At 37.4% G+C, this 72,089-nt stretch overlaps 1 protein-coding gene across 1 annotated transcript; it reads left to right on the top strand.

Annotated features, from left to right (window-relative positions):
- Positions 1–19,146: 19,146 nt before the first annotated feature.
- On the top strand, positions 19,147–53,424 carry LOC132121099 (heparan sulfate glucosamine 3-O-sulfotransferase 3A1-like). Its single transcript, XM_059530277.1, has 2 exons — positions 19,147–19,994; positions 52,228–53,424. The coding sequence occupies exons 1-2, from the start codon at positions 19,453–19,455 to the stop codon at positions 52,847–52,849; spliced, it is 1,164 nt and encodes a 387-aa protein (XP_059386260.1). The 5' UTR covers positions 19,147–19,452; the 3' UTR covers positions 52,850–53,424.
- Positions 53,425–72,089: the final 18,665 nt, after the last annotated feature.

Genomic DNA, 72,089 nt, shown 5'->3' with positions numbered 1-72,089 from the left:
AGTTCTGATACCACACAAAGTCAACTTCATAAATAGGCCTGTATCCATTGCGAACATCATTTATTATGAGTCTTAAAATGTCCATAACATAAAATCATTGTTGAGCCACAACATTGTCAACATACCATAGTTTGACTTGTACTGTGCTGCACTGATTTCTAAAGACTGCTGTACAGTAGTGTCATGAGCTCAAACAACGCTAAGAGAGAGCTTACAAATGGTCCAGACCAACCTTACGAAAGTGTGACTTACAGAAGATATACTTAGCGTACGAACGTGTCGGGAATCGTGCCATAAGGTTAAGAGAGAGGTAAAGGAATAGGTTAAGAACTACTTAGCGATAAGAACGTTTTGGGGAACCGGGCCCAAGTAAGTCAACGATTCAGTGAATCATTCATAAAAACAGTCATTTGCATTGCTTCTGAATGAATCAGCTGTTTGAATGAATCATTTGAATGAATGACTGAATGACTCACTCATTAAGACAATGACTTGCTGCCACCTACTAGCAGTTTCATTTTTACATTTATTGCATAATTTTTATTTGATTTATTATGTCTAATAAATGGTTTTCTCATTTAACACAATAATGATTTTAAATTGACGGTTTTAATGCATACCTGCCAGCCAGTTATTGTAAAATAACCTTCTCAGATTTCTCAATATCTGGAAAACACTTTATATCTTAGCATTCCTGCCCACATCAAACTAACAGCATTACTGCCTTGACTGCCTCTACGCTTTGCCTCATATCACCACACCATAAAACTCAATAGCAATGCAAGGTCATTACAGCCCATAACGACAGGGGAATGTAATGTGTTGTGCCCAGCGTCTCCGCCCATCGAGGGCAGTAGCTATGTTTAATATCCCATAATGCCAACAACAGAGGAAAAGCACCCACTAATGACCCATCACCCAACACAATTTACTAAAGAGCCTTGCTATTCAATTCTTTAGATGTGAAAGCTTCTTTTTTTTTCTTTTTTTATAAATGAGGAAACAAAATACTCAGCAAAATACTCATATTTCTGCTGCAAAGCTACTGACAGAGAGGAGCGATTCAGAGCTCCAGCTGGAGGAATGTGCAGTCATATTCATACCAGGAGGTCATGGAGACGGACTGCTTTAAATTCAACTACGGCCTTAATTACACTCGTCATTATTTGTCTGTGAAATCAGCTCACCTGCTGTGCCAAGTGCAAATTGTTGCTTGATTGAGGCCTAAGCCACAGTGCGCAAAATTCAATGTTATTCTTCCCGTTCCCAAGAGACCTCAATCAATCGGTGTCCACTTAAGTCAGAAATAACAGTCATCAAATTTGCAGATCTAAGAGCTTTACGTGTAAGACCTGATGGTCATACTTAGCTCAAGTCTGTGAAAGACATTAAATCAAGAGCTAAATTAAGACAAGCGAATGCCAGAAATGTGGCCTAGCCAGAACGCAACTCATGTAAAAAATATTTCAAGATGAAGGTATTACACACACACACACACACACACACACACACACCCAAAAAACATACTTATAGTGCGTGGCATCATAAGTGATGTTTAGCAGCCTCCCAGTGTATAATTAGCATGTTAATTGCAACTAGTCACATTATTTAATGCAAAACTAAGCAACAGCATAGACCGGATTTGATATTTTAGGCCTGTACACATCATTCACCAAGACTCAAAGCAGTTTTTTGGCATTGTGAATTGGACTGAAGGGCTGACTTTCCTCATCACTCCATCTGTAAGTCTTCTAATGACATGACAAAGACCCTGGACCAAAAAATGCTGACAGGTTTCATTCATTGGGATATGAAGACAAACACTGAGAGCAGAATGACTGCATTGGCCTAATTTCTCTCAAATGTCTCTTAGAGGCAAATTGACTTTGTCGTACTGTCTATCCGAGGTGTTGCTCACATTTGTCATGAACAGCATACTGCCAGATGTGTACTCATAATGAGTGTCTGTGCATATGAGTGCATGTATGACAAATAAAAGATTAATGGTCACATGTGTGATGTGCCTCTGGGCCCGTTCTGCTTTAGCCGGCCGGTAATCATCATGTGAAACACCTGCAGAGAAGGTTTAAAAGGTTGTTGGCTCTCTGACTCCTACACCTCTGTTACCCTCTTTGGTTTTCCGTTCTTTTGGGTTACTTTGTTGTGATTATTTGTTTGCGCTATACTTTAGGTTAGTTTAGGGTTTCATGTTCTGCAGGCCTGTTTGATATGTTGGAATGTGTTTATTATTTTGCTTTAACTTTTAGTCTTTATCTACAACCCGAATTCCGGAAAAGTTGGGACGTTTTTTAAATTTTAATAAAATGAAAACTAAAGGAATTTCAAATCACAAGAGCCAATATTTTATTCACAATAGAACATAGATAACGTAGCAAATGTTTAAACTGAGAAATTTTACACTTTTATCCACTTAATTAGCTCATTTAAAATGTAATGCCTGCTACAGGTCTCAAAAAAGTTGGCACGGGGGCAACAAATGGCTAAAAAAGCAAGCAGTTTTGAAAAGATTCAGCTGGGAGAACATCTAGTTAATTGATATCAGGTCTGTAACATGATAAGCTATAAAAGCTTTGTCTTAGAGAAGCAGAGTCTCTCAGAAGTAAAGATGGGCAGAGGCTCTCCAATCTGTGAAAGACTGCGTAAAAAAATTGTGGAAAACATTAAAAACAATGTTCCTCAACGTCAAATTGCAAAGGCTTTGCAAATCTCATCATCTACAGTGCATAACATCATCAAAAGATTCAGAGAAACTGGAGAAATCTCTGTGCGTAAGGGACAAGGCCGGAGACCTTTATTGGATGCCCGTGGTCTTCGGGCTCTCAGACGACACTGCATCACTCATCGGCATGATTGTGTCAATGACATTACTAAATGGGCCCAGGAATACTTCCAGAAACCACTGTCGGTAAACACAATCCGCCGTGCCATCAGCAGATGCCAACTAAAGCTCTATCATGCAAAAAGGAAGCCATATGTGAACATGGTCCAGAAGCGCCGTCGTGTCCTGTGGGCCAAGGCTCATTTAAAATGGACTATTTCAAAGTGGAATAGTGTTTTATGGTCAGACGAGTCCAAATTTGACATTCTTGTTGGAAATCACGGACGCCATGTCCTCCGGGCTAAAGAGGAGTGAGACCTTCCAGCATGTTATCAGCGTTCAGTTCAAAAGCCAGCATCTCTGATGGTATGGGGGTACATAAGTGCATACGGTATGGGCAGCTTGCATGTTTTGGAAGGCTCTGTGAATGCTGAAAGGTATATAAAGGTTTTAGAGCAACATATGCTTCCCTCCAAACAACGTCTATTTCAGGGAAGGCCTTGTTTATTTCAGCAGGACAATGCAAAACCACATACTGCAGCTATAACAACAGCATGGCTTCGTCGTAGAAGAGTCCGGGTGCTAACCTGGCCTGCCTGCAGTCCAGATCTTTCACCTATAGAGAACATTTGGCGCATCATTAAACGAAAAATACGTCAAAGACGACCACGAACTCTTCAGCAGCTGGAAATCTATATAAGGCAAGAATGGGACCAAATTCCAACAGCAAAACTCCAGCAACTCATAGCCTCAATGCCCAGACGTCTTCAAACTGTTTTGAAAAGAAAAGGAGATGCTACACCCTGGTAAACATGCCCCGTCCCAACTATTTTGAGACCTGTAGCAGAAATCAAAATTGAAATGAGCTCATTTTGTGCATAAAATTGTAAACTTTCTCAGTTTAAACATTTGCTATGTTATCTATGTTGTATTGTGAATAAAATATTGGCTCATGTGATTTGAAAGTCTTTTAGTTTTCATTTTCTTAAAATTTAAAAAACGTCCCAACTTTTCCGGAATTCGGGTTGTACTTTCCAGTAGTGTTGCTTTTTACATTTAATTATAAGTTTATATTTGATACTTTAACTTTATTTTTGCTAATAAATACTTGATTCATTTGCATTCTCGTTGTCTCCCTCATTTGTCGCGGATCTGAGCTGGCCGTGAAACATGAAAATAAGCATATTTCAGTTGAATGTGCTGTCTTTTTGTTTTTGTGTGAAATCCTTGCGGGCCAGATGTGGGCCGGATCTGGGCCAAAACTTCTTGCTGTCTGGGAATTTTAATTCAACCCTGTTTCTTTTATATAAACTAAGCAATTAAGTGAGTGTCAGGATGAGATTTTCATTTCAAATGTTTCAATGCACATCACACCTCTTCTTAAAATGAAATGAGGCTTATTCTGGCTTGTATAAACACAAAAAAGAGAATTTAGATCATGCAGTCAGTTCCCTAGGTGTCACAGAGTTATTGATATGCTATTAAAGGACATTTCTGACTAATAGCTGTGAGCCCACATTGACCTGTTGTCGCGCTAATGAAAAATGACAATCGCCTGTATTGGGTTTGATTTATTACAGCAGGCAATTACTGTCTTAGCAACGGATGTTGTGTAAAAAACAACAACTGCCACACAGTGAGATGGTTTAATCTACCAGAGAATGTGTGCTGGGGAAAACTGTAGTACGCCACATGAGTATTCCTGACGGCTGAATCCCATATGCTGGGACTAACAGAGATTCCTGTCCAGATCTTGCCCCGAATAGGATTTGATTCTGTAGCCAAAAGCTTGATAAAATATTGCTCTACCAGTCTCAAGTTTAACTGTAGTTGAATTACTGCTCCAATAGAAAGCTGGATAAATATTGATAAATGTATACTACTATTGGAATGAAAAATGTAATACTAATGAAAACAGCGCAGTATACTTATTGTAGTTCACCTGCATTCTTTTTATAGTATTCATCCAGAACGTAACTATTATACAGCAATATTTAAAATAACCTTTTACTACTGATTTTTCTTATATAAAGTTTCCAGATGTAACCAAAAGCACACAGACTCATGCAGGATTTAGTGCTGAAGATGGAAAGAGTTCTAGTCTCTATGGACGAGAGCCATGCAGCCACTTGCTAGGTATCACAGATTTGTGATTTAGGAACCTCAAAGGTGGCATCCTTGGCTACCCTGTAAACGCCCTCAATCAGTCCTGCCTCTATTTTCAGTCCTGTTGCTTTTATATTGCTGTTGTCCTGATATTGGGTCACAGCCTTTGGGGATACTAAATTTAGCTGAAGGTGCTAAGCGAAAGGAGGGGGGGGGGGGGGGGGGGGGAGAAGAGAATGAAGCGGAAAAGGCTCTACTGCCCCACTGATTTACAGCTTGATTTTAATTGGGTTGTAAAATCAAATCCAGTGTTGTTTCAGGAATGCCAAGATGTGATTCCTGTGCTGTTTACAGGAGTAGCCAGTCAAGGACACTGGGAAAGCGAGAGGAGGAGATGAAAATACAAAAAAAAAAAAAGTAAAGAGGGTAAAGAAAAGAAAATGGAAAAAGTTTTGCTAATATTAAACCACAAAATGCTCCCTCACTACTGTACCATTACCAAAATAGCCATTATTGTTTCCTTTCTCAAGCCAAAATATCTTGTGCAAGACCTTATGGGCAGGACAAAACACTTTTTGCTAACAATCGTGATCATAAAAGTTCAGTCCAACAAAATAATAATAGCCAGGGGGGAATTTTTTTTTTTTATCAACCAGATTCATCTGAGCAATTACCTTATTGCAATAAACCAATTTTAAAAACAATCTAATCTAAATGCACTTACGAAGCTCATGGCAACATTTTGCACATCCAAAGGAATCAAGTCCATAACATTTGCGGTGAACTCCCGAACTCTCATTATGCCTGTAGAAAATCACAATCTCCATAAATGCTGCTCTCTCAGCAATAAATTACATCTGTGTCTGAGATAGTGCAGCATTATCTCACTCATTATTCTGGAATGGTGGGTTAGGTTGAATTATTAAAGGCAGTTTATCTAATTGGATGCAGGGCTATGAGGGTAATCCCATCTATAGAGTGATATACATACTCAAATGAACCTCACTTGTAATTATGGGTATGTTCTCCATTTCGTTCCAGCTCTCTCTCTCCTTCATGATCTCTATATCTGAGAAAAAAAAAAAAGAGAGAGAGAGGAGAAAATGGAGAAGATCACCAAGAGATTGTAAGTGGAATACATTTCAGGTCTGCACTCCTACAAATAAAGCTTCTTTAATGGCTCTTAGAAATGCCTTAGGTTCAGCAAAGAATCCACTTCTTATTTGCCCTTATATTCTTCTATGTGCACTATAGCGTTCTCTAGTTGGCTATATGGTTCTTGGAAGGATTTTGAATTTATTTGTTACATTATAGGTCCTTAAATTAAGTCTTGTATGCTCAGCGAGGCTGTATATATATTTTCATTGCAAATGCAGTAAAACACTAATACTGCTTAATAAACTGCAATTTAAAATAATATATTTGAATATATTTTAAAATGTCATTTAATCCAGTGATGGCAAAGCTGTATTTAAACGATATTTGTATGCTAATTTGGTTCTCAAGAAACATTTCTTATTATCAATGTTGAGAGAGAGATCTATAGAGAGAAAGAATTTAGCAAAATAATGGGTTGGCCAATTTAACTGGAAATTAGCATCCATATGTCTCATAATGAATTCAGATGCAGAGTGAGCTAAATGACTGCAAGCTGATCTGTGTACACCCATCATTAATCTATTAAATTAAAATCATAACTACTGTGACCATTCACATCACTTATACATTAATATGTACACAAAATAAGTAATGTATATATGTAATAGGATCTTTTACACAACAGATAGGCTTAATTTATTGTACGGCTCTCTTTTCTTTTGCTATCACAACAGACTATAACTCCTGCTAAGATAGATGAAGAAGCAGAGAAAAGTGAAGAAGAAGAGAGAATAGATGGAGAAAAAAATGAGTGCCAGTGTGGCTAATTAGCCATGCAAATCCTCAAGCTGGCGGACTGAGTTTTGAAATGAAATTGCTCCTTTGGATCTGCAGTGCGTATGTTAATCTCTACGCATTTGCCTGGTTGAAGGCAGTTTGACGTTCTGAACAGAGGGTTCAAGAGGTTTCTTATTGCCGTCTCTGTCCTTCTGACTGAGCCACTGCTGAACATTTATCCTCCACAGACAGGCCTTTGCCCCTCCTCCAAATTCATCAGCATTTATAAATTATTCTCATCTCCTGTATGACGACAAGATATGGCAGTGTGTAGCAAAGATTGCTGTGCAGAATTGTATCTTGCATGATAAATAAGCCATATTTTATGGAAAGCTAAATAAGAAACTATGCTGAAAATACTAGGGATGTACAATGATAAATTGAATATATTTTAGCCAATATATTTAGGATTTTTATTTGTGTGTGCTCATTTGTGTTTATTTTTACATTAAGATTAGTTTTTGCTGTCATTATAAATAATCACCAGTATAAAAGAATTCTTTTGTCTTCACCATTTTACACAATGACCCAACTAGAAAGACTTTCAGCTTAACCAAAGTAAACCAGCTTAACCAAAAAGATGATCAACCAGGTTTACAAGCTAAGTTTTGCTAACTATCTAAACTAGATAGATAGATTTAGAGCTCTAAATATATTATACTGGCTTGAACGGTGAGTATTGTATTGTACCCTGTGACTTCAGAAATATCATGGTGGATGTGATCGTTCACTTGCTAAACCAACAAAAACCAGGCTGGACCAGTATGGAAATTCACTAAACGGATCTTTTCAGCATGATATTTGCTATGCATTACATTATGAAATACATTCCCTTATAAACAGGATTGCCATGTGACTCTATGCCATCAAAAAAAAAACCTGCTCCAGGTCATGGTGAACTCACTCTAGAATTTCCATGAGATCAGAAGACGAATGCATGTGGTGAGTTCCAGTTCAGTCCCTCCTTCATCCTGACGAATGTCCATTTTTTTTCTCAGCCACTAATCGTTTTACTTCTCCATTTTAACCCTCTGACTGTTCTTCAGACAAACCACATACTGTAGTGGAATGAGACCGTGAAAATGCTGAGCTCTGATTGAAAGACCATGATGCTTGCATCTCGTAAGGGCTCCAGATGGAACTGGAGCTGTTTGCATCCGACCGGCCAGATCAAAAGGTCAGCGACACATGTACTATTTCAAATGTAAGGGATTCGCTGGTTTGTACATGATGTAGGAATGTAGTTTACAACACAAGAATGGATCAGTGATGCAGACAGTCACCTCTGTTCTTCTTGGCCAATGTCTAGTTCAGAAGGATTTGATATAATGCACTAAGGGTCTTGGAAATATCAACCCAAAGGCTCCACATTTCCTGGCCAAAGTTTCTTATTCCTAAAAGTAAATTCAGATGGATTCAGAATTAGAGCTCTAAATATATTATACTGGCTTGAACGGTGAGTATTGTATTGTACCCTGTGACTTTAGCAAATACAAGAGCTGAAGTTTAGCTGGAAGCAACAATTTAAAATATATATATATATGGTTGTCATCAGCCCATCAGCGTACAGCTGCTATTATAAAAATTAATGATCAAGTGACAAGACGTTTGGTGTGCCTAGTTTAATGTGTACACTTCAGCACTTTTTGGATGAAATCTGGTGCTATGTAATGATAAACATGAACAACAGTAGTTAAAATTAATGTATGAAATGTGCATGAATGTTATGCCATGTTAATAATGGGATAATGAGCTGATGAGCTAATGTTTATCCACTTAGGACATCGTTTCAAGTTTTTTAAGTTTCCAACTTAAAAATATAATAATTATAATAATGAGGAAACAAAAAAAAAGTTTCTTACACTTCAATACCTTAAAGACAGATAATGCTTCCCTATCACTGACAGTGATGGGGGAAAGCTGGTCCTAACACAAAGCAGCTTTGATGGAAAAGCTTTTACGATTGTTTAGGGAGAGCTGAAATCTTCGGAGTATCTCTGTGCCACAAGATGTGGAGTGGTTTTGCATGAGTGCATTGCTTTTTGTGCATAAAGATTCTGCAGAGAGACTGGAGATAAGGATGGGCACAAATATTTACCATTTTCTTCACAGGGATTTACTAAAGTATACATTCAAAATATACAAGTACACTTCCATTAAATTATATAGATTCTTTTGAGCTAAAATTTTTTCTATCCCATAACCTCACCAAAAACTCCAACAGAAAGCTTTCTTCATTTTAAGATTTTCATTAAGACATTATGTTTACCATGCAATTTACCTCTGAATCATCTGGTGGACTTTACAGTGTAGGTGATTGCAAGCTTTATTATTGGGCCTCTAGATTGTAGACAAAACCCACCCACATAAGAAGAACACACCAACAAGACAGGTTTGCAAGACGCCTAAATCTTAAACATACAATGTTCCGGCCCTCCTTACAAACCCAAGGATAAAAGAGAACAAACAGGCTTAGTTCCAACACAAATACATCAATCTATGACCTCATTCATTCAAGCCATATCAACAGATACAGTACATTGCAGATGTCAACATAGGTGTGAGTGTATTAACAAAGAGAAATGTTCTTATGTACATGCGTAGCCCGGTGGAAATGACCCAAAACAGTCATTTAAGGCCAAGAATATAGGCCCTCCTCTCTGCAGCCTGCTTTAATATCGTAAAATATGCATAGTGATTGTAACTTTCACAAACCCACAGAATAAAGTGTCCCTGTCACTGTTTGTGCTGTAGTTGGCAATGTTAGGCATGGGTCTCTACATTTCCTTTCATACCATGATCCATGCTTTTTTAAATTCACAATTCAGCATGGTTTTAGCTTTTTATTATTTCAAGTGCCTTGTTTCTCACATTAGCCAAAGGTTTCTTTAAAGAGTTATAAGACCAAAAACAAGCGCTATACTGCAGATCAGGCAAGAAACACAAGCCACTGCGGGGTTTTGCAAACCATAAAAGTCTGGCTGTGGAACAAACAAGGTTTATTAGAAAAACTAAAAAACATAATTACTGCCTTGCAACAGGGAACTAAAAATCAAGCTTTTGTGAACTGTTCTTCTACTCCTTGTACTGTTTTTACAGGTCAATACAACCGGTTGCAATTAGAGTGTCAAGAAAAGGCAGCCCTGCAGCCACTCCGGCCACTTCACAATCGATTAATCACTTACTTTATGGACAAGTCAAGCACTCTGCAGGTGACAGGCCCTAAGCCACCCTCGTCCCAGCCATACCCCCAATATAACACCTTTTCTGTTCCATAATTTCAGAGTCAGGCATTATGGCTGCCCGTATACTGTACCTCCAGACAAGGCATTAAATAAAGCTCAGGGCCTGTGACAGCTGGGATGTGGGTGTGATACAGAGGCCCAGCTGGGCCAGGACATTTCTGAATACGGCTGGACTGGTTATCGGAAAGTTTTGAGTCAACCTCTCAAAGTAATAGACAACATATATTACGCTACAGACAATGCATCTCAGTCTGTACGCAAGTGGATCACTTTAGCGAAAATGACCGTAGCCACTACTTCTTATCATCCTGTCCATCTACTTAGCTTTGATGTTAACTCTTTAGAGTATGGCTAGATCAAATTTACTGCTTTCGATGTTTGCTGTTTAATGAGAGAACGGGCGACTATAGTGGATAAGTCTCTAAGCTAATGATGCTAGCTGCATTCATCCCTGGTGTCGAGTTTGTTGTTAATACTGCATATTGCCAGTTTAGATCTGTACCAGTTTAGATCAATAGCCAAGATATTGTAGAGCTTAGAGAGAGAATTCAGTGTTGGATGCTGGCATGCATGTAGTGGCATGTGGTGGAAAGTTTGCTTGCATTGAGCTAATGTTGTTCTAGCCCAACTTGAGCCTTTATAGACCAGCCTGACTGCCTCCACATGGCAGGGGGTCTCTAACCCTGTCATGGCAACAATTAAATCTGATTGACACAAGGACTCCCAAACACAATCCCGTCCAATGTGCTACAACCGTTTGGCATAGCTGTCAAAATCGGCGAAGAAAGCTGCCATGTTTGGTGAATCTTGGTATTAAAGCAGATTACAAATGCCTTTTGTCTTAAACTAATAACATTTGTCAATGAAAAGCATGCTTGATGTAGTCTAAAAAATCAGCAGAGCAGTACTTATCAGCAGCCAGCCGTACCGACCAGAACATGTAACCCTGAGTTCAGCAGGAAGGGACATATCAGCCCGAATAAATAGGTAATCTGCTGCTATGCCGAGGACTTTCAGCCAGCACACCTCCATACGTCTTACCTAAACACAGCGACACAAGCTCCACAGATTTCCAGGTGTTCATCACCCATGACATTACCATTCTCAGCATAAAGGAAACTTTGAGAATGGCTGGAGAAAAAAAGAAATAAAAAAGAATCTTGTCGAAAAAGATGGCAAAGATTGAATAACTGTTAAATACATGTACAGGCAAAAAAGGAGCAAAATTTATCTCTTTTTTTTTTTGCTAGGGAACGTTTTTTATTTAAAATAATGTTAACAAAAAATATGAAATACAACACTGCTAGATATTAACAATGCAAGTCTAACAGTATTTTTATTTTATTTTTATAGAAGTTTTTACGTGCTAAATTTTGAAGACTGGCTTTAGTCACGGCTGCTGAAAATTAAGTTTATATTCCTGCAATTACAGGAATACATTACACTTTAAAATATTTTCAGTTTTTCTGTATTTTTGATCAAATAAATGCAGCACGAGACTTAAAAAGAAATCTTACTGACCCACATTTTTGAACGGTAGTATATGACGTTTTGATATTTGGTTTGATTTTGGACTCTTGTTAACTAAAATGATATTTTCATTGACTAAAATTAAATGCCACTTTAGTCACAGTAAAATTAATGAATATAAAAAAAGAAGGAAGGTGAAAGAACACAATCAGCAAACAAAATGTTATGTGAACATTCAAGAAACAATACAAATATCTCCCCAAAGCCACCCTGTGCATATACCAAAAACTTTTCAATGCAAACACCAGTGCTGGATCAGTCAGCTGAAGGCTTATTGACCATTAAATTGCATATTTATGCTGTGTTAACTGAGCTAATGCCAGAGAACTGCACACAGACTCATTGTCACCGAGCCGGGTTGAGTCAGACAGACTGTGGCAGTCTAAAGAGATAAGCTTTATTGCACAATGTGTGCACAGGGTTCGTTTGATTGATGCATCTCCATTATTATTACTCCAGTGCGAGGTAATACATTCTGGGGTGTCATAAAAGCTTGGGTCTAAATTAGTTGTGTCAAATTGTGGTGGTGGCTCCGTCTGCCCTATTGCACCATTGAAATGAGGTGGCACTGACACGACAATGATGGGGGGAGCGAGGGCGGCATCAAACGCTGCTCAAAACACAGCTCACAGGATTTTTCTCATTAAATAATAGATTTTTTCCTCTCTTTCACTCTCTGTCTTTGTAGAACGGTGAATGTTTGCTGCCTGTGCTGTCAAAAAAATAAAAATAAAAAATAAATTCAGCTGGAAAATCTATTTGGAATATAGGGGGTTCAGCGGAAAAAAAGCTCACAATTGCTAATTCATTGCTAATTGCTAAGCCCAAGCTATCATCCCTTTAAATTTCCAAGCAAACAAATGTGTAAATCAACCTATTAGTGTGTTCAAAGGAGTCCATTCCACATCCCAGCTCTCCCTTTCCGTGCTCATTAGAAGAGATGCGGGAGGATGAGCCGGCTGGCCAGAGTCCTATTTTATCACCTGCTTGTCTTGGGGTGGTAACATGAGCGGTGAGGTTACAGTACAGTTGGTTACAGTGTATAAGAGAGGGAGTTTTTTTCAGTGGAATCATAGGGAGGAAGGAATGCTTGCCATTTGGATGTTATGGGAGGACAGGAGGGAAATAGACGTGTGTGTATATATTTGTGTGTCAGAGTAAAAGACAGTGACAGAAAGAGATGAAAGTGTGGGAGAGGTTTGCCTTTATGCCATATATTATCATATTATTTATGTGTGTGTCTGCTTGCAGGAAGGGGTTTTGGATATAGATGGGGGTTGAAATAAGGCACCATACCTAACTGTATATCTAGATGTGCAGTTAATTTCATCCTCTGATCCTCTGATTTGGACACTTGGGACTGCTCACATATACGTTGGACAGGAAAGACTGTTAGAGAGAAGAAGAAAGAGCTTTATTTGGTTTGGTCTCTATATTGGCAATTACTGAATTCAAACCATAAGTCTGCACAACATTAAAGAATTAAACACAAGTTAGAGTTTTAACGGTCTTACCATGTAAACATTTATATGATTAGGGCTTCTTCAACTTAAATTCCACAGAAAAGGGTCATGCTCTTCAATGAGTTGTTTCCTAATGATACAAAATAGCATCACAGTGTTGAACTTTACCAATTATAACCCAGTGACAAAGGCAACATGTCTGAACTGTTTAAAGTAAAACAAACCATGCTTATTGTGAAATTCCTGTTTCCTTTTAAAATCACTACCTGTTAAAAAACACATATACACATGCACAATTAAAGAACAAGAACAAAACTAGATCAAAAACAGAAATGTCTGTAAAAAATAAAGCCTTAACTTGATCCCTTCTGTCTGGCTAGTGTTAAAGAAAACAAACAATTATCTCTGCATACCTAAAGCATTACTATTATGCAAATAGTTTCACAGTGTCACCCTTTTTATGCTGAAAAAAAGTGCTTTAATGATTTTGAGAACATAGTGAATGAGTGACAAAATCTTTGTCTCCAATTACTATTTTTAAACACAGGTATCTTATCAGTCTGACCACACTCATACAAACACACAACCTATACTTCCTTTCTTGTGTAACGTGTGCTTTTATCAACCACCCTGGACCCCATGAGTCACTAAGCAGAGTCTGTCGTCTTTGAGTCTTTGCCAGACTGTGATTTCTTGTTTAAAAACAATGCTAAATAAGACCAACAAGTCAGCACAATTTTGCAGAGTATCAATTACACCGTTGTGCTAAAGCATAAACTGTCTCCATCAGCACCTCCATTAACATACCACTTTAGAGACGATTCAGGCACTTGTGAAAACTTTTAAAAATGCTGGAGGCATCTGATGTTGTACTCAAGAGTATTCTTAAATGCATTCACACCTTCTGCAGATGGGAACTTTTCTTAAATTATCCTTTTTACTTTAAAGGCTCTAATCAGGATAACTTGACTGTCTATCTAGCATTGAACGATTAAAATAAACTAAATGAAAAAAATCAGGTATGAATAAAAGAAGACAGCTATATATATATATTAATACAATAAATTACACAGACAAGCATAACCAAACATTTCAATTCAGCCTGGTTGCCCTAAACAGCCATAGAGTTTTCCGTTGAAGGGCATGCAAGCCAAAAGCCAAGCAACAAGCACCCTGTTGCCAACCCACTCAACCTTTCCCCAGATGCTAAATCACTTATTTGTCACCACTCTTTTATTACGCAGTGTGGCTAACAAGGTATCTTTCATGCTCTGGCAAATATTAACAGGTCATTGATGGCAGAAATGTAATTATACAGTTTGAATCTTGTAAAACATGCTAACTATTTAAATGAGAGCTCTGCTTATGTCCTGGCTGATGGCATTAGGCTGGAAGCTGACAAATAGGGTTCATTACATATTTTCCATATGACCGGGTCAGGTCTTCCTCTATGTAAATATCAGTTGGAGAGTAAGTTCATGCTTAAGGATGAAAAATGCTACAGTATCTGATCGCAAATGATAACTGATTAGAAACAATTATACAAATGTGCTCACTCACTCGAAAAAAAAAACATATATATATATATATATATATATATATATATATATATATATATATATATATACAATTTTTATTTAAAAAATTACTTTTATCTTTTTTACCTTCTGTATTTTAGTGTGTTTGTATTTTCATGTGGTTTTCAGGTTCGAGCAGTCTGCTCTTCTGACTGTCTTTCTCTTTTTGAGGTTTCCCACGCTTTCTTTCCATCTTTTTTTTTTTTTTTTACATTCATGACGTCCATTTGAGATACTGTTACAAATAATTATATAGCAAATATACCAAATAGCACACCTTTTTTTAATTTTTAATTTTTTATTTTTTTTGCTCAGAGTCAATATGTCAAACAGAGGATCAGCAAGTCAGGATGAGTGCCAAAAAGCAGTTATTTATGCATCCAGCTGTCTTGACTGTCAAAAAATTAATGAAGAATTTCCATATCCTCTATCAAATTAAAGAAGATGAACTGTTTTTGGAATGGGTGCAGGTAATGTGTAATCAGGTGGCTGAATTGGATTCTCTCATTCCCAGTTAAAGCACTAATCCAGAGGTTTTAACATGATGGGATAAACTGGATGCAAAACCAAAACTAATTTTATCATCTATCCTTTGAGTGCCCCAGATGGAACCTTGGAGAGTCATACTGTAGAAGAGAAAAATGAATAAAAACCTTTGTTACACACCGTGCTCCCCACCTCATCAATAACCTCTTGCTTGGAAACAGGTACGAATGCATCATTGTTTCACCTACACAGAAGCTTTCAGTGGCTACCTCCAGCTCTTCTCTTTGGTCATGTGGACAAGGCAAGAGTAGGGATATCTGTCCAGCTTTTGCTTGCAAATTATGTTGACCTTTTGAGAAATTTCAGAGAACCTGTCAATCAGGAGACATTTGCAGTATTTTCATTTCTATTCCAACACATCTGGCTCAGTTCAAAATAATTTACAAGGAATGTAGTAAATCCAAGTGCTTAGAACGGTTAAAACTATTCTCTGAAATGTGATTATCTACAAAAAAAAAAAAAAAATTCTTATAATTTCTGTATAATCTAATTGTCTGAGAATCTGGCTGCTGGGTGTTTTTAACTATTCCTTTTTTCTCTTTTATATATATTTATTGTATCTACATATGACTCAACTTTAAATTCATGAAGAAATACTTGTTTGCCATAACTTATTTGAAGTTGCCCATTTATATTGCTTTTTGCTGGAAGACTTTAGGTCTGTACAATTCTGATATCACATACTGTATGCTTCTGGTCCTAGATTAGAATAAAACAGGGAGGTCGGGAACAAGGCTGACATTTGTTTAAGTAAGAAAGCAATCCATCTAATGACTGAGTCATCTTCTCAAAGGGCCTCTGGTAAAAGGAGAGCTGAGATGAGAGTCACACGGCGAGGTTGTGAGACTCATCTCCAAAGCCAGGCTCATTAGTGAGATCAATGTGAAACAGAGAGAGAGAAAGAGACAGTCTGACCAGTGCATTGTATTAGAGTGATATACACAGGAAATTTAGTAAGTTTCAATATAATTTATATCGGCTGGAATCTCTGTTTTGTGAACTGGATTTGTGGAAGTCATTTATCATGTTTTCATGAGTACATTTGAAGTGTTTAAGTATCTTCTCCTCCTTATTTTTCAAATTATATGATTTTTGTTATAAACGCAATAGTCATTCTCTGTGGATGATCCCCATCTCCTGCCTGTCTCACTCAATACTGCCCATCAAACCTTCCCCAAATTGGGCTGAGTCTTGCTGCCTCTTAGAGGTAGGAATGTGTGCTCAGTCATCACACAAATGTGACACACACACGTTTGTTTTTGTGAAAAGTGGGGACATCCCATAGGCGTAATGGTTTTTATACTGTACAAACTGTATATTCTATGGCCCTACACCAACCCTACACCTAACCCTAACCCTCACAGGAAACTGCATTTTTACTTTCTCAAAAAAACTCATTCTGTATGATTTATAAGCGTTTTGAAAAATGGGGACATGGGTTATGTCCTCGCAAGTCACCCTCTCCTTGTAATACCTGTGTCATACCCATGTCCTTATACAGAGTTGTGTCCTGATATGTCACAAAAACAAGAGCACACACACACACACTAGTACACACACAGTTAATCACATTTGAACTTAATTAGGGATTCGAAATCTGATTATTGAACACTGTCACACTTTTTTCTTGAAATCTATTTTACACTGAGGATTTATTGTTGGCACTCATAAAGGTATTAAATTTGATGTAAATAAGCCTCGGGCGGTTCTTTGCAATCAATCTTGATCTAAATATTTAAGCAGCATTTCAAATCTGACTCTTAATTTGACTAACAGCATGATTTATTTGCATTTCCCCAGTTGTGACTGAAAATCCTTCCTCTTCAGTACTGGAAAAACACTTTGCTTGCACGTCTGAACCACAGATGTGTTTACGTATCTAAATACATTTCCTAACCGTTTTCTTAGAATTTGGGTGTAAAAAAATCCTCTTAGCCAATGCTCTATTACAGGAAAATAAAAAGTTGTATTCAAATATATCATATAAAGCACAGTAATCTATCTTCATACCCAACTATCTATCTATCTGGAAATCATGAAATCATGTTTTACTGGACTGTTACCTCATATGCCCTTCTGTTTCTATGACTGAACTGCATTACAACAAGGAATAGTATCAAAGCTGTACATCTCATAAAAAAAAACTGTATTGTGATTTCAAAATGATTATATCTGAATTCTCTAAACAAATGCCAAATGCTGATACTTGTAATTATGTGTTGCAAATTCTTGAGCCTGTTTATAATTCAATACACTCTAAGTATCAAGAGTAAATATAACAGATGAAATAGAGTTATCTATTATTTGTATAAATGATCTTATATTTTTAATTCAAACCAAATGCACTGTATAATTACGCTGAGTTTTTCTCTTCTGTGTTACTCAAGAGAACGAAAAAACACATTCTACAAAAGTTGCAGAAACAAGAGAAGGAAGAAAAACTAAAATGCATAAACATTGGCACGATATTGTGCAGACAGACTGGCCTGTCCACTCAGAAACAACGTTTCCACACATTCCTTTATCATGAAACCAATAATGGTGGTGCAAAAACATTTGACTCAGGGGGCATCACAGTGGGATGGCCCGGCTATGGTTGTTGCTTCTTCTTTCTCCTGGGATGGCCGAAAAGGCTAGGGTGTGATTTGTTAAATGCGAGTCAGCCCCTGCATTGTGTCCTCATCATGGTGACATCTGGCACAAACAAGCCGGTGTTTTGAATGAGGTCTCCATCTCTATTCTGAAGCAGTGGGCTGTACTGCATTGAAACACTCCTTTGGCTTTCTCATGGTAATGCTGACAACTACAAGAGCAGATGTGAAACATTTGGTTCTGTTCTTGTTCACTTGTAAAGAAATAACGTGCTGCTTTTACTTTCATTTCACCATGCTGTGTTCTTCCCCTCATTAAAAAATAAACAATATGGCAACAAGGAAAAATAAATGATGGTTGTGCTTGGTTGCCTGAAGTGCACTGAGGTCCGAATGTAATCAGAATTTGAAGAATGACAGATTAAGGGGAAAGCAAAAGAAGAGCCACATGTTCTGTCAGTGATATATCTGTAAAGACATAAAAGATAAATAGTGGTGAAAACTGATGGAATGGACACCAACTCTCTCTCTCTCTCTCACTCTTTCTCTCTCTCGTTGATCCACACAAATGATGAAGTGCACACAACCTGTAGATTTGATCATGTTTGTAGATTTAGTCATGCAGTAATGCATGTCTGAAATAATCTTAAACCATTATCTTGACTGTGTAAACACACACTTGCACCAAACAACATATCAGTTTCATACTGTTAGTTTAAAATTCTATACATTTCCAAACAATACAACTAAACATTTTGTCCTTATTTCTGACTACTTTGTAAGGGATTTACTGCAAAATGATGTTTTAACATCTTAAAAACAAAGTTAGAACCTTGACTGAAGAGGCATTTGAGTATTTGCCGTGGTTTTACTTTTAAATGTATTAATTTATTTGGTGAATATGTTGATGATGAATCTACACACCGTCTCTTGATTTCTCTATGCGTAAACTACAAACCTGCATTTGACTGTATGTGGCCACGGGCGCTGAATATGACATTTGGTTTTAACACGAGCGTGACCGCTCCTCAGCTGAACTGACAGGTGGGCGGAGTCTGCCCTGCCCATACTGCATCCTATTGGTTACTGGCATGCAAAATACATGCGCTCGGGAAAGGTTTTTGAAACCTGATTGGACCGCGACATGTCAGTCACTTCTGGCAACGTCATTCTGAAGTTAGATACAAGGGACACACGTGTGAGCTACTAGTGCAAAGCAAGTTTATCAGAATTTCACAAATCTTTCGAAGCAAATGCTGGATTAAAAAAGAAAAGAAAAGAAAGAAAATTAAAGGAAATGTAGCTTTTTGAAATTTTGGGCTCAGCTATTTTTTTTATATACATTTGGATTTCAACAAACTATTAAATAAATAATTTAAATGAACTCTTCTAACACCGTAATTTAAAATTCGCACTAATCTCTTTCTTAGACTAGTAAGAGTTTACACAAGACAAGGGGGTTTGCATATCCGCAAGGGTTTCTGGATCGCGGCGCGTGCGAACTCTAATCCACCTTTGATGCTCTCGAGCTCCAAACTTTGCCTTATTTTTTGATGGCAAGACTGAATAATGCCAGTCTAGCATGGCTGTCTCTACAACTCATGCCATCCCTGGACCGACATGGCATTTAGCCGCGTCTTTTCGGACCCTCCGTCCAAGAGCATCTTTAGGACCTTCGCGGTCATGTTGCTGTCTATACTCGCGTCTTTATACTTTCTCCACTGCCTCGCGGAGCGATGCGGGACCTGTATCCCCATGGAGAGAAGAGAAACGGGTCCGGTGGAGGGATTTTACGTCTCGAAACTGAAAGATTTTGAGTCGCTGAGGAGAAAGAGACTTAAGAAATGGACCTCCACGAGACCTCTGGTGATGAGGCGCCACAGGGTCAGTGAAGAAAATCTTCCTGGACTTGAGGCAAACGTAAAGCTGTCGAACTCTTTGGATGTACATTTGGAGCCGGGAGGCTCGTATTTAGATACAGGTAAACTGAGGACGTTAGGTGAGGGCAGTAAGAAGCTGCCACAGGCAATCATCATCGGCGTGAAAAAAGGCGGAACGCGCGCGCTGCTGGAGTTTCTGCGCGTGCATCCAGATATTCGCGCGGTCGGAGTGGAGCCGCACTTCTTCGACCGTAACTATGACAACGGACTGGAATGGTACAGGTAAGCTACACGTGATCCTTGATGATGATGATGATGATGATGTGCTCAGCCTACACGACAGTTTGAAAAGACTTGTTATTATCTAAAAATATATATATCTAATTTAGTTACATGTAATAATTTATTGTATATTATTTTATACAATAATAATAATAATGATAATAAATGAATAAATAATTAGTAGTTGTATGATTAGTAGACGAATAACGCTTTGTGGGCTTCTAATTCTGTTCATTAAAATAAATGTAAATGTAAATAAATAAATAAAGCAAATAAAACCATCCCATGATTGAATAATTCTGTATTAACAGTATTAACATTAATGATATAAATGCTTCACACTAATCCCCTGTATCTTTTTTTTCTAACCAATTGGTAGATCAGATTAAAAGTGTAAAAACAGCCCAGATCTGATTTGCGTATTTTCTAATCCATAAAAATCAAAACCTCAGTGTCATTAGTAAACTATCTCTTGAACCATTTTGGTATTTGGAAATTAAAGTGAGAACATAAGTTTAAAAGTATATTGCACCGCATTATTTAAGGTCAATATTAGTAATTACAAGAATTAAATAAAAAGTGCAGGAAGCTAGAAGACTTATAAGGGGGGGGGGATATGCATTTCTATCAAACTTTTTACTTTTTTTTCTTTCTTTTTTTTCTAATTGCTTCATGATCGTATCAATTCTGTAACACACTTACTAAAGAATATGAGAAAAACAGGTTTCTTGTATTTTTGTTGTGCTTTTATGTATTTGTATATTTTCTGCATCTTTGGTTAACATATCTTCGTGATACTGTTAGAGTTTAACAGCAGCTTGTCTTTTGCTGCTCAGTGTAATGGGCCATATCAGACATCACAGCTCTGTTATCAGGAGGGATTATGGCCGTAATGAAAGGTTACCTGTCTGTCTCCACAGGTATATTTCACAGACAGATTTAGGTAACATACCAGGTCATGCAAAAGTGCAAAGACAAACTTGCCCTAATAATATCTTTCCCACCCTTCTTTTCTTCTCTGATGGATTTCTGGACTTCCTTCTGCTGAAAGTATAAATAAAATAAACAAATAAATAAAAACAGAAATCCTTTAACTCCTTTAAATCAACGTGCAGTCTCTCTTTTCAGCATCACTCTTTCACACATTCTGTTCATCCTTTGTGCTTTGTTATATATCCATGAGGATCGCACCCATCCAGAAGAGTTGTCATGAGTCTTGGGAATGCGACACAAGGTTTTAAAAAACAGTCCTGTTAGTCGTAACTCCCCCTTCCTTTAGAAAGAGAAAGGGCCCTTAATTTAAAACGACACAATAAAACAACAACTGCAACACCAATGTTATTTGCTAGTTAGTTTACTCATGCATTTACAATATGTCTGCTTATACTGCATGTATACTTTTTTTAAACACAACAAATGCGTTTAAAAAGTGCGGCCCATCAGGTAAAATTGACAAAAGGTGCGTGGAATAACTAAGCTGGCAGAAATTGTTAAGAAATGTGCTTGAGCTGAAACAACTGTGAAAGCCTGTCAACTTTCTACAAGACAGGAAAAAATAAAGAAATAAACTAAGCAGCCAAAGATTTTCTCTCACCCTCTTTTCTCAAATGAGCTGAAAGACATTTCCTGAATATATGCACAAGGCGTGACAGTTTGATGGATCTGTGCAAATGTCTTAAAAATAAAGAAAACAAACATAAAATTACTTTTGCGGCATAAATTCTCACCCTTTGTCAAACCCTCTGGGAATAATTGCTTTTCTCCCAACCTCTGAAGTTATGAATGGGCTCTGTTTTTTTCTTCTTTTCTTTCTCTCTCGCTCTCTCTCTCTCCCTGCACTAATCACTGTGTCCAATTTGCCGGAATTATGTGACTCTTTTCAGGCTAGGCTGTGAATATTTAAACACAGAGACTTCCATCTGCAGGGATGAAGGTCCTTTGTATGTCGTAATGGCTGATACAGAGACTGTGAAGGAATAACACAAATTTGCTTCTCTGTGGGAATATGAAATGTGTGTGTGTGTGTGTGTGTGTGTGTTTTGTCAGTTATTAAGTTGCTCGTGTCCAGTTGGTCATATTGGTGGTGCAAAAAATCTGAAGAAAAATCTCACAATGATGCTGTGGTGAGCATTTTTGCTGTACTGTTTTCAGCAGTTTGTCATAGAACAAAAACTAAATAATTTTAAAGTAATTGTAGTGTTGCCGGACTGCATCTGTGCTACTACAAATATCAGTGTTGTGGTTGCTTGTCAAAACATTACTCACCCATCTGCAGTCAACATTGTAACAGTGAAATCAGACATGCAGTCAGAACATCTGTGAGATGTAAAACACTGAGTATTAAATTATGATTATGAGTATTAGCAGGATTTTTATTTGGGCTTTTTTTTAATAATTGACAGTTCATCAGCTGAATGTCAGCTTAAACAAAAACTTTCCAGTATCCCACTAATATATTTATAAAAATGTATTAATAAATACAATTAAGAAATATTGTTTGCAAGGAATCTAATTATCATAAAAACCCAACAAGTATGAAAAATCACCTACAACTGAAACAAACATCAAAATTAGGCTTTTTATAAATGAAAAAAAAATCTATTAAATTGCATACATTCTATATCTGATAAACCCAAACAAGATTCATAAACATTTTATATAAACTAGTTAATCAAACAAGTTAATTGGTTTTATGTGCAGAAGTGAAAAAACTGCTAGTGCAATTTATATTAATGAGATCATTGTGTATTTTGTTGTGGTTGTTGTTGTTGTTGTTGTTTTTGCTGAACTTAAGGTGTGAGAAAAAAACATATGCGGCCTCATTCACCTGCTTGCACACACACCTGCATGTGCTTTATTGGACTATTCTAAGTTTTTCAAGTTTTTCAGGTTGTACTGTAATGTTGTAGTGCTAGGATGACATAAGCCAGCTGGGACATGAGATCACACTGAACAAAGAGACCCCTGTGTGTGTGTGTGTATAGGCCGGGGATGGAAATTAACTTTTTTGTCCACCGGCCACTGTGACTGGTGGATTTCAAAATCTACCAGCCACTCAATGTTTTTACCAGCCACTTTCTTGTTTTTAACCGACAATGTGTAACTGCATGTGAAAATTAATACTACAAGATCTACAATATTTAAGCAGTTTATTTAATCTCAAGTCTCAATGAAATACTGACATTTTCTCCTTCAGTGATGCTCAAAAATGCTGCCTATCTAGGCAGCTTATTGGTTTTGAAACAGCCGACTCTTGCTGAAGCAGCTCATTCTCTCAACTCCGTAGCCCAACCGGATGATACACTGCGCTGTTTTTGTACGCATTAATAATGTTGTATTTAATTCCAAACGAAAGGATTCACCAGTATTTGTATGTGTAAGTGTATTTATTTCTTATTTTTTTTTGGTGTACTTTTTTTTTTTTTGTGGTTGAGGGAACACGTGGGGAAAAGTTCAACACTGTATCACTGAAAGAAATCTCGGCTCGCAAAATTTTACACCATCGACAAACGAACGCACAGCGTTTTTAATACATAGTTTTTACGCGTCTCGTCATGCCAGAGCTGTCAAACATGTGTAGTGATACAATGTTGTTTCTACATAACAACCCTCTACGGACACCTTGGGAATTGAATCGCCATTGGCTAGTAATTAATAATAATAATAATAATAATAATTTAATTTTTAATTTAATTTTAATTTAATTTAATTTTAATTATTTTAGTTTACTCGCCAGTCAGTCAATCTTTATAATAATCAAGTATCATTTAAGAATAGAACTTTAGTAATTAGAAGTAAACTTGATAGCCATGTTTGAATGCTTATTAGTCGTTTTAATTGAACATTTTAACTGGAGTGGTGGTGGTGCTTTTTTAGTCATTCAGTGTTTCTGTAAAAAAAAACAAAAAAAGTTTTTATTGGGAAAAAAAACCCTTACAAAACTCCTGATAAGATAATAATAATACGATTCCTACTAATAAAATCTCTAAAACACACTAAGGATTACTAAGGATTAATGAGCTGCTGGGTTCATGAATATTAATTAGGTTTTGTGTGTTCGCTCAAACTGATTTGCTGAAATCAAAACAGGGACGATAATAGGTGAGCACCAGCCAATGAGATTGCCGTTCATGCATTAGCTCCACCCACTACCGGAAAACCCAGCTGTTCTTAAAAGCTGAAGTCTTCCATAGGAATGCCGTTATTTTGAAAGGAAAATACTACAAATAATATTGTTTAAATGAAGTGACATGACATTCAGCCAAGTATGGTGACCCATACTCAGAATTCGTGCTCTGCATTTAACCCATCCAAAGTGCACATACACAGAGCAATAAACACACACACACACACTGTGAACACACACCCAGTGGGCAGCCATTTATGCTGCAACGCCCAGGGAGCAGTTGGGGGTTCAATGCCTTGCTCAAGGGCACCTAAGTCGTGGTATTGAGGGTGGAGAGAGCACTGTACATGCACTGCCCCCACCCACAATTCCTGCCGGCCCGAGACTCGAACTCACAACCCTTCGATTGCGAGTCCGACTCTCTAACCATTAGGCCACGACTTCCCCTGTAGTGGCCTAATGGTTAGAGAGTCGTGTTCGCAATGTAGCACGTCAATCCCCTCTCTCTCTTTCTCTCTGTGAGTGTTAGAGAAACAGACGGCGATTTGTGCTCCTTAACACTAGAGTTTACGTTACATTATACAGGTGTGTTACGGATCCATAGAGGGAAAAAAAGCACAGATCGTCTGACAGAGAGTCAGAGAGTGTTCGCGAGTGAAAATATCTGTGCTAAACTTAGCCTCCAACTAACACACTTGCGAGTAAAATCAGATAATTGATTAGCCATTGGCTAATATTAGACATCATTTAGTAGCCAGAAGGAAGATTTAGTCGTATATGCGAGTGATTTACTTGCAATGTAGAGGGTTGACTTACTAGCCACAGAGCTAACTTCTGAAAAAGTACTTGTAGACTGGAAATAAAATGCATCGCCCGCATTTGGCGGATGGCGGGTGCTAATTTCCATCCCTGGTATAGGCCTTTGATCTGGTTTGGCTAACTGTAACATGTTCGCTCAAGTTACCACAAATACACTGAGAAACACTATCATCTCTCTCTGCAATTCTTACTCAGTTTAGTAGAAAGTTAAATAGCATAATTACAATTTTCCAAACACTTCTAGATAATTGCAGGTATGCTGATCACATTTCGCTCAAAGCATTTATGACTTTCCCTTGATAACAACACTGTTACCAGTGTAAAATTGCATGTTATCATGCTCTTTGTCTAAAATGGACTTTATTTTGTAGTGCAATAAGCCCGTGGCTAAAGCTCAAACCAAGTTAAAGCCTTGTGAATTACAACGAGACACAGAGTATAAATGTGCTTGTTTGCGTATATGTACAGACTTGGGTCACAGAAAGGTTTGGACCTTTTATGTAGGTCATGTGTTGAGTTGAGAGGTCAGTAACTGGATCTGTTAAGTGAAGGATTTCAGGAGGGTGAAAATTAATGTCAGGAGTGCAACTGTGAGAGGGAACTCAAGAGGTCTCTCAACTCTTGTTAAGGGAATGTTTGAGCATGCAATCTGATAGACTATGGTTGGGTACGGCCAACTAGCTCATGATGCAATAGACATTGATATATATAATTGGGTCGTGATTATAACTGTGCCAAGCAGGATCAAATCGAAACATATTGATTCATTAACTATAGTATAAATGCATAAATCACAATGTATTATATTTACTATATACTATTTTATGAAAGCCATAATACATGCACATGCACACAAACAAGGACAAATACCCATTTGCAACAAGTGTCTTATGACATTCTCTGCAGAACACACATTGTGTTAACCCCTTCAAACACACACATGCAAACACTCTTAAGCAGCTGATCCCCAGAGCCGTTTGGGGGGCCAGGGCACAGTGCTGGTTGTCAACAGCTGCCTGAAAGGCATTCTGGGAATCCAGCCCCCAGTGGGCACTGAAGAGAGCGAACAGGTGTAGACTGCTCCCCAGACACCTTCACACACACACACACACACACACACACACACACACACACACACACACACACACACACACACACACACACACGCATAATACACACATACCCAGCTGATGCCATTATCTGGTACGATTCCCTCACAACCTGAACACAGCTCAGCAGGACACATATTTGCAACTTTCGGCACTAAGATGAGAGCAAGTGGGCTTGATAAATAGCGGGAGATGGGATTGATGATTTGCTGGTTACAGGTGACAGAGAGCAACACTAAAGGGTGAAAGATGTTGGCCATGAGAGTGTGAGAGCGTGCAGACACAGATGGGAATGCAAGGGATCAGTTACTCACAAGTCGGGTGTCACCCCTTGTTTATGTTGTTCGATTTGTGCAAGCTTTGATCCCAAGAAAACAGTTAGGGACTAAATAAATAAAAATTATTAATTTTTTAAATAAAATAAATTTATCATTTTAAATAAAAATGACTCAAAAAAATATATATGTGGGTCAACCTGACCTGCAAACTAAATAATTGTTATAGAAATTTTGCACACAAAACAAGTAAATGTAAGTAAATGACAATAGAATTTTAAATATGGGTAAATCATCTCTTCAAGTGTTTACATGTGTAGAGATTCAGCAACAGTTACTCATGTGATCCACCTTCTAAAACAAGGACAAACCTGTGACCAACCGATAGTAGCACATAGTCACATGGCAACTTCCATCAATTTAACCTCTGTCAGTGAAAATACAACATTTACTGATTCTTCAACATGTGAATTACTGCATGGCCATGCAAGATTTATAGGAGACAACAAGTCTTGATAGCATACGTTAATAGCAGCTGTGTGTGCTCAGTCTTATTTTGCCAATAAAGACATCTCTTGAATATTTTAATCAAAGTGGAGGCATTTTATTGCCACCAAATCGTGAAACCTTAACAGATAAACATAGCATTTTATTCAACAATCTCTTAAGGGCATGTCTGCGCATGTAAATTTTAGTTTATTTGCTCTGGACATTGTGGAACTACACTGGTTGATGTTTTCGTATATTTTAAAACAAACTAAGCCGGGGCAGTTCTCAATGTATCAACCGAAGCAACTCAAAACTTTACCACACGCAGCAATTTAGTGTCATTTCACCTTCCTGTGCACAGATTCCTCGCCCTTGTCTTAGAATAACATTGAAAGTGGTAGCAAAGTGTTATCCTGTCATAAAGAAGCTGAAATAGTACACCAAGTACTTGGCAGCAGAAGTGCATGTGGGTTTATGTCTGTGCAGAGCCTGCAGGAACAATGCAAAAGGAGTCTGACAATATAAAGGAGCCGTTGATGCTTGTGAACTAGACCCAACAGCACTGAATAAAACTACCCGCAAAAAACAACAACTACATTCAAGCAAACCTGCCGCTACAGTGAGCCAAAAGACAGTACTTAGAACAGACACAAAGGGAGAGAGGGGTGTTGTGGGTAAATGATGCACGGCAAGAACACATACGTGTTACGTCCTCAATGGGGCGGAATGGTGGAATAAAGCTTCTCCGTCGCATGATGGATTTCACTTTCCCAGCTCACAGGCAAAAGCTTTATCACAGGAAAGAGAGACAGCAAATTTTCCACCCAAAGACAGACATGAAAGAGAGAGAAACAGTAAAATAGAGCAGTAGTTCTTTTGCCATTCTGAAATAACTGTTGAAATGAGCAAAATCAACACTTTTCCAGCATGATTCTATTAATTAGTAACATGTATTATTTATCAACTTAATCATCTGGTGAAAATGAAATGCATATCCATTATAAGTACTTATTCCATTCATACATCCAGCACAAAGGCCTCTTTTAAAATGCATAAGTCTTTTCTTTCATTTTTGGCATACTTTGTTCCTCAGCCACATTTGAAATATTATAGCAGCTCTTTCAAATTATAAGTTTGCACTAGTGTTGATGTGGTTCCTATTGTTAGGTGTTTAACGCTGTGGGTGTTCTGAGAGCTGCCGTGTGTAATGTGTGTGTTATCTTTCCATGTGACCCGTGCTAGCAGTACAAACCAGGCCAGTCCTGTGGTGTCCCTATGCCACTGTGAATCAGAGAGAAAACAAGACAGAGAAAGGGGGAGAGAAATGTAGAGAAATGCCAAGTGAAAAATGTAATTGTGTATATGTGTGTGTCTGTGTCAGCCCAGTTTAACCCTTTTTCTCTTCTTGTGCACTTCTGCCAGGCCTGTAAGTTCTGAGAGAAAAAAAAAAAAATAAGCACATATAGAACAAATCTAATCATGACATAATGCATTGATGGTGACTTCGTATAATATCAGAATTACTGTAATTAAGACGTTCCAAACTGTATAAAACATATCATTTTTTTATTTCACAACCTCAAATAGTATTTTTCTACTTCACAGTTTATCATATAAAAGAATTAAAATGGCAGCAGCTTCAAAAGATGAATACAGCTATGTAGCAACCTCTACATTTATTATTAGATTTTATTATAGCTGATATTACCTAATGTGCTTTCTTAGTTCTTCAATATTTTAAAAGTGAATATATCTAATTAATGTTTTTTTTTTTTACAATTAATTTATTTCCATGTATGCATGTAGCTGAGGCTTTTATTAAAGTTACTTACAAAAGAGAAACAAGTCATTCATCACAGAGGCAACAATATTTGTAGTATGCATTGACAGATTTATAATAAAGATAGATTAGTGAAAAAGGGAGGTGAAGTGACATACAGCCAAGTATGGTGACACATACTCAGAATTCATGCTCTGCATTTAACCCATCCAAAGTGCACACACACAGCAGTGAACACACACAAACCGTGAATACACACCCGGAGCAGTGGGCAGCCATTTATGCTGCAGCGCCTTGCTAAATCTGACATCCATAAGTGAAAGTGAAAGAGAAATCACATGCAACATAATCCACACTTTGTGCATGTGCTGGTTTTATTCTTATCCACTCATGTGTTCGTGTTCAATCCATATTGTTTTGACTTTAGAAATGAATTTGGGAAATCTATCATGTCATTTGCCGTCTAATCCAGTGTTACAGAAACATGCAAGAAGACCCGCGTACACCACAGCCCTTGTAACAGACACTTGAGGGTTGGCATTCTCAGCAAAACTGGGCTGATCTCCTACACAAACACACAAAACAGAGAAAAATAGAGACGTGTGTGGTAAAGAAAGACATCATACCACACATATGAATGCTAGACTCTTTGTATTACTCCTTATTCTGCGGTAAAAACTCTCAGATGGCCACAGTCTCTGTAAACATAAAAGCACTGTTAAAGACTGCACACCATGCAACAAACCACGTTTAAGGTGTTGTTCTGAATACCGAATAACCCTTACCACAATACCTATAGATTTATGACACAAAATTAGCGGGTTGAGATGTTCCAACATTCTTTCCTTTGTTCTTCCGCATACATTTCAAGAGATGATCCCTGTTGTGATTTAAATAGACTCATAATTCCCTGAACACTTTTACTGGACATGTTTCAGGATCCAATAGACGTTATTTTGCATATAATTCACCATCTAGACATATAACATGAGCAGTCTATGTGCTTAGCATATGTTTGTTGAATTCATTCATCCTCTTTATGAATATACGTTCAGCCAGACGTAAGCTCACCCTACTACAGCAAGCAGACAAATCAGTCATCAGGAGAGAGTGACCCGCTCTGGCACCGGAGCACTGACGAATGAAGCCCGCTGGCAGAGCTTGGCTCTTTTGCATAAAGACAGAGTGTAGGCCGCTGAACGGCCTGTGATGGATACTGTAACCACAGACTCCTCTGAACAGGTCCAGTAATTTAATGAGTCCCAAACTGAACACTTCTAATTGCTAATGGAACCAGCCCTGACTTGCCATTAAACAGTCTGGAGGAACTCTGACAGAACACCGTGTCTAAATGATGGAGGAGAAGCACTTCTTTAATTGTTTTGCTTTCTTGTTCGTGAAAAAATGAAGCATGTATGGGGCATCGATTAGGGTCAGAAAATAAAATGAAAAAAAGGTGCTGTATTTGTTGAAAAACAGAGCAAGCAGGACAATACCAAAGGAAAGGATTAAACACTAAGACTGATTTCTGATTACTTTAGTTACTGGGTTTCCACATTTTCTGACCAATGAATTTCTGTGATTTTTCCAGTCATTTCTTAGTCATGGATTTTTAGAAATCATTTTCCAGAGATCATACTTACAAAGTCTAAAACAGTTAGAAAAATGTATAGACTTTTCCATGATTTTTCCAGTCATTTGAGATGGCTAATGAAAACTTTTTTTAAATATAGATTATAGAGTAATTTCTAGCCTAAGAATAAATTATATAGACTATAGAAATGGTCATGACTTTTCCATAACCTTTAAAGATTTTATTAATTTCCATTACATTTCCAGTCACACTTCTGAAATTCCCTGATATTTCCTGGTTTTCCAAGTGTATAATTTCTGCACCACAAACAAAATTGCAATATTTTTTCCCCTACTTTTTTTTATGTAATAACAACATGAGATGGGATTACCTGTTTGTTGAGCAATGCAAGATGGGAGTGTTTCTGCATTTTACTTTCAACGAGGCCAGAAATATTACGTGACACTTGTAACTTGCATATTTAGCATGAGATACTGTACATAGCTGCTGGAAAGTTTAGGATCAGTAAGTTTTATTAATGTTTTTCAAACTAGTCTCTTATGCTCACCAAGGGCTACATTTATCTGATCAAAATATACAATACCATCAGTAATATTGTGAATATTATTACAATTTAATATAACAGTTTTCTCTTTTATTATATTTTAAAATGTGATTTATTCCTGTGATGGCAAAGCTGAATTTTCAACAGTCTTCACAAAATCCTTCAAAAATAATTAGAATATGCTGATTTAGTGCTCAAGAAACTAAAAAAAAAAAAAAAAAAAACTCATTGGCAACCATATAGCAGCCATATTGTTGCTATAAACTCCTTGCATCTAGACCCAAACTGCATTAGATTGAAATTAATTTAAAATTCCTCATTTGACCAGTGGAGTCTAACAAAAATCAGACAGAAGCCACTAGCTTAGTACGACCTCTTCACAACCTCGCCTACAGGCCTTGAACATTTAATACCACTCAGACCGCGTACTAGTATAGTATATCTGTTTCATTCTTTTGAGGGTAAGTGTGACAGCATATTTAAAGAGCCTGGACAAATGAGACACGAAGAGAGTGTTTTTAAGGACATCCCCCAGAAACAGGACACTCTGAGAACTGCAATGCCTCTGAGGTTCTTTAAATCTCTCATTCCTTTATCCCCTTAAGAGACACACCCTTCAGCTACTGTCCCAAGTAATGACGTTTCCACTGTATCTGGTCAATAAAAGTAGTAATTACTTGAAAAACATCTTGCTGTTTGAATGTTGACTGCAATTCACTGTACAAATGGTCTCAAAAAGTATTTGGACATTTTAGCCACTTAAAAAAATAATGAGCATCATTAACAAAATATCAAAATACAATACAATTTCAAACCAAATGGCATTTATTATACAACAATATTCACTTATACTTTCACTTCGAGAAAAAAAGTTTAAATATATCATGTTATAATATATTTGTATATATAGAATTTTTTTTTAATAATTAAAAAATAGATCTAAAAAAAGAACAGAATATAAAGAGAACTGAGATAAGCTTGAGATTCATTTGTTTTCAGATGTCACTTTCTTTCCTATTTTGTTATCTAATGCACTTAAATGCATTGAAGTGTGGCATACAAATACAAACACAAACACAAGTATTACTTTAGAAGAAGATGAGGAATCATAAGTCGAAAAATAAATCTGTCAGCCACTTGCTGTAAATCATCATGCATTACTGCAGTGCCGAGGATGATCAATTCATGAGGCAATGGACCTTTCTTATCCGAATTAGTTTATCAAATCAACATGTTAATCAAATCAACAAGTTATATTTAGCCATTGTCTATACTGGAAGTATACATTACACCACATCTTATCTCATTTTATCCTCCTTTTGTTCATTTCTATGGACATGAATGATACCTCAAATCATACAGCTTATTAAAATGTTTCTTTGTTTATTGTTAAGTGATCAGATATATGATTTATACATGATGAGCTATAAAACGGGTAAAAAAACATTCTCAGACTAGAAGTGACCTGAGCCAAATCCAGAGACTTGACGTAAATTTTTCTGCTCTATTCTAGTAAGCAACCACCCAGAATACCCTTGCAATACCCTAGAAACCATCCAGAATCCCTTAGTAACAACATACATCACACCAACATTGAGGCGGCGAGTTTTGCACAGATAAGAAAATCTGTAATACAGAATCTTTCATAACTTCTTTATTTCTTTTAACATCTGGACAAATTTAAACCTCTCCTGGTGAAGAAAGAAGACTGCACTGAGAGCACTGTTCAAAAATCTCAAAATGTGCTCAGCCTACACAACTGTGAAACATGTAATGATGCGTTGTTAATACTGCTGTGTATTTCATTAGAGAGATAAATGAAATATGTGCTAGGATGGCTGTATTTTTCTGTGCTGATCTCAGAGATGACACATTTGTTTTCATTCAGTTATTCTGCAATAATCTTTGGAATCTTTTTAAATCTGATTCTTCTTAATAATATGGACGGCATAGCTGAGCAATGAATTTAATTTACACAGGGACTTGAGAAATATAATATCACAGAGGATTCATGGTATGATTCTTTGATGGAAATGTGCCATTTGAAACTCTTATATACAGTGTATACACACACACACACACACACACACACACACACACTGACCACTTTATTAGGTAATACTATTTCCTTTTCTTTTCTTGCCTTTTCATTTATTAAAAAAAAAATTGGCTATGAAAGTAAAAAAAAAAAGTGAAAGTGAAAGAGATGCGTTCTGTACTAGACTAACTGAGACTTGTCATGGCACTTGTATACTGTTGTTGATCTCTTGTTGACCTGACTGCTTCTATTGTTCTCATTTGTAAGTCGCTTTGGGTAAAAGTCTCTGCTAAAAGATTAAATGTAAATGTACACCTTGCTAGTACCGGGTAGGACCCTCTTTTGCCTTCAGAACTGCCTCAATTCTTCATGGCATAGATTCAACAAGGTTTTGGAAATATTCCTCAGAGATTTTGGTCCATATTGACATGATAGCATCACGCAGTTGCTGCAGATTTGTCGGCTGCACATCCATGATGCAAATCTCCTGTTCCACCACACCCCAAATGTGCTCTATTGGATTGAGATCTGGTGACTGTGGAGGCCATTTGAGTAAAGTGAACTCATTGTCATGTTCAAGAAACCAGTTTGAGATAATTTGAGCTTTGTGACATGGTGCATTATCCTGCTGGAAGTAGCCATCAGAAGATGTGTACACTGTAGTCATAAAGGGATGGACATGGTTATTTGAGTTACTGTTGCCTTTCTATAATCTCTAACCAGTCTGCCCAGTCTCCTCTGACCTCTGACATCAACAAGGCATTTTCGTCCACACAACTGCTGCTCTCTGAATATTTTCTCTTTTTCGGACCATTCTCTGTATACCCTAGAGATGTTTGTGCATGAAAATCCCAGTAGATCAACAGTTTTTAAAATACTCAGACCAGCATGTCTGACACCAACAACCATTCTATGTTCAAAGTGACTTATATCCCCTTTCTTCCCCGTTCTGATGCTCGGTTTGAACTTCAGCAAGTCGTCTTCACCACATCTAGATGCCTAAATGCATTGAGTTGCTTCCATGTGATTAGCTGTTGAGCATTTTGTGTTACCAAGCAATTGAACAGGTGAACCTAATAAAGTGGCTGGTAAGTGTAATATATATATATATATGGATGCTCATGTACCTGTAAAAATACGTTCGCACACTGAAACGAATACTTATGGAGAGCTTCTTTAAACCGCAGCACTGAGACTTTTAGAGCAGGCAGAGTGTTGCTTTTCGCATAATTGCCCCAAAAAATTACAATTATGATTTCCTCCAATACACACACACACACAACGTTTTTAATCTACTCACTTCTGCTGCCTCAAACTGTGCATAAATGGCCAACTGCCGCCTCTGCAATTTTCATACATAGTACTGCTCATGATAGCTAATGTTTATGCAAATCAGCCATTATATATAAGATGTTAAATCACCCAGAATATGAATGCAGCTAATACGCATTTTATTCTCTATATTTGTGGGTTTTATTTATTTATTTATTTTTTTTTGAGCGATGCTCAAACAGTGATCCCATCCTCATTATAATCCATTTCAATCTCTAATCGTTCTTTTGGTATGTGTGGTGCATTCGTCTTTCAAGGAAGGCCTCCTCACTCAATCTCTCTCTCTCTCTCTCTCTCTCTCTCTCTCTCTCTCTCTCTCTCTCTCTCTCTCTCTCTCTCTCTCTGTCTCTCCCTCGACTACCCAAAATTTCACACATTATCTTCCTTCAGCACTCTCCCATTATGGTAATGCATTTTGAGGAACGATTGCATCAGTATGAAAAAAATAGAGTAAAATCTCTCTGATTGATTAGGTGAGTTATTATATGGGGATGGCCCACCTCAACACCCCCATATGCCATTATGGATGACACATAGACAACTGTTAATTTATAATCATGGCCATGAACTGTGTGTAGCTTAAAGAGCCTAATATAAGAGTTATTTTTGGAATGACCACATTAGTTATAAGACAGATAAAGAAGCATGATCATTCACTTCAATGTCAGTTTGCTTTAAAATTACCAGTCTTTTGTTTAACAGGACAGGCTCCGTGACCATTAAGCTCGCCAACAATCAAAACTTAAATTCTTCCATTGTTTTTTCTTATTTGCAAAAGTATTTTCGAAACAGCCACCCTATCAAAAACCAATCTTTCCATTTTGTTCTGACACAAAAGCAGAGTTCTCAATAGGTCTTTTGTTAAAGTCTTACAACAGCATCCTTCAGTAATCCATTCCTCATCTTCTCCTCTTCATTTAAATAGCAGTGCCATACGGAAACCTAACCATAGTTGACAGCTTTTCACAACACCCTCCGTCACACCTCCTATAAGCAAGCGAACCGTTTCTATTCTGCAGCATGGATTTATCTTGACTGTAGGAAAAAGGAAGAGGTATTTCAACATGTTTCTATTCTCCAAGGACAGATATTTCTTTTATCGGTGTTCACCACATATTTTTCGGTTCTGTTGAATCTGGGTTTGAGCCCAGTCCAACCGCTGCTCAGTTCAGACACCATTAGTAACCACAAAGCCTTTCTTCGTAGTCTTGCTCATCTTTTCCCATCTTTTTCAATCTTCCTGCATTTTAAACATACTAGCAGAACTGCCGCAGATAGCTTCGTTCTTTCATTTTATCGTCACGGTCACATGTACCACATGATTCAGCCGGTGTTGGATGTGAACGAGGTGCATGCATCTCCATTTCTTCCTTGAGCTATTTACTTAATGGCTAATGAAAAAAAGGCCTCCAAAATGTAAATGGCACATTAACCCACTCCTTTTTTCCCCATTTTCTAGCCCTCCTGCCTTTCTTCTAACTCCTCGTTCGGATAAATTACTGTGCTAAAACATTATTTCACATTACTTATTCTGCCCAATATGTAAGAGGAAAGCAAGATGAAATCCCATCAAAAATTTAAAGCAACAGACTTCTAATAGACTTCTAGATGGCTAACACACACTGCTGGTTGTTTGTTTCTGAAAATGCTATACTGAACAAAAGAAATACTGAACGAAGAAATCCTTGTAGAAGGAATAGAAAGTATATGTAATGTAACTATTTGCATGCTCTGAAGGAAGTAACAGTGCTTGCCAGGTGCTAATGTTTCTGGTAAGCTTAGGTTTACATTTAATTAAATGAATTCATCAGATTAAATACAATTATTCATTTTCCGTGAGCTTTATGTGAGGATCAACATAACCTGACACCGTCTTTGCAGATGATTAAATACATATATGAAAGAAAAGAGTAATCTTTATTCGGTATGTAAATGCATGCAACAAAGAAGACCAACTGTGATTCAGTATGCAAACATTGCCTATGGCACAAGTTAAACATTACGACATTTGGTTACAATGTACTTGAGAACTAATGACGTTATAAACCAATCAATGTCATTGATGTCCAACCGTAACCTTATACAAATGTACTGAAATACAAATAAGGATTTAACCATTCTTAGGTGAACTGTTCCTCTAGAAATGCATACCGTTCACAAGAAAACTGGAAAGCTCATCTAAATAACTAAAAAATACCTTTGCAACATCTACAAAGTCAAGTTTGGGATGCATTAATGTTCATATGGTTAATATGGTTTAAAACAAACCCCTATAAGCAGAATGTGTAAGAAATATCAGTCTAGCGTTGCCTTGCTAGCACTGTAATGAGTTTATTTGAAGCAAGGGATAAAATGGCATTTTTAAACATGCTAATCTGAGCTGAGCAGTCTTTATGATGGCAGGCTGTAGCAGTGCAGGGAAGAGCTATGAGCGGACTGCTGCGATGTCTCTCGCAGCTTGGCACCATGACAGGCAGAGCAGGATGGGAGTCTTTTGTGTTAGCAGAGCTCAAAATATAAGAGTCTTACGCAAAGAGAGAGAGAGAACTGATGAGGAACAGAGACTGAGTGAAGAACAGACTCAAGTATAATCACATGGAAAGAGCTCGGGAAAAGGAGAGAGAGTGACAGTGAAGTGCAAGTGAGGCTGATGAAAGAGCAGAAATTAAACGAGGAAGAAATAAAGATTATAGCTTACAGTAAGAGAAGAAAAGCTTAAGACAACCAGAGAGGGACTTCGTGAGAGAGAAGACTCTGTGTAATCAGCTTTGCTCCTCACTCTTCCATAAAGTGCTTGATGGTTCATCCCTAAGCCTTCATTTTTTTCTTTATCATCTTCCATTTTCCCTACTTTCATCCCTTCCCAGACCGCACTGCTCGGCATCTGCCTCCTTTTAGCTCGTAGTTATTGGCCTAAATAGGTCAATAAAAGTGGTGAAGACACCAAAATGTCTGTATTCTGATATAAAAAGGAATTAAACCTCTGGCTCGTGTAGAAATATCATGGCCAGGTCGACCCTGCACAGCTTCAGACTGTTTAAACAGTTTATTTAGTATTATTTTTATCCAAAATGGGCTGGGTGAAAATATTATAAACGTTACATTGAAAAAAAAAGGCTTTGAAACGATTTAAATTGTTGGTATATAAAATCTCAGAAAAAAGGTACAAAAGCTATGTACCTAAAGGGTCCATACCTTAAAGGTGCATACCTAAAGTTTACATAAAAGTGTATAATTTGATAGGGTACCACCCCAGTGACAGCTTTTGTAAAAAATAAAAAATCTGAGTGTAAATTTCACAAATAATTACAAAGTAAAAAAAAAAAAATAACCCTGAATTGAACATGACAATTTGAAGTAGAAGCACTGAAATAGTATTATCTTGTCTCATACTTCAATTAACACTCTAAATTTTTTTAGGTCAGACATCACAATTTGCATGCTATCTATTCAAGTTTAGAATAAGCACGTTAAATCATAGTGTATGTTGAAAAAAGGTGATTGGGTAGCATACTTTTTTTTGGTGAATTTTTTAAGTACATATCCTTGTATGGTTTAGAAAACATCACTATTATTATTGTTCTTCTTTTTTTCTTTTTTTTTTTTTTTTTTTGGTTAGGTGCCAGAATATCATAAAGCTGGAGACCCTTGTCTAAATACAGTATGCTTATTTCCCTACTAATATGCAAAAGCAGCATGTAAATAATATGGTAGAAAATACCAAAATGACAATCTGAATATGGAAGATATGTCCAGATTGTACTCCTATAAACATAAATACTTGTAGAATGTACTTCAAAAGTTCTTCATCAAATGCAGACCACATCGGTAAGCACATAGAAACTGAAAAAAATAAAAAATAAAAACACTTTAACATCATACTAGCAAGTTGTGCAGAGACAAACACCACTAGTTTTAAGACCAGCCATTGTCCCTGTCCTCATTTCAGCACAGCCAGCCTTTGGAGCAGAACAATGGCTGCCTTCATAAAGCTGCTGTTTGACAGGATCTCATATTGTGGGAGGACCAGGTGCTGGAACTTGAGTTGGGATTTCCTTTCTGCACGGCATTGGTGGTGTGTGAGTGTTCACCTGTTTGCTGGCCCTGTTTGCATTCACTCAAGTGCACCCCACATTATTATTTAAGTCATATTTATATCAGCTTTTATTACTTCGGTAAGTAACAAACAATAGTGATCCGGGATTAAATTTAGATGTAAATGGTGACATCAGTCTCTACATTTCGAAGGATTAAAAAACCACATGATGAATGAGCAATATGCACTGATTTCACAGCCACAGGGCATTGGTTTCAGAACTGCTGGTCCATATTAGACAAGCAATGAGAGCACAATTTCTAATTTATAGCCCTGTTACTAGAGCCACACACAAAAGAGGAGAGTTTGAGCACACAGCAGCTTGTTCATGTCATCTTCACCCAGTTTGATTTATACTGGCTCTGATGATTTTCTCTCTTTGGGCGAACACTGCTGTGTCTCGTCTGGTCCTCCTCTCAGAATGGGGACTAGAAATGGTAAAATAACCTTTTTGCATGTTTTATTCTTGATGAGCTTTTTGTTTCAGTGGTCTTTGTACTGACACCAATTTTCTACATGGCTACTCTTTCCTAATTGTTGACTATAAAGAATAATTGAAGCAAAAGTAAAAATGCTGTCATCATTTACTCACCCTAGTGTCATTCAAAACCCATTTGATTTTCTTTCTTCTGTGGAAAATAAAATGACAATTTTTATTGTTACAATTACAATTACAATGGGGTCAAAAGCTTTCAAGTTTCAAAAAGAAATCAAAAGCACCATGAAACTATGGACTAAAGACTTTATATTCAAGTCTTTAAAAGCCATAATTTTGGGGAAATTGTAGGAAACCATGTAAATGTAAAGGTCATGATCAAATCATTCTTCTGAATCAGAATTTAGAGCTGGAACTTTGCATACTGTATCTTCAGACAAAGGGGTCGAAACCCACCGGCCATGATATTAGAGCCCTCCTGAAGAACACATGAAGGGGTAAAATACAGTAGTGCCTTGAGCACAACTTGAACTAGCAGTCAACGCAAGTTTCTCACCCACAGCGTTGCAACTAACAGGAAGAACTCTGACATTTGGAGCGAATCCTCTGATATAATAGAGAACATATGCAGGCATACTAGAGGTCTGAAAATCATTGAGAAGAAGCAAGTACCTGCAGATTTCACTGCAGGAGTGCCAGACTAATGATACAGTGAGTGTTACCACAGCGTGGCTTCCATATGTGCTGGGTTTTGTTCACCTCAGCTGTAGAAGATACAGAAGAACATAATGTGTTCACAGCATGTGCATGTGTCTCTGGTTCAGCATGGTTTTAGTTTAAGGGTTGAATAAGAAGCAGCATGCATGTGGACATTTGTGAATATATCTTTGCTAATTAAATCAAATTTGAGTCCTGACAGCAGCACACCATTCACAGTAAAACCGTTAATATTCTATATTGTGCAGTATGTATGTCATTTCAAAACCACTACATTCTTAGTCATTGTTTGGAACCAATGCTGATAAAAACTAAATTAAAGCATTAAAATACAAATAAAAGCTATGTGGAAGAATTAATTTAAATAAACTGAGAAGAATCACTGTTGTGTCAATTATAGTGCACAAGTTGAGGTTAACAGTTATTGAACTGCATGCACAAAACAATCACTCAATCGAAGCAGTGAACCTAAGACCGTCTGTTTTGAGCCTGATCAGACAATCTTTATAGATTTTTCCATAGGTCGACATATTGAAGCAAATCTAACATGGAACTGACCTTTCAGTCCAAGATATTCTGCTCCAGCAAAATAATCCAGGGACTTTACGTTTCAGGAACTACCAGATCAGTCCAAAAAAACAAAGATATTTCCACTAAAGATATTTGTTCTGTAATTATATTTAGATATAGCTATAACAATTTATATCTTAACTCTCTATTTATATACAGTATACACACATGGACCTCATTAATAACGTTAAGGAGTTAAAGACCTAATATATATCTTCAGTAAGAACTGTGAAATCAAGCAGCCCATTGCTGCTGATGGAGTAATTTATGTTTTGCAGGTCAAGTTTCTTTGTTATTTTTTCCCTTATGTGGTTCTTACTGAGGGATTTTTAATAGGTCTGGAGTAACAGACGTCTAATCGTCCCTAGCTTCCTCCTGCGGGATCGTATCCAAGCCTGGCAGAAAGAATGAACCTGGCACAAAATCATTGCCTCTTAACGGAAGGCTTAAATGGAAGAGGATATAGTGAAGAATAGGCCATTTAAAGCTAACTAATCTCTACACAGCTCAACAATCGAACACAGAATTTCTTTTCCCATAAACTTCTCAGTGCTGATTCTAAACATAAACAAATGGTGTCCAGCAAGTGGAACTGAGATTAAATTAAATGATTTCACTTGACCAATCACTTGATGTACCTCACAGATACAGGTTTACCAAAATAGCTGTTCCAATCACGTTCCTACACATACAGTAGATGCTGGAAGAACCAAAGTGGTAGGCTACACTTGAGTATCAAGCTGATCTCCAGGTAATACAAAGCCTCAAAAATGAGCTTGGCATTCAGTTTAGGTGTCTTATCACTCAAGCTCTTGCTGAAAAAGAATACAGAGAATGTGTAAGAAAAAGATAAGAGAGAGTGTGAGAGAGAGAGGCCTTTACTCTTCTGTAAGAGTAATCTTGTGGCTGTACGTGGTGTCTGTGACTCACTGCAACTCAGAAATAAGTGGGTCATTGAATTAAAAAGTAATGCAGATGCCATGTTTAAGTGTAGTTTCAAACTTACACTAAAGCCCTGTGGGAAGTCGTGGCCAAGTGGTTAGAAAGTTTGACTACTAACCCTAGGGTTGTGGGTTTGAATCTCGGGCTGGCAATAACATGACTGAGGTACGTCCCCTTGAGCAAGGCACCAAACCCCCAACTGCTCCCTGGGTGCCGCAGCATAAATGGCTGCCCACTTCTCCGAGTGTGTGTTCACGGTTTGTGTGTGTTCACTGCTCTGTGTGTGCACTTCGGATGGGTTAAATGCAGAGCATGAATTCTGAGTATGGTTCACCATACTTGGCTGTATGTCATGTGACTTTCTTATCATCATTTCTTATTATTATCTATGAAAAATGGTTCAAGTGCAACTTTTGAAGTTCTCTAAAAAGTAGACAACATAAAAGGTATGATTTTTTCTTGATTATAATTTAAAGACATTTCCCCGACATTATGTTATTGTGCTGTATGTGTGATGGATTGAGAGATGATAGTAAAGTTGACACATCGAGTCACAAACAAAAACACGTCTTGAGAGTCCAAAAGCATTCACTGCGCGGTGAAGCCTGCTAGAATGCAGTTAGAATGCTCTTAGAATAATTCAAGCAATGAAAGAAAAAAATACCCATGTTTTTACGTTTTTATATTCCATGCACAAGCAATGCACTTTTCTGAATATCTTCTAATATTTCTACGTGAGCACAAATGGGCTATTAATTTTATACAACAGTGCATAGCAACACAGTGTTTCGTTCCCTGAAATGAATCATATTTTGAACAAATCAAGTGAGCCAGCGATTCAACAGTCCATTCAGATGGACTCACTTGTTTCACTTCTAACTGAATGAAAAATTGATTTTAATGATTCAATAAATCTTTTATTATGACATGGACTTGCTGCCACCTACTGGCGGTTTTATTGTCATCAATATTAATCCATGACATTCCTAAACCAGACAAGGCCAGCACTACCAGCACAAAAACACATTTAGCAAAATATTGACCAAAATTCATCCATTTCAGGCACCAGAAGGAAAAAAAGCTTATAAATGACAGTTTATTTAATAAGGCAAAATTTTCATTAAATAAAAACCTTTTTGGAACAAATATCAAAATCGTTATGTAAAATTAGACCACACCACCCCCCCTGAAATATTTTTACAATTCGACCACTGCCTACAACACACACACACACAGATATGCACATACCCGGTCACCACTACTGCCACACATGGATACACATTGTTTGCAAAGATTAATTTTGCATCTCATTTGGCATAATGACCAGGGGTGTAATCGATTGCAATACTAGGTTTGCTTAAGCTCTTTAAAACAGCATTTGTCTTTCTACTTAAAATATTTCCATATAATTCAATGTGATGCTTGTCATGTCTTTGTAATTGTTTGTGAATTATTATTACTGAGTGAAAATTTTTCAAAGTTTATACTTATATAGAAACACACACACACACACACACACACACACACACACACACACACACACACACACACACACACACACACACACACACAATGTTTACACAAATGTGACCCTGGACCACAAAACCAGTCATAAGGGTAAATATTCCAAAATAATAAACAGCTGAATAGTTAAGCTTTCCATTGATGTAGGATTTGTTAGGATAGGACAATATTTGACCGAGATACAACTATTTTAAAATCTGCAATCTGAGGGTGCAAAAAAAAAAATATTGAGAAAATCTACTTTGAAGTTGTCCAAATGAAGTTCTTAGCAATGCATATTACTAAACAACAATTAAGTTTTAGGTTGGAAATTTACAAAATATCTTCACAGTACTTGATCTTTACTTAATATCCTAATGATTTCTAGCATTTTAACTTTAATTTGATTAAATACAATGCTGTTTATGAAAATAAAAGAAAAATCTATAATTTTGATCCATGCAATGTATTTTTGGCTATGCTACAAATATACCCCAGCGACTTAAGTATGGTTTTGTGGTCCAGGGTCACAAATGTGTATGTACATTTTTTTTCTTTTATGATAATTCCAAAAAATTAAGACTTTGTTAAACAATCTTTTTTTTAAGGCTAAATATAATTAAAAAGAATAAAAGCAACTATAGTTTTGCCACAAAAAATATTATTATTATTGTATTAAATATTACAATTAAATATTGTATTAAGACATAATTTATAATTGATATTACAATTTCATTATATATTTTAAATCTCTGATTAAATTCTGTGCAAAAGTTTCTTAATTCTTAATCACAAAGCATGAAATCACAGTAATTTCTATGATTATTTTGGAAATGGAAGGACAAGTGAAGTGCATTGGATTGTGGAATACGGTTTTCCAAACAGTGCTGTATGCTGCTCATTTTGGAAAAAAATTAGGGTATTCCATGCATACTGTACAAAGCATACTTACTATATACTACAGCAATATATATATACTATATATACTATCCCGAACATAACCCTACACACACACACACACACAAACACTTCGACAGTCCTTCAGTGGCAAACACTCACACTAATGCGTGAACTGTTCTCTAGTAACCCGTCTGTTTCAGGGATGGCAGCGGGGTGGGGGATCAGGACTATAAATCCACAAATGTCTTCAGCCACACTCAGCTCATTTCAAGCATTCACTTTTCAATCCACAGCCCAGTTTAGCTGCCAAGAGGATCAGAGGAGCGGTCAGGGTTTTCTCTCAAAGCAAATGCAACATTAAAGTTTCCCATCTCGTAATGGAAGGCCATAAAAAGGGGAAGACTAGGTTCAGAATATCTGTGTGTGTGTGTGTGTGTGTGTGTGTGTGGCATTTAACTGGTGGAATGTAAAAGCATGTTCATCCTCTGATGGCACAGAGTATGTTTTCTCTGTCTTTCATTCCAGCCCATCTTTTTTCTACAGTTAGAGAGGGTGAATTATTCACAAGAAGGTTGCCACAGAGATACTGCTTATTTTTCCTCTCTTACAAAATAAACTTGGGAGTTACTCGAGGCACAGAGAGACATAGACTGAAAGAGAGATAGAGGAAGCTGTGCTGTGTTTAAAATGATGCTGATATATTTATAAGAGCAGACTGTAAAGCTAACTCTATAAAAATGTTACTAAATTGCACAAAGGCAGTTGCTGAAAGGAAAAAAATAAAAGGGAAAAAAAACCACCTTCAATACACCACAATAACAGCCTACCACACTTGCTGTCGAAAGATTAATTTGTTTGCAATAACGCTGAATAAATAACATTCAACTGCACTTTTTTATTATTTTATTACAGTTTTTTTCGATTGCTAAACGACAGTGTGCACAACTGGAGCTACATGTGCAAAACTCTAACTACAGTCTGCACTACCAACAGTCACCTGAGCTAAACAGTTCACATCACCTGCAAAACTCATTCCAAGCAACACAACTCTTAACACATGGCTCAAAACAGGCTCAGTGCAGCCAAACACTACACATAACCCTCACTGAGATAACACACACTGTCTCTCAGAACACATTGAGAGAAAAAACACTAGCATCAAACACCAATACAGAAAATACTAACTTTTCATCTTTACAGTTTGAACTATGTCAGTGACTTCATACAAAGTAATATTTTCTTCAAAGAAAAGACTGACATTCTTTCACATGATTTACAGTTTTTTACAGACGCCAGGACACATTTCTCAATACTTAGGTCACTTTTGCAAAACTCTTCACACAGTTCTCCTAACCAACTTTCAGCTTGGCAAAGCAGTTTATTTCACATTCAAAATGCACTACAACTACCAAAACACTTTATTCAGGTCTCAAATCAACTCATTCTTCCAGAACACTAGCAAAGGTTGACAGCCGACAAACACACTTTGTCACCCACAAAACAATGACCTAAAAAACACTAACAACATGTAACATTATACAATGTTTTCTTGTGTAAAACAAGGACACATCTCTCACATCACTGCAATATATGTTACTGGAATGAATCAGACATGATGCAGAATTTGTCAATATTTTATGTCGTTTATTTATTTTTATTTTTTTTGCACAGAGTAATTCTAAAAATAGAAGAAATTAGCCTTTCGCCGGCCCCTCCCCCAAAACGGCCATTGTCCAATCGCACATCATAGCAACCGTTACTATGTGAGGCAGTTCCGACAAACTTTGACTCCAAGCAAGATGGTGAAGCGGTGCGCCCACGGCGTTTGTAAATTGGACACTAGAATAGAGCTGTAATCGGGCTTTAAAAGTTAGCCCCGACAGGACCCGAGCCCGACAGATTTCGGCCCGAGCCAGACAAGTACATTTTGATTGACAGCTTTTTAAAAGCCCGACCCCGTTTACAGCCCGACATTATTCAAATGTGCGCACACACACAGCTCTTTTGCCTTTTGTCAAGAATGAGTCATTTATACATGTTTTAACATCATTTATACTTGACTAACCTAATAGGCCACTTGGAAGTTTGAACAAAGAAATAGAATAAGTCCTCTGTGACATCGTAACATGTCAGAACTCTAAATAGCCCTAGGTATAGACTCATTTAGCCTATAAATAGGCCAACGCACCAATAAAAATGAGTTTTTCTTAAAATTTTTAATTACATTAAGATAAATTCTAAATTAAGATGGGTATTTGGCAATAACGAAATTAATTAAGATAAAGACTCTGCCTTATTTGCTTCGTCATAGCAGCTGAAATTTAATAAAAGAATAATGCCAACATTAGCCTATATAGGCTAGCCTATATGTCTACATTATGCATTTAAGATTCAATTAGTATTTAGTTATCATTTTTAAAACCTTTACTCACCAAGATAATAATAAAAATAGCTACTCGCAATAGACAATACAGTAATAGACCATAACATATGAAAGAGAACTTTCCCGGCAGTGCAAGAGCATGACTGGTACACAAGGCTGTGCTGGTTGCATTTGAGGTACAGGTCATGGTGTTTCTCAGATTTTGCTTTTTTCCCTCCACGGCATACTGTAACTCCTTTTGCCTCGATCTGGAGGATATCGCGGAGGTATTACTCCAAAAAAGGTCACTGACACGCACGGGTATACCTCTTCCCGTCATGGCAATCTGTCGCGCTGGTCGTGTTTGACCATTTGTTTGTCGGAAGTAGCAACAGTAACTAAGGGGGGCGGGGCTCGGCGAAAGGCTAATTGTATACACACCATCCACTGATACAGATACAATAGTAATGCTAATCTACTAATTGTCCAATTGTTATTATAGCATTTAATTTTAAGATTTAAAATATATGTCATTCAAATATTACTGTAGAAATGTAGCAGATTGCTGTCTTATTGAGTTTTGTATTATGTTATTGTTTTGAACATAAGTTTAACAGTTTTGAAAACAGTATGTAAGCATGTGCAAATTGACTTGTACGTACAAAGAGTTTTGGCAGTTATTGTGTCTGAGTGAGAAAATAATTCATGAAATTTGAGAGATGTAGTCATTGAATGCATTTTGTGCCAAAGCAATGATAATCGATCCTCAGTTTAGCCCAAATAGACTTCTGTTGTGCTCACTGTGTGAAGAGTTTTGCAAAATGACGTAAGTATTGAGAAATGTGTCCTAGCGTCTATAAAAAACTGTATTTACATTTTTACAACATAACAATTCTTTAAGGTAAATGAAAATTAGCAGTTTGCTTCAATAGTCTGTAGAAATTTTCGGAATTACAGTAATGAGAAAAAAAGGTAGAAACTAAAAGTACATACTGTAGTTCGAACAAATCATTTTCAGGGCTAATCCTGAAATGGCAATCAGCAGTGTTTGAAATCTATTCTTTTTTGAATGTGTGGTTCACAGTTCCACACAGTTCACAGGTGACAGCAGCGTGTTAGCATTTGAACAAAGTGCTGTAAATCCACAGGGTTGTGCAGGTTGTGGTTAAAGTCATGGGATAAGTGTGTAGAGTTTTGAAAACCGTGTTCAAGCAATGAAAAACGAAATAGAGTTTGGTACACATGAACTGCTGCTGTGCAGACTGTAGTTAGAGTTTTGCACATGTGACTCCAGTTGTGCTCACTGTCGTTTAGCAATCAAAAAAAATGGTATTATTATTTATATATTTTGTAAACATACTAAGTGTATTTCCGGTTTCCCCATCATATTTGTTATAGTAAAAGTGGAGTGACTCACAGTGAAAAACTTTTCTATCAGCGTACATTTTCCCCTGCACTGACCTTTGGTTTGAAAAAAGTACAGTGAGTGAATGAGTGAGTGAGTGAGTGAGTGAGTGAGTGAGTGAGTGAGTGAGTGAGAGAGAGAGTGTGTGTGTGTGTGTGTGTGTGTGTGTGTGTGTGTGTGTGTGTGTGTGTGTGTGTGTGTGTGTGTGTGTCAGGTCTGGAAACTTTACTTGAATGCCTAAATTAGATTTTACTGGATTATGAGGTTTAAATCACTGACTGACTGAATTAATACCACAAGGTACCGGTGAAAATCTGTGTGTGTGTGTGTGTACATTCTTGAATGTCAAAATGTAAAGTAATTGTAAAATGTAATGTATTTATTTAAATAATATATTTACATAAAAGTAAAACAAAATATGCTTTTTAAATTGTTGTTTTTTAAATATTTAGTGTAAAAAATGTATGATTATTATTTATAATAAAATATTTTATGATTTATTATAACTTAAGCGTTTTATTATTTATTTTGTATTTTTCAATACTGCTTAACTTTAATTTGTTAAATAATTTGTTAAATGATAACTTATTTTAATGTGCAAACCCAAAAAAAAAAATATATATATATATATATATATATATATATATTATTCATTTATTTTAAATAATTGTGACATGGACCCTTACAATATAACAGAAGCATGTACAGTACATTATTTCAAATATTAGAAAGCTACTTAGAAAATAGGTTGATATGAACTATTGATTTAATTACAATTATTTTAGCATGTGAAATGACTTAAGAAACTAGTATGACTATGTAGGAGATGGTCAATTATGTCATTTAGCAGTCATTATGTACAGATATTTGACTGCAGAATGCTGTGATCGACCAATCAGAATCAAGAATTCCAGAGACCTGTGTAATGGTAATGACACAATGACTTCTGTCACTCTAATGCAGTCTGAATTGCCTCAACAGTTTGTTTTCACAGCAAAATGCACATGCTCTCTTAATTAGATGTCACTCTTGAGTGTACAACAATATATTTGTTGAAAAGTGAGGTGAGAAACACCACAAAAGATGATAAAAAAATCTACTCTGGCACTAAATCGCTCAGATGACAAATAAAAAAAGCTCACACACAAACACACATCGCCTTTCTCAGCAGCCAGAGCCTTCTTGATGGCTAAGTGATCTCAGAGACACCACTTCAGGACAGGTGAACCATCGCAGCTACGTAAAGCACCGGCTGACGGGTCACAAAGGCAGACAGTTGTAGTTAATTCAGGTTATTTCAAAACACACCGACTGCACAGACTGTGGCAGTCGTAAATCACAGACACACTCTTTTGACCTCCAATGGAGTTCAGCTGTGAGAAAAAGAGAAAGAACGAGAAAAAGAGACTGTCTGGCCAAAGGCTAGAAATACTGAGCCAATTAGATGACAATTATCTGCTCTGGTTGCCAGCATGGAGTGGTGGGAGATATTTATGGGTGTTTTACCTCTCTACAGGGAGACATGAATCTACGGCGGTGTGGCCCCTGTACCCTTGTGCTTTTTTGTGATTACTGCCCCTTTGACTCGCCATGGCCCCTGTCTGCCCCTCTACACCACACTTGTGCTACAGCAGACAAATGTCAATCTGGTCTGATATAAACAGAGATGCTTGGCAGCAGTTCAGTTGGATTTAACACAAATGTAGCAGAATGCTTTAAGAAAAGGCTAAATGAATTTGTGAATTTAGGTCTCCATTTTTTCATGCAGCCTTTAATAAATGATTTTTTTTTGGGTTTTTTTTATCTTGATTTAGGACATGAACTTCACATCAAGATCCAATATACACATCATCTGCTTTGCTTAAAGAAAGAAAAAATTATATATATATATATATAAATGAATAATCCTGTCATAATTTACTAACCCACACTTTGTCTTATCTTCCTTTTTTCATGTGGGGAACAACATTCAGTGTTATTTTATTATTGTTGTGATACTATTATAGTTTTTTATTAATATTGTAAATAAAATTTTATTTAGATATTTTTCATTTTAATTTTAGATCTTTTGATTTTTTTTCTTTTTTTCATGTGGATAACAATAATCAGTGTTATTTTATTATCATTGTGATACTATTATAGTTTTTATTAATATTGTAAATTAAATTTGATTTTTTTATGTCTTTATTTTTTATATTCATTTTATTTCAGTTTTAGTTTTAGCTATTTTAGGACATCAATTATATATTTATTTATTTATTTATTTAGTAAACTATAATAATCGTGTCAAAGATTAACTATGTTTCCCTCCAATGAGTGGTTAATTTGACCACATTATTGGGTCTGTGTTCTGAACAAGAAAATACAAATAAAATCAGTCTAAATTAATTATTAAACTGAAGCAGATTTGACTCAAACTAAATCATTAACATCACTGCTTCTCTAAGGAAGTATGCCATAATACTTGTATCATCCTTTCTGCATTGATTTTAATTGCAACAGCACTGAAAATGACATTCAGAATTTGTTTTTGTGTTTCACAGTAGAAACTTTTGGACCAAACTGTTCCTTTAAAGTATGTTGTCTGAAAATGTAACAAAGCATTTGGCTGATATTCTTCAGTTGGATCGATTTGTAGGACCCTGCACTGAACCGGATGTGTTTAATGGCTTAAGCTTTCTGTCTGTATTAAATGACTAAATGTGTGTACAGGGAGTCATATACTTACAGCGTGAAGAAGACATCAAACATTGCTCTGAAAGGACTGTAAATCATTTGTGCTTGGGGGCAAAGCTACTTCAAGTGTTACATCATTTGCGCCGCCAATAACCATCTGTTAGAGAAAGCCTCACTTTCCCTTACACCAGCACCCTACCTTTTATACTGTCCCTCAGAGAATGCAAAGCTGTGAAAGCTGTCCATCATATGTTCTCTCTTCTCTTTCGCTCTGTCTTCCCACATCTCCCTTTTCCCTCTCTGTCGCTGATATCATTTGAGACTTACAAGCACACAAGAGTTTGTTTAACTTTTAAATTCTCTACGGGCTCTAATGTCTGAGAAATGGCCTTGTGCTGTGACAGAAAGAAGATTTATCCTGACAGCTGGTCTGTTTCAAACAGTCTCATCCCAAAAGAAGATCTGTCTTTTTGTACTCATATTTAAAAGGTTAGTGCACCCTAAAAGTAATATTTTGTCATCATTTATTAACCTGGATGAATTTCTTAATTCCTTAGAACACATGCATGGAGAAGGTTAGCAGTCTTAGGGGTTGTTCAAACAGAATGCACGTTTCTATTCCAATGTGCTACTTTTCCAATGTTTTTCTATGTAAACACACACTAGATGGACATGTATGATCGTTGTACTTGCATCTTTTGCAGCATCTCACACATGAGCGCCTCGTTTTTAAGAAGCAGTGTAAAGTTAAAGGGGTTTCCACTATTACACACAGCGACGCTCATCAATTTTAGTCCCAAAACAGTGGACCAATCATTTTTTGCATTTTTTGACTCAAAGACGTGTTCTGTGTGAGCAGCCCCTTAGGTGTTCTTTTCTATATAACGAAAGAATGAAACAGAAACATATAGATACTGTTGAGCTAGAGACAAAAATAAAGGCGGTGTGGTGGTGTTTTTTTTAATTGTGTTTAATTATTTAAAACACCCCATTAATTATATATTTTCACATTTGTTTTTTTGGTTTTATAATGTACTGTAACTTTATGGCATATTTAACAACATTTAGTAGTGCACTTACGTAGTACAATGAACCTGTCAAACAGAATATGCACATGCATGCTATAATTGATGAAATGATTAAACAAATGCACTGATCTCACATTAACATATATATATATGTAAAATGATGTGGTTAAACCTCCTGGATAATGAATTCTGCGAGTTCAAACCCGATGGAAGTGTTCCTTGAACTATCAGCGTTGTTGCATGAGCAAGACAAAAGTTTTGTTTTGTGTCACATCACCAGTTTAATTTGTGCTCCAGAGACTACTTCCGTCTGTGGGAGTGCTGCAAACCCGACTCAATCAGCAACCTGTGGTGTTCACTTGAGCGAAACGGCCCAGCTGCACAGCACATAAACACTCGCAGCAACATGCTGGAAAGTCGCTGGGCTCTTGTTTTCATCAGGAGGCATGAATCTGTGGTGGCATGTGACATTGAAGTACAGCTGGCAATGAAAAATAAGGGACCTGAAAGGCTATCTACAGCCACTGACCCCCTGGCCCTATAATGTCATTATGGCCCATAAACCGCTATCGGGGTTGAGGGAGGCCATTTTATCAGGGCCTAAACCCCCAATGGAGTCAGATAAATAATTTAGGGATGCATTCTGCACTTGGGTTGAATTTGAAGTAAACAGGCCTTATGAGGCTCTAAATGGTGGAGTGGAGAGCTGTAAATCATTAATCCACTGCTTTCATCCTCTTTGGTTCAGGTCAGTGTCCTGAAGGCAGTGGGAAGAGCGAGTGAGAGTGACATGGACAAACAGATTAGACTCTTTTCTTCCTTTTCTAGACACAACAGAGCTATAGAATGCAAAACAGAAAAAGAAGAAAAGTTTTACAAGTGCCCCATGGGCTTATAATGGAAACATAATGACGGCTATTTTTCTTAATGGAGGACTATCTTGAAAGTCAGAATGAGCAGTAACATATTTTGGTGTTTTTGTCAGATACGCTGTCTTTTTGCAGCTTTGCTCAATAATTTGTCTTGTCAGTAACTCCGCTACAAAAGAAACCTATATTATAGGAAAGAGGGTTTAGGGTCATGTGATGTTGGGGTCAGAGTTTGATGGTCTAATGGAGACTCAGTTGGCACTAAGAGCCTCTGAGAAAGCATTCATCCTCTCAGAAATCAACAACAATGAGGTCAACTATGAGAACAACTCTGAGTGTTGGATGCTGGTTTGGAGCGAGAGCAAAAAGTTTTAGATACAGTTTACCAGTTGAACTCCTGACATACTGATATATTTAATGCATCATTAATGAATAAAAATACAATAAAATAAATACAATTATTTCTTTCCTTCTTTTCTTTAAAAAAATCTTACCCCAAATTTTTGAATGGTAGTGTATCATGGTTTCCACAAAAATATTAGGTACAATTTGCTTGTATTAGCTCTGGCAAATGACTGCAACTAAAATCACATCAACTCTTCTTTATCATTCTCTCTCCATAGGGACCTGATGCCTAAAACCCTGGAAGGCCAGATCACCATGGAGAAAACACCAAGCTACTTTGTGACCCACGAGGCTCCAGCCCGGATCTACGCCATGTCCCGCGACACCAAGCTGATTGTGGTGGTCCGGGACCCCGTCACACGAGCCATCTCTGACTACACACAGACACTCTCCAAGAAGCCTGACATTCCTACTTTTGAGAGCCTGACGTTCAAAAACAGGACTACAGGGTTGATCGACACCTCGTGGAGCGCCATTCAGATCGGCATTTATGCCAAACACCTGGACAACTGGCTGCAGTTCTTCCCCATGAGCCAGATCCTGTTCGTGAGCGGAGAGCGGCTGATCAGTGACCCGGCCGGAGAGCTGGGCCGTGTGCAGGACTTTTTGGGGCTCAAGAGGATCATCACAGACAAACACTTCTACTTCAACCAGACCAAGGGTTTCCCTTGTCTCAAAAAGGCAGAGGGCAGCAGCAAGCCCCATTGCCTGGGTAAGACCAAAGGGCGGACCCATCCAAACATTAACCCTGAGGTTGTGCAGAGACTTAGAGACTTCTACAGGCCTTTCAACATGAAGTTCTACCAGATGAGTGGCAGGAAATTTGGATGGGATGACTGATAGTGAACAGTGAAATAGATCCTGGATTTGGGAGAAACAATTATACTGTGACCTCACAAGCAAAAAAAAATTAATAAAATCTAACTATTATATCCCCAAAAGTGGTCCAATCTGGTTGTGGAAAATTATAGTAAAATCCACATACAACTCAAGTTAGATACAGAACACTATGAACAAATGTCAGAAACAGGAGTTAACATTGCTATTACTGTTCCAGATTCTATTTAACTTCAGATTCCAGATTCAAAATTACATTTTGACCATTTAGAACAGTCAAAAAGATACAGACAAAAAGAGGTTTAAACTTTGCCTTTTGTGAATAGTACGCATTTTTTATCCCAATCAGACTTTAGCCATATTTGTCATTTAAACAGCCATATATTGTACCGTAAGAGGATCTAGAAGAGACACCTGAAAGCTAAAGAGATCCACTCTAGAACTATGCATTTGGACGCTGAACTGTGAATTATCCAGAATTATATGTCTGGAGTTGGAGATCAGATTTGTTTTTTGCCATATTTAATGTAGAAAGCTCCAGCTGCTTATATACCTTTGCAATTGCTTGGAAGAAAATATAAAAATATAAAGTGTATTTTTATTTATTTATAAAAAAAATTGTACACATATACTGTACAGTTTAATTATTTTTATTTAACTAATTATCTTTTTTTTTTTTTTTTTTTTTTTGCACATGGATGGTTGGTGATTTACAGTTTTTTTCAGTCGCTAACAAGCGTTTGTCCAAACAGTTGTCACATTTCCAAAACTCTAAACACAGTTAGCACAGCATCAGTCTTTTGTGGCCATACCATTCACACATTTCATGTCGTTTTCACACAATATGCAGTCAGTGAACACATTTCCAAAATGCTTACATTTTCTTAACAGACAAGCTATACCTCCCAACAAAATTATGGATTGTTTTTGTAGTATTTACTAGTATTGTAGTATTTACAGTGAGAGATGCAGAAGGAGGTGCAGTGAGAGGAGCAGTGAGAGGAGCAATGAGAGGTGCAGGTGCAGTGAGAGATGCAGAAGGAGGTGCAGTGAGAGGAGCAGTGAGAGGAGCAATGAGAGGTGCAGGTGCAGTGAGAGATGCAGAAGGAGGTGCAGTGAGAGGAGCAGTGAGAGGAGCAATGAGAGGTGCAGGTCCAGTGAGAGATGCAGAAGGAGGTGCAGGTGCAGTAAGAGGAGCAGGTGCAGGAAGAGGAGCAGGCCCAAGGAGAGGGCAAGGTAGAGGTGTAAGGATGCGTGGTGGTGGCATTCCAAGGGCTGCAAGAACAGTAGTCAGTGATGAAATTCGTGCCACTATCATTGACCACGTAATCAACCACGGTCTCTCACCAAGAGAGGCTGGTGAAAGAGTGCAACCCAATTTGAGGCGGTCAACCGTTGCCTCCATTATTCGCATCTTTCAACAAACCAACAGGTAAGTAGTGCATTTTACATGGACTGTTTCTATTCTCACTTGACATGTCAATAAGGTCATACAGTAATGCATATGTTGAATTTTTTTTTTCCTCTAAAGACTGCAACGTCTTCCACCCTCTGGGGGAAGAGGAAAGCTCCTCAATAATGATCAAGAGCTTGCCATTGTGGAAATGGTTGTTGCAAATAATGCAATAAAACTGCATGAAATTAAAACTAGAATTGTGGAGGACCATGAGATATTTGGCAATATAGAAAGCATCAGCCTCACAACCATTACACGGACTTTGTCCAAACACAGAGTGCGGATGAAGCAGCTCTTCACTGTTCCCTTTGAGAGGAACAGTGAGAGAGTCAAGGAGCTACGACGACAATATGTCCAGGTATAGTGTATATTCAATTCAATGTCCAGTATTACTGTATTAGCTTTGCACATTGCAAGTAGGTAACCTACACAGTAATAGGTTGCAGTACAGTATGGTACACAGTAATGACTTGATATACATAAACCTTGTTTCAGAGAATTATGGAATTGGAGGCCAACCAGGCCCCTCATGAATTCAATGGACGAAATATAATTGGAAAAAGGGTCACAGTTGATGTGCCAGGACAGAGAGGGGAAAACATTACCATGTGTGCAGCAATGGCAAATGCAGGATTACTCCTTCAGAGATGTCAGGTTGGACCTATAATACCGAGCGCCTCCTTGCCTTTCTCAATGATCTCCACCAGCACCTGGTACCAGAGCAGGATCAGGAGGGTGAAAACATGAGGACCTTTGTAGTTACCTGGGACAATGTTGCTTTCCATCATTCGCAAGCAATAACAGTATGGTTTGAAGTCCACCCAAGACTGGTAAGTCTCTTCCTTCCACCCTATTCACCTTTCCTCAAACCCATAGAGGAGTTCTTTTCTGCATGGAGGTGGAAGGTTTATGACCATCAGCCACATGACCAGATGTCCCTCCTTGAAGCCATGGATGCTGGCTGCAGGGACATAACAGTTCAAGAATGCCAAGGGTGGATCCGACATAGAAAGCGGTTTTATCCCAGGTGCATCGCCTTGGATAATATTAGATGTGATGTTGACGAAAACATGTGGCCTAACCCTGAAGATCGCAGGGATTAGATAAATTAATTGTGTGCTATTTTTAGTTCCCCCCTTTTTATCTGGGCTTTTGGCTGTTTTTTCTTTTCTTTTCAGAAGAAAATTTTGTTTTTGTAAGCATTTTGTTCACTGTAAGCATTGCAATACTGTAAAATTTTTCTGTTCTATTATACTGTGTTTCTACTGTACCTCCTTCAGTAAACAATAAAGAAAAAAAAACTGATTTGCTTTTTACTAGAATGCGTTTGAATGTGAACATTACTGTACATGTGGACATGCAGGTCCCAACCAAGAAATTTAGTGTAAAAGGTGGATTGCATGTTACCTGAAACATAAAAGTCTATGCCGTTTTTCTAATAACAATAACCAGTATTTTGAAACCTGGTGTACTGTGATTGACTGCATATACTTTGTGAAGTGAAAACAAGTGTTATTCTTTGAAAGAATAATTTCATTTTGAGTCAGATTTCCAGTGTTTTGGTAAAGTTAGTGTGTGCGCAGAGAAACATGTGTTCTGTTTTGAAATGGAGAGTTAGTATATATTTAACAAAATGTGTTTTTGAGAAGAAAATGATCAATTTGGCCAATTGTGTTTTGTAGGTGTAAGTCTGTGTTAAGAGTTTAGAAAAATGATCTGAAGTATGGGTAAGCGCTTGTTAGCGATTGAAAAAAACTGTAATGCCTTTTCTAAAATGTTTCATTCGAGCTGAAATTTAAATGTGCACATTTAAATGTTTACCATCCTGTTCACAGAGAGCAATGTTATCTCAAAAAAATTTCTTATATTAATAGATCAATGGCAATAATAGGATGGCCAAAGTAGTAAACATGCAGAACATTATGTGATTTTACCCCCAGGTTTGGGTTTTTGGTTTTACAGGACAAACAAATGAAAGTCTAATTTGTAATTTGACTGGATGGTTAGCTTTTAAGAGTCCATTTAAAGTGTGTGTGTGTGTGTGTGTGTGTGTGTGTGTGTGTGTGTGTGTGTGTGTGTGTGTGTGTGTGTGTGAAAGAGAGAGAGAGAGTGAGAGAGTATGAGAAAGAACTTTGACAAAGCAGCAGTGCCTTGATTCATTCAATCAGCGTTTCTCCATTTAAAGGTGATTAGAGTAACTGTTAAATGTTAAAATGTTTTAAAATCCCACATCCCACAAGACTGAGCGCCTGAACCTGTTTGGAAACTTAAAAGCAATCATTATTGTTACACACATCACCTTTTGGTTCAGAGTGAGTGAATTAATTTTTTCTTTGCAATATTATCAGTCACATTATGCTTTTATAGTTCTGTTTATTTAATTAATAATGGATTTATAAAGCACATTCTTAATAAAAACATAGTTTTTAAAAATAACAATACTCAGACTTATTGTATTTGGATTTAAGTAATAGTTCAGGCCACCCAAGGTGTAGGTGAGTTTGTTTCTTCACTGGAGCAGATTTGGAGAAATGTAGCATTATTGCTCACCAGTGGATCCTCTGTGAGGTGATGTTTTGAACTTTCATTCTAATGGCACCCATTCACTGCAGATCCATTGGTGAGCAAGTGATGTAATGCTATATTTCAAATATGTTTGAATGAAGAAGAAAACTAACATTTTGGATGGCCTGAGGGTGAGTTTATTTTCAGCAAATCTTCATTTTTGAACTATTCCTTCAATTAGAAATTACATACAGAGCGTTTAGCCTAGAATTATCATACTTAGTTCTTAGTTAATGCTACACGAATCAAATAATGAAAAATAATCAAAATGCAGAGTGGTTTATGGCTGCAGAAAGGCTCAAGACCTTGGCAGCAGACAGCAGCCCTCATCCTCCGCTGGATGCAATCCTATCTGTCCTGCTCCATCCAGTCTCATTGTCTCAGCTTATCTCTGTCTCTCATCCATGCCAGGCAGCTGCAGGATGCTCCAAGGCCCCCAGAAGATGCTCCTCATTGTGGGTTTATTATTTTCTGGATTGTGCATAAGCCTGTCGGGAGTTTGCCTTTCTAATTTGGCTGGTTAGCGACCATTTTTGGAGCACCACTGGAAACGAAGATATATTTGGATAGTCTGTGTGCACTGGCAACCGCAGAAACGTCTTGAGGAGGAATTGGACTTTTTAACCCAACCTTTATCTTTCTCTCTCTCTCAGTTTATCACTTGCAAATGTCTCCTCGCTTTAAGGCTCTTGACAGCCACCAGCTCTCCACCAATCCCTCGTTCCTTTGCCTTTGTTTATTTTCATTTTGTATCCCTGGCCTCCACGCTCCCTTGAGTCCCGTCGAGCCACTCTGTGTGTTTGTTTAAAAACAGACTCTGCAGTCAGGCTGGAATCTGACAGTATTCATTATGAACTTAAACAGTGTGTTAACCTGACTTGCATCAAAACTAAATTCCACAGGTTGGGTTTCTTATAGACTATTCCAGCTGGTCAGCTCAACCACATCACAATCCTAATCAAGGACATCTATATAAAGCTGTCAAATTTAAGGCTTGAGAACTTTCTAATGAGCCCACAAGCTTTTAAACACATGCAGTAATCTATATGTCAAAATAATCATACATCAGTGTACAGTAAATCTACAATGCTTTTCATGGTATATAACCTTCTCAAATAACTTACCGATTTGCAAATAAACCGTTTTTAATATTACATTTAATTAGTGGATATTATTAGAATTAATTCAGCCTGAAGTGATTCACATTTAGACTCCAATTTTTTAAAACGCCAAAATTTTAAACGCCAATCTTTTTGTGAAAAATTTCAGCCTCTGTTCGGTTTTTACTAAATTCATACTTTTGAAATTCTGAAATTAAAGATCTGAATTTGTTTCAACTGATTTAGGGCTGGAATATGCCACACAACTTTTAAAATCTGAAAAGATTGTAAGACACTAGAAATCATAAACTTGACAACTTAGTAAATGGTTACAGAGAAAAACTGGACATCATGCAGTAAACGACACACACCAGATTTTCAAGTCCTTCCAAACACAACATACTCATGCAGAAATATGCGCCTCGTGGCTATAAGACATGTGACAAATGAAAATATTTTCTAAAACAGGCTCAAAATCTGCAGACTGGCTCAGACTTTCGGCAACTAGTGTAAAAATCTGGGCAAAGGATGTTTATTCCAGCCTTTATCCTGCTGTTAGTCAGACTTTAAATGCTAAACATCCTAACAACAATGTCATATTTGAAGTTCATTTGGACTTTTTCTTATTTCTACCTGCATATTGTATTTTGATTAGTGTTTTCTTTCTTGAATCTATATAAACATCTAAGCTGCATTTACATAGCAAAACCTGACACACACACACACACAAACTAAACACACACACAAACTAAAGAGACTGTACCTGTCCCCAGCTATCAGTAGGGTCTGTGCCAGCTCAACATTGGGAGGGTGGAGACACATGTGTGTAGTCCCTTTCAGTCTTCTGTTAACCCTGATAACACACTCATCCTGCCTCAACAAGACCTTGTGTTCTGCAATAGGACAGAAAGAGAAAAAGAGAGAGGGAATATGACACAGATAGCAGTTTCAAAAATTTACTTTTTTAAAATCTACTAAAACAACTGCTTAGTGACTTAACACAACCCTGCTTCTGTCATGAATTTTATCAATGTCATCCTATTTTGCCTTTCCCCAGACGGCCCTGAGGTGAAATCAAACAGTGAACCACTGCCTGAGAAAGTCCAGAGAGAGGACTCCATCAAAACACAAAGTTGACCTCTAGCCTCTTCTTTGAGAACCTGTGTCTGTCCGGTGACCTAATTCCAAGAGAAAGTCGCCCTGGACTACTGTATTCGTATGATGATAAATCTCAGGAGAGGCCTCATTTGTACTTTGTTGGCATTTGTTTCTGCTCCAGTGACTCATTTGTCATGGTGGTCCCGTGTGCTGTGGTGTACTGTAGTGGGGGCTGGATTTGGGATGCAAGTGTGGTCAGACTGCTAAACTGGGGAGATGGAGAGCCAAAGGCCCAGCGGGCATGTCAGACTTCCGCTGTTGAAAGAAGCCATGGTGTGTTGCTCATTATGAGAAGCCATATTTCAGTAAATGTGGGCTAGAGCGCGAGCTTAAACAAATACAGGCTTTCTTTAACCTGGAGGTTAGAAGCGACGGCATGCCAAACATTTCTCTTCTCTGAAAAAGAACACACCAGGCCAACATTGCTGACCACCTTTACCTGTATTAAAATAATACAGTATTTTTCATATCTTGATTAAATGTTTATCTTAATGATTATTTTTGAAGTTTTATGTTATTTTACGAGATAAAAAGAATGAATATTCTAAAGTTTTCTTGGTTACTCACATTTTTTGATTTTCAGTCTTAATATTACTGTTTAAATAATCATAATATTATTGTATTTTACCAAACTATGTTTTTGTCTTTTAATTTTTTAATTTTAGACTTTTTTTCCCTTTATTACTATCTATGTACAGTTACTTCACCTTGACCCAGAAACATATAGATTTACTAAACAGGGCAAAATATTATGCTTTTTTTTTTGGAGTGTTAAATAACGGTGCAAATACCAGTAATTTGACGAGCGCAAACGTTAGAAAATCACGTAGCGTTATTCATTTTAATACTTTCCTCCCATATATCCCTCTCATATATTTTACGTCTGAAAGGGAAACTCCTACAAATTCATATTCAATAAGGTCAGGCACAAAAATAAGCACCAATTCTATCTTTAGTAAATCATGACAGTACTTTTTTAATGACAAAAGATGGTTTGGGCTGGCGCAAGCTGTTAGTAAATCTGTCCTGTACAATTTTATTTAAATTCATAAATGGAAAGTACTTCTGTATTTATTTTGTATTTTGAGGGGAGGGGCTAAAAATGGGGGATTTGATTTTTTGATATTATTATTAAATGTAAATTATGTGCACATGTGAGTTGCACACATCAAGAACAGTAATGTACATTAAATAAATAAGGTCCGTTTTGATTTCACGTTGACTGTAGAAACTGATACTGGTGGCTTGAATCCAAATTCTTCAATGATATCAGCAAATAAAACCGTGAAGCACAGAGCAATTACTGTAAGGCCTGTGCTGGTGATGCTCGTCTTTCATCGGCTCCTGTCGAGCGAATCCCAGCGTTGCTACTAATTAAAAGGGCTTCATTGTGTTGATCCGGTCCTTCTTTTCACCTCACCTTGGATCAGGTGACACCAACAAGAGAGAAAGGGAACAAGGGATAAGAAAATGCAAAACAAAGCTCTCAAGCATGTCCTCAGGGTGCTCCTGGTTTGCCACCTGGACTCTGTTATCTGACCCAGTAGACACACATAGATGCCTTCACATTTACCTGAAACATATTCCCTATATCACCCTCAGTCAATGACGGGCAACAGCAAATGTTTGTTTTATTTGATTTCATTTGCACATAATTAATCATGCAATGCTATGAGCTATGTTCTCAGGTGAAGCAGACCTGTAAAAATTAGCTCAACATGCTTTTTTATATGCAGCACATTAGTTAAGTGCTACAAAACAGACTTTGTTTACCAAGAGGTCAGTCACCTGAGCAAATACAGCTGTGTAATTGGTCTCTTTCTTTCATTTTTCTAATTGCCAGCCAGTTTGTCAGTAATTGTACGCCTTATTCCATAATAAATTCCATAAATAAGTAGAGAAAAATGTAACTCATGTATATGTTTCAGGAAAAGGTGCTTAAAGCAAAACAATGGCACATTTCATGTCAGCCAAACATGGAATGTCTGTGTAAACTTGTCTGGCTCAGCACTGGCTCAGACATAATATAACCTGTTTACACTGTCGTCAGGTTTAAGATGCATTAATCATATATCGAGGCCTTGAGAAAACCCACTACTGTGAAAAATAACAAACTGCATATTTATAAGGCTGTATCTGGGTCTTATAGACTCATAGCAGAACATTTGTCATGGCCAAAAAATACATGAGGAAGTTATTGCATGACACACTATGGCGATGAGATGAGAAAGTGAAACTTTCTTCATTTGTATACACATTTTTATCAGAGGTTTCTCCTTAAAGGGGTCATACGATGCTGCTAAAAACATTATTTGGTGTATTTGATGTAATGAAATGTGTTTATGCAGTTTAAGGCTCAAAAAACACATTATTTTCCACATACTGTACATTATTGTTTCTCCTCTATGCCCTGCCTTCTGAAACGAGTAGATTTTTACAAGGCTTATCGTCTGAATAGCGAGGTGAGCTCTGATTGACCAGCTATCCAGTGCGTTGTGATTGGACGAATACATCAATCGCGTGATGGAAATGTTGCATATTGCCCCTTAACATATTGTGATGCCCTGTCCGGCCAGAGCGACGAGACATAAACATAAAATCCATTATAAATGTGATATAAATATGATTTCTAGTGGTGTCCTCTTTTGGAAGGCCAAATAAAGTAGTTTCCCTTTCTCAACAAAACAGCATCACACACCGCAGCTTTGAGTGAGCGGTGGCCGGCTTGAGTGAGCAGAGGCCGGCTTGAGAACGGTGTGGCCGGTTGATTCTACGAAGGAGCGTCTGTTGGGCCTGCAGCAACCACATATGATGACCCTTTGCCCACGGTAAAAGCTGATCCGGCGATCCAGAGTGCAAGGTTGATGTATTTTCTCAGCGACCAGCACGGATCAGACCCAGGCATGACGAAGCTGATATCGTCCTCTTTTGAAAGGCCAAACAAAGTAGTTTCGCTTTCAAAGTGAATCACACAAAGTCTATACGACATGGCATACAACAATATTAGAACGAGAATAAAAGGTACGCCTTCTTTCTTCGCATAAACATCTGGGCGGCGTTATGCAAATCTTTCCACATAGTGACGTAGAGATGTGGAGGCGTGTTAGAACGAGCCATTTCAGGGGGGCGTGGACGAGTGTTAACTTTTATAAATAATATCCCTTTGATTTGAGACTTTAGTCTTTGCAACTTTACAGATCGTCTTTATGCACCAAGAGCTTGTAACACTCCAAAGAGAAAGAAAGAAAATATTAAATTGCATACTATGACCCCTTTAAATTCCTTATGAATAAATGTAGAAATGTAAATATAGAAACAAATAAGATGACAGATAACAATAAGAGTACAAAGAAACAAAATGAATACAAACAGCATTCAAATATTAACACTTTTAAAAAATGTATGATTTCTGAAGGATCCTGCGTTACAGGACTGGATAAATGCTTTTTAAACAGTTTTTTTGTTCACTTGTGCTTATTAAGGCTAAATTTATTTTACAGTAAAGACAGTAAAAATGTAAAATATTTTTATAATATAAAAAAACTGTGGTAGCACCTTAGAATAGGTAACACCTATTAGTTGCTTATTAGCATGCATATTACTAGAATATTAGCCATGTATTAGTGCTAATTAAGAACATATCAATGCCTTTTTCTACTTGACCTTATTCTACATCCCTAATCTTACCCAATACCTAAACCTAACAACTACCTCACTAACTATTAATAAGCAGCAAATTAAGAATTTATTGAGAGAAATGTCATAGTTAATAGTTAACAAGTGTTACCTATTCTAAAGTGTTACCGTTTTGACCAAAATATGAGGGATCATATAAAATGCATGTTATTTTTTTTATTTAGTACTGACCTGAATAAGATATTTCACATAAAATATGTTTACATAATATGTGCATAAACTGACAGTCACCACTGATAAGAGTAGGCTGGAAAGTACATATAGGGTGTACTCACACTAGCCAGTTTGAACCGTGCCCGAGTGCGTTTGACCACCAAAGCGCGGTTCATTTGACTAGTGTGAGTGCTCCGTACCGTGCCTGGGCGCGGCTCGATTGGCCGGCCCTGGCCCGCTTGGAAGAGGTGGGCCAGAGCACGGTTCAGTTGGACTCGGGCGCGGTTCGCATGCAGTGTGAGCGCTAACCGTGCTGGAGCACGAAACAGGACGCGTGGCGTACTCGGCCCCGGTTCATGGCAACCGTGCCTAGTGTGAGTACACCCTTAGATTGTTGGACATCCTAACTCTCTATGAACCGATCAGGCATTGTTCTCTTTGTTTGTTTGTTTGTTTGTTTGTTTCTTTCTTTCTTTCTTTCTTTCTTTCTTTCTTTCTTTCTGTATTTTATTCACTCTGACACTCTGAGAAATTTTCCAGTGGTCTGTTTCACCTTGCCAAAGGAGGATAATTGCTGCCCTTTGGCCTTTTCTTGCCCGAGCAGAATTTATGTACCCTCCACAATTTCCATCTTAACCACATACAGGCTTCCAGAGCGCAACTTGATTTATCCTGCAGCACCCTGGCAGAAAGTGTCAGCACACCACCACACAGAACCCAATAAATCCAAACAAGACGGCATTTCCAGACCATTCTTCAGCTCTTCAGTGAGTGTGGTCCTTTGTGAAGTTGACTCGGATGGCAAACAAACACACTATTTAGGTGGCACCCTGTCCATCACTCTCACTGCTTCTTGATTCAGCCACCTTTGTGGTGTGCCGGGGTCATGAATAATTCCCGCTCAAGTCGCTGACTTTGCCCCACGTCTGTTTGCATGTCATCTCTTAGCATGGCACTTTGACACTCGGACGGCGTTAATTATTTATAATCTTCATCAACACTTGCTTTGCTTGACTTGACTTTAAGTGTGTGTGTGAATTTGATGTGCTCTGTGTGGTAGTTTTTTTTTCAGGTTCTGCTTTTTATAATGAAGACAGGGTAAACACTGAGCTTTTCATTAATTTATAAACTCTCTGAATGGACAAACTCATTTATTACTTATGCAGAGCTGTTTGTTGTGGGCCACAAAGAAACAATCTCAAATTGGCTATTTTGTCCATTTCCTTTATTTCCAGACTGGCACTTAAAAATAACTCACTCTGTTAACATCATATTTCCAGTCAGATTGACATTTCCTCATAAAATACCTCTTAATCAGATCTTGAAAAAAAACTGGTCTGTTTCATGACAGCAACAAATGAGTCTATTAAATGCAGATTTTGATATGTTTACCCAGGACGTTCGGCCTTGAGCTGTGCCTCATTTGAAAATCACTTGCTCTTTGTCTGGATTGTACGTCTACACGAAGATGAAACAAAACCGCTAAAAAACCCATCCAAGACGCGGGGCTGAAAAGCTCTTTTATTAGGCTTCAGGCTGCATTTTTTTTATTGTGTTTGCTCACATGATTGCAAAGATTAAGCGTCGCTTCTGAGATCCAGCGAAAACAATGTGCAGATCCCCTTGATGAGCAACCCCAGGGCTGACTGCCCTCTCTGTGTGTTTATGCACGATATAATCTCAGAAAAATTGCATGAGTTTGTAGAGACCATCACTCAAAAGTGTCCACTGATCCCCTCCACATTCTCATGTACATGACTTTTATTGACCTTTTACTACTCCATCTACCAGGATCAGCATACTTAAAACAATAGGAATTCATTTTCTTAAATATTTCATTCTAGATTCATCTAGTGATGGGTTTAGCGCCTCTGCAGATGCATAGTGATCTGTGATATATGTATTCACTGTTTCAGAGGTGAGTTGTGCAACGTTCAGCTTTTTGATGAAAATAAAACTAAATCAGCTCTGGAAAAAAAAACCCATAAAGAACATAAAGAAAACACACCCAACAACGGCAAAACAGTAATTCTAAATATTATGATTCTATAGTTAAATTAAATGGTGACGTTTAACAGTAGGGGTGGTGTTGGCGCAGTGGATAAGACACATGCCTTTGGTGTGAGAGACCCGGGTTCGAATCCACTGTGAGAGACCAATGTGTCCCTGAGCAAGACATTTAAGTACAAACTGCCGTAAGATTGGGCTCACATCAACATATTCTTCGGTTTGTTATAAAACGTTAAGGCAGCAATGTCAGTAGGACATGGATGAAAAGAAATGGACCTTTCTTGGTCCTTGTGGAGCCTGTGGGACATGTGAAACGATGACTATTTCAGCCACTTCAATCACAGTTAGATCTCTTCATGCCAGAGCAGTTTATATGGCCCACATTAAAAGATCTTTATTTCCTGGTTTCAGATGGTGTCCTCTCCAGCATGCCATGCAAATCGAGTTTTAGGCCAAAAAAAAAAAAACGGCAGCAGCAAGCCTCCATGGACATACAGACTTCCCTTTGAGGACTAACCAGGCAAAACGAGCAGGTTGGGCTCTTCGTAAAAGTTATGGAAGCCCTGATCCCATTACTCACCCCTTGAAGAATATATCGGTGTGGCTTGAGCGCTTTTAACCTTTTGCTGCTCCTGGCTCTGGATCACCAAGACAGTCCAGTGCCTTTTTCAAGCGTTGCTTTTTGTCAACCTGATGGGCCTTCCTCCTAAAGATCATCTGTATTACAGGGGGCTTCATTTGGGAAGTAGTAAATCCTCATTTCAAGAGCATTTGGTTCTGGACACATGGAGCAATCTTCAAGCTGAAGAGCACTGGACATGCTATAAGTGCTATCAGCTTGAGTAAAGCAAAGTTGTCAGAAATCATATAAGATGTGGGATGGAAATTACAGTAATAGTAAAGGAAAAACCTCAGGGCTAATCAGTCATTTACAGGGGTCTCTATTAGACAAGACAAACTGGCTTTGGGGAAAAGATGAGCTGCAATAATCTTGAGTTACATCAAAAGGTTACATTTGGTTTCAGTGTACAAATAACTTTTTACTTGCAAATGTTTGTATGCAAAACAAACAGAGTGAGGAAAAATGGAGGGTGGACACTCTTTGGCTGGTTAATGCTAGTTGAGAAGTCTTATGGAAGCAGCATCTACAGCACAAGAACAACATTTTCTGGTCTTTTCAACAGTATTACTAATAGCAGGTTGAGAAGCAAGGTGGTTTAATCCCATTTTCCCTACCACAAATGTGGAAAATTAATATTGGCTTCTTGGAAAAAGATTTTCAATTTTCTAAGAAGATCAAATAGGTCTTCCACTTGTTAGGAGCCATTAAAAAGTCAAAGACCTGATGTGACACACTGCTGTAAAAGTTAAAGCTACTTTAGAACTTTGAACGTGAGCTCTGAACAATAGCACCAAATTTGGACTTTTTCTCCATAATACATCTTCACCCCGCTTTTGAAGAGACAGGTGCAAGAGTGATGTGAATGTAAAATATATTCTTAAAACCATGTGCATATGCCAAAATTACTTGACAGACGCCAAGAAATAGATTCCTGCAGCATGTGAACAACAGATGCTGGATACGCAATGCTTCAGTAACGTAAGCCAACTAAAACCAAAAAGCCACTAAATGATTATCAGGTGTAAGGGAAACAGGTCAATTTAGCTCAAAGGGAATCATTTAAGATTTTAAAGGGAACTTGAACAGAATCACTGTTTCACGGCTGATCACTGAGACGCCCTGCGATTCACTGAACAAGCCGTTTAACATCAAATCTGTGCTGGATATTTATATCCAAAGTATAGTGAAAACACTATCAATTAGCACAATAACAAGATCGGCAGTTTAAGGCATTAACTTGTAAGCACAAAACACAAGATACTTCTCTTTTCAATATGAATAAGACTTTATTAGATAAATCTAAGACATAAACTAATCTAACATATAAACGCACTCACACATTCACACAAGACGCAGGAAGATCGAAAGTTAGGGAAAGATGAGTTTAAGAGAATGAAAATGTGTAATCCCAAGTTTACAGCAATACGTTAAATTGCATAGACATGAACAACCATCAATCACTTAATTAGCCCTCGCATTGAGTTCCTCAATGAGGTAAAAAAAAATATTATATACACCAGTAAAGTTCACAGTTTTGAGGTAAAGTTACTTGCGTCTCCTGTGTAAAGAGAGTCCCCTTTGTTGTCGTTGAAAGGGGGTTTCCCGATGTCGCTGATTGGCTGGAAGTTCAGTAGTCGCTGAAGTGATGTCTTGGGAAGACCGTGGTTGGGCGTTGGTTGAAGACACGGAGTTGTGTGGCTGGTTGAAGTTGAACGGGCACTGGAGGTCAGACGTCGGAGACTCGCCGTTACAAAACTTAACTCAGAACACAAAACTCTCAAACGGAAAAGAAAAGAAGTAAAGTTTGGCGAGACTAGGTGGTGTTTCTTCTCATCGTGGCTAAGTAGCAGCAAGCGTGCAGGCCGAAGCACGCTGGAACCGCACTCAAAGAATGCTAAAAGTGATGACTAAAAGCATGGCTAGTAGCAAAGCTAAAAGCTAAGAGCATAGCTAAAAGCTAAAGCAGACATGACTGATAGCAAAAGCTAAACACAAGCTAAAAGCATACTAAAAGCTTTTAGATTTCAAGATTTTATGGTGTCCTAAGTATTTAAACTGTCCTGTTGGCCACACCTCAAATGTTGTCTTGACCAATCAGATATTGTCTTGGCTCAGGGGTATCATAAATCATATGTTATCTTATCAAGCATGTGGTCCGAATTTTCCCGCTCTTGAAGGGTATAATTTTGGACATGATTCCTATAACAAGAATATGATACATTTGACAAATAACTGATGGTCAGGACTGTTTCAAGCAAGCAGATTCAATCACAGACATACCAAACATGATTATGAATCCTTAAGCTATCCCATAATTATTAAAAGACATACACAATAAGTGATTATAAACACGATAGTCAAATGTGTGGGTTACATATAAATGAATATGGAGTGAAGTGATGGACTGATATTCATTTGTAAGTCTTTTTGAGTTTTTGGTCCATATATATGTAGAAAAGACAGTTTCTGTGCCATTATCTGACATAGGGATGTTCTGTGGAGACCAGAGGTTAAAAGGCCCCCTTTAGGAATTTCAGTCTGGTTCTGCTAGGTGGGGGAAGTGTTTAAGGATATTGTGTATAACTCTCATGGGTTTACATGTGATGTCCGCCGTTGCATCTCAATTACTTGCCCCAAATTTGACAATCTCTTCTCCGAATTGAAATTGCCAATAATTATTCTAGTGGTGTTAATGTTGAAAGCTGTTCTGTGAAAGAGTTGGTTGGTTGGTTATCTTGCTTGGGACTTGTGGCACAGAATGTTTTATGACTTCCTGTTGCCTTTCTGAGGAATTCGGCTCGTGTTTCAACCACAGTCCTAATCGACTCTTTAATTTGTCTGATTCAGGTCAGATCCACTACACAGGTGTGGATGTATTGAGGAGATAAACATTAAACTGTACCAAAAAATACAAGTGGGAATAAGTGCAGCAAAAAATTAAGACCAAAAACTTGCAAGCCTCAAGTAAAAAGTAAAGAGAGAATTTGTGAGGCGAGAAAAAAAAAAGACAAATGAGAATCGAAGATGTGAAAGAATTCCAAAGATCATATATTGTAAATGGTCACTATAACAGTTATTTGGTGCTGTGCAATATAATGTAAAATATCAAGTTTCTCAATGTTTAGGGGGGGAAGATGTCTAGACATAGTCTAATGTGTTACAGTTGGTCTGTTTTTTCATCAGTATAGTGATAAAGAATAATGCAAGTCAACCAATTCATCATTTCATTAGGTGAGACTATGGCTCCTGACCAATGCATGGACAGTTTTGTAGAAAAGACAGCAGATCTTTAAATATTTTGAGAACTGGCAGGTTGGGATTGCCACACAAAATGGTTGATGCATCACAAATGTATAGCTTTTTGGATATAAAAAATAAAACAAAAAAAAAGGATTAAACTGGCCAGATAGCAATAAAAAGCTGTATATCAGTTGCCAAATGCATCTTTTAAAAATATAGATCCAAATGTCACTAAAGACACTAAAACAGAGGGCAAAATAAATACATTTGAAAGAAATAATGAAACATTATATTCAGATGCACACATATTTGTAATGCTGGGGTAATCTATGGAAAAGTCGTAAATTTGTCTCTGTAGTTCATGCTTTAGGGGTTCCAGGGCTTAGAACATTTGATACCGTTCTAGATTGTTATTTTTAATATAGGGAGGTAAAAGTCTAAGGGTAAAGTGTGGAACACCATCAAATCTTGATCAATGAAGCATCTAAATGGATTTATAAGGAGGCCTTCTACTTCAAAGCCCTTGTTGTCCTACACATGAGCTTGTACAAAATGGCTGCCAAAAGAATAGTGAATATACCAAAATCTGTTGAACCTACGCCAATAACGCTTGCCTGCTCCAAAAAGATATTTACATTTGTAGGGGTTTCCTATTACCATTGGTTACAGAAAATCAGAAGGCCATCATGACACTGTATTTTCAGCAGAGTGTTGATGTTGTGATACATTCCAACAACTTGTTAAATCACTGTGTTTTCAGCTCGTAAATCGCGAAGTGTTGACTGCTTTACTGGTAAGGTTTCTGTGGCGACAAGTTCCTAGGTGATGGTTTGGTACTCTTGGGATATACAGTGTGTTTTATGAATGACCGTGGGTGTTGAGAGTTGATCTAGTGGCTTAGAAAAAGGCCAGCTTGGGAACAGCTGTAGAAACATTTTCTCAGCCTGTTTTTTCGGCCGCCAATTCAAAGAGTTATTAGCAGATCCACAGTGAAATTTCAACAGGCACGTTGGAATGGATTCCTCTGATGGAGACAAAAAGAAACGTTTGGAATATAATGAATAGGACTCACAGTAAGGAGAACGTACTGTTTTCAATTCACACCAGGGGTTTGGTTTGTCTTCAGATCTCCCCTCCAAAACCATTCCCCAGTCTCATCATAATGGATTTATGATTGATAATCTCATCAATCTGTTATATATCAACTGCAGTCACATCTGTGTTTCTAAATGCCTAAGACAGCGGGTCAGTCGAGAGACACTGTCAGAAATACTCAGGACACAGATGTTACTGGTGGGAGTGAATAAATCTTTAACATAGCCAAATGTACAACTTGCATGCACAAATTGAAAAAACACATACACACACAGGAGTATTTTGACTTTAAGCAGACCAATAACATGTTATTTGCTACTAACTAGTCAATACAACAAACAGTAAAGGAGGAGACAGACCATTTGCAGAAATAAAAATGAGTAGTGGTGTTGCAGCCGGTTGCAACATTATTATCAGACTTTTTGTATTTATAGACAAAGCCATACTGTAGCTTGTTCAGTAACCACTGTTTAATTAAAAAAAAAAATACATGTTTTAACTGTTTTACTGAAAACACACAAAAAATTATGACTGTAAAATGAGTTCAGTACCCAATTCTAAGAATGAGGGGAAAATAAATACATAAAAATGGTAATACTCAATATGGCAGTCGTGCGAATGAAAGCCCCTGATAATATCTGTACTATTTAACGTATATAAAAAAAGTAAAAATAAAAAAAATGCACCATCCACATGCTTTTATTCAAATTTCAAATTATGAAGAATTTTTTTTATTTTTTATAAAAGCTAATATAGATTTTATTTTTAAACATTTATAAAATGCACTATACTTCCTCTAAATTGATTCTTCATTAATTTTTGGAATCAATGTATATAACACTATAAATCACAATTAATGACAGAAAACTGCGTGATTAATTCTATTTTAATTATTTATAATAATTATTATTATTTATTTTTTGCAAGCAATATAAAAAAACAGATATTATACCATAAATTAGAAAACTGGGCTATTATAAAATAATAATAATAATAATAATAATAATAATTGATCAGCCTAATTCTATTTCCAAGCAAATAAAATATGTATACATACAACTTTACTATTTACAATTTATAGAATAATTAACCACATGCCATCTATCACAGGTAATGGTCTCAAAAATCTGGTGTGCCCATGAGCAATGCTAACAGACTGGGGCACTAACAGAGCAAATGTCTCTATCCCAAACAGTATTTTTCTCTAATAGTACAAACATACTCAAAAACATATGAAAAGGCCATGCATCATCACACAATTTCACATGCACACTCTCTCTCTCTGCTTCTGGAAGCTTCTACCTCTCAGCAGTAATGCTACAATAGATGTGCTAATGCTGATGCTCTCTCTCATTCTCAGTAGTTCTTTACTCATTCCTCTTTCTAAGTGACTGAAAGAAAACCCTCTAGAACAGTCCAAGCGACAGGGGGTCTTGTGTGCAAATATGATAAGAGCAAACAGATTGCCAAACAACAAAGAAAGAAAGAGCAAAACAGAAAGACACAGTCAGAAAGAGAATCATAGGAAATCAAAAGTGAAGAAAAGGAGTTGAATGAAAGGCGGATTAAGAGACTAAAAGAAGGAATACTGCACCAGATAAAAGGGCAAGGAGCATGGATGGATGATGGATGAATGAGTCTGGTTGTGTGGATGAGTGGAAAGAAGTCTGGATGTCGGATGGCACGGGAGAGAGTAGTGGATTTTCGAGCAGGTTGTTGGGCTGGTCCTGGCAGCCGAATATAAGCTGTTTGTTAACGGCAAAGCATTAACGACCTCCATGGCCTGTGCCAAAAAAACATGAACAAGCTTTAATCAAACTGTGCCTGTGTTGCAGCTGTAGGGCCTCTCCAAAAAAGGAGGAAGAAGGGGGCTGGGCGCAGTTTCGGGCTCGGTCAGTTGTGGTTCCTGGGATGCAGAGGTGGGAAGCTGTGAAGAGAATCTGGGCATCTGTGTGTGGAGCACATGTGGAGGAAATGCAAGAACATGCGGATTATTTGAAGCGTGGGGAGAGATGTAGAGAGCATGAAGAACAAACACAGACCTGGAATGGATTTTTTGGCTGGTACTGAGCGGATGGCAAATATATTGGGAAGAATTCCTGAGTATCTGAACAACAGTGTAATGTCAGTAATTAGTCAACATTTATT

The sequence above is a fragment of the Carassius carassius genome, chromosome 39, assembly GCF_963082965.1.
Source record: "Carassius carassius chromosome 39, fCarCar2.1, whole genome shotgun sequence".
Lineage (NCBI taxonomy): Eukaryota > Metazoa > Chordata > Actinopteri > Cypriniformes > Cyprinidae > Carassius > Carassius carassius.
The sequence above is the reverse complement of the archived record's forward strand: the minus strand, read 5'-3'. Positions and strand labels throughout refer to the sequence as shown.

Bases quoted from the DNA above. Each gene is read 5' to 3' on its own strand.
- LOC132121099 (XM_059530277.1), top strand. From the start codon at position 19,453: ATGGCATTTAGCCGCGTCTTTTCGGACCCTCCGTCCAAGAGCATCTTT. The intron at 19,995-52,227 runs GTAAGCTACACG...CTCTCTCCATAG, and splicing joins AACGGACTGGAATGGTACAG to GGACCTGATGCCTAAAACCC.